At 37.3% G+C, this 72,089-nt stretch overlaps 3 protein-coding genes, 1 long non-coding RNA gene and 2 other non-coding genes across 6 annotated transcripts; all 6 read left to right on the top strand.

Annotated features, from left to right (window-relative positions):
• Positions 1-13,720: 13,720 nt before the first annotated feature.
• LOC130959111 (small nucleolar RNA R71) lies at positions 13,721-13,828 on the top strand. The gene has a single exon (XR_009078206.1). It is a non-coding gene; the product is annotated as a small nucleolar RNA R71 (small nucleolar RNA).
• A 5,840-nt stretch (positions 13,829-19,668) lies between these two features.
• On the top strand, positions 19,669-22,170 carry LOC130957493 (uncharacterized). Its single transcript, XM_057884348.1, has 3 exons — positions 19,669-19,935; positions 20,081-21,043; positions 21,394-22,170. The coding sequence occupies exons 1-3, from the start codon at positions 19,669-19,671 to the stop codon at positions 22,168-22,170; spliced, it is 2,007 nt and encodes a 668-aa protein (XP_057740331.1).
• Positions 22,171-22,748: 578 nt separating this feature from the next.
• LOC130957492 (uncharacterized mitochondrial protein AtMg00860-like) lies at positions 22,749-23,532 on the top strand. Its single transcript, XM_057884347.1, has 2 exons — positions 22,749-22,869; positions 23,336-23,532. The coding sequence occupies exons 1-2, from the start codon at positions 22,749-22,751 to the stop codon at positions 23,530-23,532; spliced, it is 318 nt and encodes a 105-aa protein (XP_057740330.1).
• Positions 23,533-38,300: 14,768 nt separating this feature from the next.
• LOC130958798 (small nucleolar RNA R71) lies at positions 38,301-38,408 on the top strand. The gene has a single exon (XR_009077903.1). It is a non-coding gene; the product is annotated as a small nucleolar RNA R71 (small nucleolar RNA).
• Positions 38,409-44,227: 5,819 nt separating this feature from the next.
• Positions 44,228-44,920, top strand: LOC130957491 (uncharacterized). Its single transcript, XM_057884346.1, has 2 exons — positions 44,228-44,435; positions 44,526-44,920. Exons 1-2 carry the CDS (start codon positions 44,228-44,230, stop codon positions 44,918-44,920), a joined length of 603 nt encoding a protein of 200 aa, XP_057740329.1.
• Positions 44,921-58,807: 13,887 nt separating this feature from the next.
• LOC130954601 (uncharacterized) lies at positions 58,808-66,809 on the top strand. The gene is made up of 2 exons (XR_009076361.1): positions 58,808-65,946; positions 66,538-66,809. It is a non-coding gene; the product is annotated as an uncharacterized LOC130954601 (long non-coding RNA).
• Positions 66,810-72,089: the final 5,280 nt, after the last annotated feature.

Genomic DNA, 72,089 nt, shown 5'->3' with positions numbered 1-72,089 from the left:
GAAGTTTTAGAGCAAAAAACCAAGTTAATCAAATTTTAAAACAAAATTGGTTTTGCTTCAGAACTCAACTCGTAGGAGTCGCAGCAAGACAAACATGTTGTTGCCCTGTTCGAACTTTTCTACAGCAGGACAGATTCAATGACCTGACTTTAAAAATTTGCCAGAAATTGTATATTTAACGAAAAAGCCTCAAAATTTCCAGTCCAGCTCCATCTATTCCCAAGTTTAACCCAAACTTAGTCCCACGTAATTTTGATCATCATAGAATTAATTATAACTTTTCAAAGTTTCTAACTTCGTTTAAAAGTAATCCAGAAAATCAGGTTTTCAACAAAAAGTTTAATATTTCATGATTCAACCTTCAATACCTCTCAAAATTAATTTCAAAACAATCACCCACCAAGTTCACCACCATTACAATATATCCAATAACTAGCTCAACAGCAATCAACCAATATAATCCATCAAGATTCAACATCATCAGCAATCACTCATCAACAATTCATAATTCAGACATGACCAACCAATTGCACAAAATCAACAAGCTAAATCGAATTCGCAGCCACAACTCAACATCCATATAATCAATCAATTACTCACAATAATTAAACCTATTTGCAGCTATTCAATAAACTTTGTAAGCATTCTTAAATTAAAATCGTTTAAATTAAATCCTGTACCTCGATGTCGTATTAATAACACTACGAGGACAGTGCCAGCAACATTAACCAGAATAACAGCGACATCAGTAGTTTCGGGCAAGGATGGCGATACTGAACAGATATAATAATGATTTGCAGCTAGGAAAAATCAATAAAATTATGCAGATTATCATCAAGGCAGCAGCAAACAAAATAGCAACACAGAATATAATTCAATTCTACGAGGGGAAGACAGAATAGAACAACAATAGCAACCTAGACAGTAAGGGTTTTCAGCGATTCCAATGGCAATACCCATAGTGGCAGAGGCTTTGGCATCTCCGACAGCAAGAGAACAATTAGGTTCATCTCCAATGGCAGCGGCAGTAACTAACCCCGGTGGCAGCGATGCTGGACAAAAATGGCAGAGGAGCGACGCTCACTCTCTTCGAGCCTCGTTCATGTCTCCCTCTGGACTTTTTTCACTACGACGTCAGCACCTTCAATCGATGACGGCGGCTCCGACCACTCTAGCGGCGAGGGCGACGGTCCCTCTCATCTCTATCACGAGCTTTCCTCAGTCACGCTTGTCTCTCTCTCACTCTACTGCGAACCTCTCTCTTTCCCTCGTGCTCGATGGCGACGGCGACGGCGGCGAGGTCCCCAGTCGGCGCCATTCCTTCCTCCTCCCTCGCTTCTCCTTCTTCTTCTCCTCCATTTTCCCCTCCTCCGTTTTCCCCTGCTCCATTCCGTTTCCTTTCTTTTTCCTCTGAGCGTGCGTGTGTGTATTTTAAAAAGGAACGAAATTAGGAATTAGGGTAAACTGGTTTATTGAGGTAAAAGGATAAAATATATATGATTAATATAATAATTTTATAAAATATTTATGATCAAATAACAATTTAAAATTTAAATATAATACTGTAAAAATTAATTTTAAAATACATATAATTTTATTTATCAATTTATCAATAAGTTTAAATAATTATTTTTAATTTAAATTATAAAATAAACATATTAATCACATCCTATAAAATACAATTTAAATCTAAAATATTAATTATCTAATTAAATCATGACCTTTCATTATTTTTTTATCATCGAGACTTTAATTTTAATTTATATAAAATAATTTATTATAAAAAAATTGTACATAAATATTAATTGTTTTAAACTTAAAGTATTTATAAAAATCAATTTAATCATTTCTAACAAATTAATCTTTAAGAGCTCAATTTATCAATCATAATATAAATTTTTTAAATTAAATTATATAATACTTCTAATATTGAATTTTAATTTCAAATAACCAATTATAAAAGTTTACACAAGAATATTAATTAACTTAACTACTAATATTCATAAAACTAATTTAATTACTCTTAATAGATTAATTTATAAAATAGAGAGTTTAAATTAATAATAAATTATAACTTATTCATAATAAAAGTCACTTAAATTAAAATATACAACTCTTTTCTTATTTTTTAATTACTAAAGGAGGGAAAATACCATAGCTCTGTGTTTTGTTCTATAGGAAATTTCTCAAACATTTGTTCAAGGATAAAAAATATGTTAAATTTTAAAGTGAGAAGAAAATAAAAATTAATATTTATTATAAATTTATTTTAAATTTATTTTCTTTATAAATAATATTTGTTATTTATTTGTAATAATAATTTTTGAGTCTTTATAGAGAACTATTTTTATATGTATCTTTTAATTTGTATAATTATTTAAATTTAAATATTAACAAATTATTGCTTAATAAAAAATTATTGTAATGGTTATAAAACTGTTCTTTAAAATAGTCAAAGAGAACGGTTTTCTTTTATTGTTATAACTTAATAAAAAATTAAACTTCAACAGCAACACTATAAAAATAGTTGTCTAAAATCATCTAAGAGAACAATTTTAAAGTGTACAAACTTTGGCAACGGTTTCTAAGCGTATCTTTTATATAATTATTTAAACAACACTAAAAAACCGTTGCTTAAAAATAAATTCTAGTAACGGTTATAAAATCATTCTTTAAAATAGTAAAAAAGAACGGTTTTTTTGTTGCTATAAAATAATAAAAACTGAACTTCAATAGTAACACTATAAAAAATCATTGTCTAAAATCATCTAAGAGAATGGCTTTAAAGAGTTGCAGATTTTGGCGTTGCTACAACCTATATTTGTTGTAGTGTATTTCTAATTATTTTTGAAATTACCAATGCATAAGACACAAAGGGTAAAATTGATATCTAATTTATACATGTGTGTCTTGTACATTATTACCAAACATATTATAAAATTTATGTATTTATATGTCTATGTATCTTTGTGTATTCATGTATATGTCTATGTGTCTCAAAGACATTAACCAAACGTAGCCTTAAGTTTTTAGAAAACTAATGAATGGTAGTTGTATAATCACCTCAGTTGCTATTGGCATGTCTTGTGACTTTGGGCCTCCTGAGGTGCAGTTGACGCTGGATTCGGACATGCAGTTGAGCTAAGGAATTTCATCTTCGACAATACCTTTGTGGAGCAGTAGAGATCGGAGACCCATACTTTCCAATTTTCACCCTTCGTGGGGAAAGGTGACCATCACACTATAGGATGTGGCATACCATCTTGGGTTGTGCATAGATGGTGACCCGATAGGTGGGTTACGAATTTGCTTGGTGATAGGCCTCCACCCAGCTCAAGGACAGGAAGCAAAATTTTGGACCGAAGATGACCTGGCTCAGGAACAGGATGACCAATATTCCACCAGGGGATGATGCAGCTACTCTCCGTTAGTATGCCAGATATTATATACTGATGTTGATAGGGGGATACTTGTTTACAAACAAGTCAGCCAACCTTATCCCCCTTAGATGGCTATCGCTTCTGGTGGACTTTGATACTTGTAGACGGTTATCCTGAAACTTTGCGATGCTGGTGTATACGTATCATTTGTTGTGTAGTGCTGCCCAGCTTGATACGACAGACATTGCCGGGTGCTTGCCATTAGTCATGTCTTGGATCTACCACAGACTTCTGACTTTCTATCTTGTCGGATTCGATGTTCTCAGATTTTCTCTTGCGTCGAGGTAATTATTTAATATTACTATTTCTTATTATAATAATATGAATGAGCAATATTAGAAAGTTACCGTAATTTTTTTATTATTAGATTGGCCGGACTTGGACAGCAGACTTGGGATACCCATCATGACAGAGGCCTTAGATTGAGGCTAGGCTGGATGCGCCCACTTTTGATGAGGTACGAGTTTTAGTATTTCTTCCTATGTTATACATAAATTACTCTTCTAGTGCTAAATATAGTATTATGCGTGTTTCCAGTTTCAGTGGACACCATACAATGATCCCCAGCTACATTAGATGACACCTGATTGGATTAAGATCACCGGAGAGATTCGGACATAGAGATCAGTCCTCCCATTGGTGTGCTTTCATTTTGTGGAGTTCAATCATGTAGACAGGGTAAAGAGATAGCTCGGTGGTCAACAACATTGGCTAGAAGACCCAGTTAATGTGGATGAGTTCTTGTTCAGGATCACCCAGGTGAGGATGTGTGGTGGCCTGAGAGACACAGTGCTTGGTATGATATGTGGAGGGAGCATGGCCACCAGCACATGATTATCACTATTGAGGGTATCCCAGATCCTCAGCCCACACAGGACTACTGGTTGTGGTAGCAGGGAGCCTGTACTGTTCGTTTCCTCTCCCGAGATGAGGTATTAGATGATTCGAGGGTTACAACCCTTCCACTAGATATTACCCGGTAGCCCCGGGTCAACGGAATGTGTTAGACCTTCCACCGGATGCTCTAAATCGCAAGCAACTAGCTAGGAGACATGTGATAAAGGATATATGTAGGCCATCCTAAAAAGCCCGGGCTCATAGAGGGTTGCTAACACAGTAGGATATGGATTTGTCTGATTAGAAGGCAAAGTATGCACGGCAAGAGAATATCCCGAAGGGCCCTCTGGTTACTATCCTTTAGGATCCCCCATCACCCAGGTTCTTTGCTGGGCATGAGGCAGATATTGCTAGGAATTTCATGCCAGGTTCATCCTCAGGTGCACAGAAGCATGATACATCATTCACAGTAGGACAGCAGGATGACAATGCTGATGTGACATATCAGATTGACTTTGAGGAGTTGTATGGCCTCATGCGTGCGCTGACAGATAATATGGACGACCTCGCAGAGGGATATCGTGGTAGAAGAGATTCGGTGGTCTATTAGGGAGGACATCATTCGACATCTGGGACACCCACGCATGGATCTGTGCACATGGTGAGTACTCTCATTCAGCAACAGCAGCAGACTCCAGCACAATGAGACTATACACAGAGATTCTCAACATATGATGTTACACAGGTAGGACCAGTATATCTACCTGTTTCATCTATAGTCGTGTACCAGCTAATTCTGTCACCTCTTCCACCTCCAGGTTATCAGTATTTTCCACAATTGGGATATTAGTCATTCTCCCATCCCTCACATTCCTCTCAGCCTCACAGCCCCAGCCTGTCATTCGTCCTCGGCCCAACCAACCTCTGTGAGTGACACGCCCACCTGCATGTGGGATGAAACACTGGCTTGATCACTATCTTGGACTCGATAGTGCTATGTATAGTTCTCTATATCATGTACTTGTTTAGGATTTATTTTTGTCGAACTTATAGACTTTATAACTCTTGTTACTTTATGAATTATGTTGTACTTGTTTATGTTTGCTATGTATGTATGTATATATGTATGTATGTATGTATGTTATGTTATGTTATTTATCCGAATTTTATATTTGAAAAAGTTTAACTTAACAAGAACATGAGAACAACACAATTTATTCAATTAAGTAAATATTTAGATCCATATGTTAAAATTATATAAACTTTGTGAAATTGACATGAAGCAACACAATCACAACCTTTAAAAGTACTATATCACTGATCCAATATTGGAGTTCTAGGACATCCTTGCCTCGTATGACCTTCTTAACAACAAAGACCGCACATCTTCTCAGATCTCTCAACATCCATCTCAACCTGACCTTTCTTATTGGATGATAATGATGAACCTTCCTTTTCCCTATATTGGCAAGAAAATTTTGTAGTGACCAAATATATCATAGATACTCTAGATGAGGTTGAGAAAGCTTTCGTGAACATGTTGCAAGAGTGCTGGGGCCGAGCTACTCATTTGGACACAAAAAGGTCCTTAGGAGAGCCCAGTCAACTCCGGTCTAAGTTAGGTAGTTTTTTCCGATCTCTAGCTTTTATAACTTCACAAGTTACATTTGGCTGTTCTAATGTGTTTTCTTTTGCAGACACTATGGCTTTTAAGACTTCGTCTATGAAGTATCTTCATCAAACTAAGAAGATGGTTGTAGGTTGGAGCCTTTAGTGTCAAGAGGCCGGGGGTGCCTCCTCCCGACCTTCTCCAAGGAAGACGGGTTCTGACGCTGCTACTCAAAGAAAGCTTATTCCTACTCCTTCTGTTCGCCTGATTCCCTCCGACCCACCTATGGAGAGTTCGGGTACCCTGTCGTCCCCGTCGCCTTCAGGTCCTCCTCCCAAGAAATAAAAGACTACGAGGGAGTTGCGTATTAATGACAAGGATTTTGACAGATTTTCTTGGAGCGAGAAGAATACCTTGCCCTATAGCCAGATAGTCATGGATGATGTGGCTATTCAAAATCACCTCTACCATATGGCTATTCAAAATCACCTCTACCGTATGGCAGGGGTAAGTACTACCCTGGCTAAAAAGATGAAAAAGACCCTAATTGGTGCCACCTAGGCCTTTTTGAATTCTGCCTGAGCGAAGGTGGAGAGATTGAAGGGTTTAGAGTAGGGGTTAGAGGAGGAGAACACCGGGTTGAAGTCCGACTTGGAGAAGGCTCGTGCCCGAGCAGTAAAGGTAGAAAAAATGAAGAAGAAAGCTAAGAAAAGTTACTCTCGGACTTATAGAGAGTTGATCGATGTTAAGATCTGCCCGGGAGGAGCATGCCGACCTCTAGGAGCACGTGCTCGGAGGGAATGGGCAAGTTGTTTGAGAATTTGAAAGCTCAAGTTCAAGTTTTTACCGCCGACTTAGATCTTTCCCTATTTAGCATGGATAACATAGTCGTTGATTAGAAGATCGTACCGACTCCTGATGAGGATGAGGGGCCTCCTCTCAACCTGAAGACTTCATCTCCTCAGCCTGGCCAAACTTCAGAGGTCCAGCCCGAGGTTCAGCCCAAGGTCGTCGTCGTGGAGGCCTCTCCTTCACCTTCCACTGCTATCCCGGTAGTGCCAGTTTCCGTGCTTCCTCCGACTTCCCCTGTTAGAGGAAAGGATGCCGCCACGGGCGAGGATCTCAACCCGCTTATTGGTGAGAAACCATAAGTTCTCTTTTGTTTTTGTTTTGGATATGTGGAAGTGCTTGGCTTGTGGGTCTTATGAAACTTAACTTTTTTTTGTAATAGTTAGTCGTTTCTTGAACACTTTATGTTTTGTTTTAGTTGCTTCTAACAACTTTTAATAAAGTAGTGTTTCAAGTTATCCTTTTATATCTCAAAGAACCTTTCTACTTTTAAAATGAAGCTAGGTTTTTTAGAAGTTGAATGTAGCTTGCTTGATTTTTAAATCTTAGCAACTTTAAGTTATGAGTTTCCTTTCATAGTCCTGACTTCAAGTAGTCGGTCTTTATTAAGTTACTTTTATAGCTTGTTTTTGTCCGACCTTCTTTGAAGTCCCTTATCACGAGTTGTTTGTATAACTTCTTACATTAACTTGTACCTCGTTGCTTCATATTGCCGACCATTTTTACGTTGGGCAATGATTTTTGCACTTTGTCAAACTTAAATTAATACGTTTTAGATAGGAAACTTTTGAGAAACGAGATAGGAATTTGTATTGATAGTCAAGAAGTTCCTTTACAAACCTATGCACTAGGGGCTTCGGTACCCCTAGCCCTTGTGCTAGTGCCTCGTTAAAAAACCCTTGAAATCAGAAAAAAGAGTACACCCAAGCACGAGGTTTGCTATCTAACTATAGTTTTTTTTAGGTTACACGTGTGTTAAGATTTCGGGAGCTTCCACCCTTAGAGGTTAGACATTTTGTAGTAACCTTTGCCTAATACCTCGATTATTTTGTAAGGTCTCTTCCAATTAGCAGCCAGCTTTCTTTTTCCTGATTTCTGTATAGTCCTATTGTGTTGAATTATAATTTTGTAAGACTCAATAATTCATAATATTAAAATTATAATTTTTTTAGGATAGGATTAACATTATAATATTATTCACTTGTTATACCAATTTTTGGAACATTCCAATAATTAGGTTTGGGTCTTTTGATTTTTTTGTTTTGAAAAAATTGATTATTTTACTTTTTACAATATGACAAACAACGGAAGAAGGCCCGTGCTCAGAAAGGTCCATTTACAGCTTATCCATGCCATCCTGTTACGGAACTCCTTGCCAACCACATCAACATGGTCTGAGTGGCTCAATTAAAGCCAACCATTTACAAGCTCCTTCTGTAGCACATAAAACCTGCAAGGCTGTAATATCCCTGTATAGATTTATCTCTTTACCTTATAATTGACTAATCAAATATTAAATTATAATTCATATTGCATCTCACCTAATCCCCCGTATCTTATCCCCCTAATTTATAATTTTTTATCTGCGTAGTAAGTTAGATTTGAGGTATGACTCGTCCAGTTCAGAGATTAATTTCTCTTTCACTTGAAGTAGAAGAGGTATATGTCGGCTTCAAGAGAAACAGCAGTGGTGGACACTTGCAAAGACACTCCGACACTCAAGTTAGTAGGAGTAGAAGATGAGTATAATGTTACTCAGGGTGAGTAGCATTCCTTTTACATAGTTAAAATTTGATATTTACAGAGTGTAATCCTCAGCAGAGAGGTTGAGATATTTGCCTATGATTTTTTGGTAACCACCTTAATTTGTTTCTGAGTGGGTTGTTATTAGCGAGATTCTCTCTAACGGAAGATAAGCCACACCCAGCATTATCATGAGAATCAAGATTATGAAAATTGGACCAGACCAGCCGGTCCAACCAGATTAACCGAGAACTGACCACCCAGCCGGTCTAGTCCATCTCCAAAACCGCCCTACAAAAAATCGGTAAAAAATCGATCGAACCGGTGGTTAACCGCTGAATCGGCTGGGTTTTTGCAAGGACCGATTTTCCTAAAATCCACCAAACGGCGTTGTTTTGATGGTGAGAAAAAAAGAAAAGAAAAGCTAAAGCTGATAACACCCCACCCCACCTCTCTCTCTCTCTCTCTCTCTCTCTCTCTCTCTCTCTCTCTCTCTCTCTCTCTCTCTCTCTCTCTTTCTCTTTAACATTGGTGCGCGAAATTGTGAACAATACTTTTTTCACAACTCAAATAATCCCCGGTAATGGCTCCAAGAACTTGGTGGCTCAATACCATGGCATTACACAACTTCGCACAACTAACCAGCAAGTGCACTGGGTCGTCCAAGTAATAAACCTTACGTGAGTAAGGGTCGATCCCTCGGAGATTGTTAGTATTGAAGCAAGCTATGGTCATCTTGTAAATCTTAGTCAGGCAAACTCAAATATATATGATGATGAACGAAAATAACATAGAAAATAAGGATAGAGATACTTATGTATATCATTGGTGTAAGAGCTTCAGACAAGTGTATGAAGATGCCTTCCCTTCCGTCTCTCTGCTTTCCTAATGTCTTCATCCAATCCTTCTTACTCCTTTCCATGGCAAGCTCGTGTAAGGTTTCACTGTTGTCAGCAGCTACCTCCCATCTTGAACATAGCTATTTATTGAGTCTTGGCTGTGGCCCAAAGCACTCTGTCTTCCAGTATTACCACCGGATACATACATGCCACAGACACATAATTGGGTGAACCTTTTCAGATTGTGACTCAGCTTTGCTAAAGTCCCCAATTAGAGGTGTCCAGGGTTCTTAAGCACACTCTTATTTGCCTTGGATCACAACTTTATTTCTTTCTTTTTTTTTTTCGAAATTTTTTTTTTTTTTGCTTTTTCTTGCTTCAAGAATCATTTTTATGATTTTTCAGATCCTCAGTAACATGTCTCCTTTTTCATCATTCTTTCAAGAGCCAACATTCATGAACCACAAATTCAAAAGACATATGCACTGTTCAAGCATACATTCAGAGAACAAAAGTGTTGCCACCACATCAAAATAATTAAACTATTATAAAATTCAGAATTCATGCAATTCTTTCCTTTTCAATTAAGCACGTTTTTATTCAAGAAAGGTGATGGATTCATAGGACATTCATAACTTTAAGGCATAGACACTAAGACACTAATGATCACAAGACACAAACATGGACAGACATAAAGCATAAAAATCAAAAAACATAAGAATAAAGAACAAGGAAATCAAGGAATGGGTCCACCTCAGTGATGGCGGCTCTTCCTTGCTTTTGAAGGTCCTATGGAGTGCTTGAGCTCCTCAATGTCTCTTCCTTGCCTTTGTTGCTCCTCTCTTATGATTCTTTGTTCTTCTCTAATTTCATGGAGGAGAATGGAGTGTTCTTGGTGCTCCACCCTTAGTTGTCCCATATTGGAACTCAACTCTCCTAGGGAGGTGTTTAGTTGCCCCCAATAGTCTTGTGGAGGAAAATTCATCCCTTGAGGAATCTCAGGGATCTCATGATGAGTGGGATCTCTTGTGTACTCCATCCTTTTCTTAGTGATGGGCTTGTCCTCATCAATGGTGATGTCTCCCTCTATGTCAACTCCCACTGAATAACAGAGGTGACAAATGAGGTGAGGAAAGGCTAACCTTGCCAAGGTAGAGGTCTTGTCCGCCACCCTATAGAGTTCTTGGGCTATAACCTCATGAACCTCTATTTCTTCTCCAATCATGATGCTATGGATCATGATAGCCCGGTCTATGGTAACTTCGGACCGGTTGCTAGTGGGAATGATTGAGCGTTGTATGAACTCTAACCATCCTCTAGCCACGGGTTTGAGGTCATGCCTTCTCAATTGGACCGGCTTTCCTCTTGAATCTTGCTTCCATTGTGCGCCCTCTTCACATATGACTGTGAGGACTTGGTCCAACCTTTGATCAAAGTTGACCCTTCTAGTGTAAGGATGCTCATCTCCTTGCATCATAGGCAAGTTGAACGCCACCCTCACACTTTCCGGACTAAAATCTAAGTATTTCCCCCGAACCATAGTAAGATAATTCTTTGGATCCAGGTTCACACTTTGGTCATGGTTCTTGGTGATCCATGCATTGGCATAGAACTCTTGAACCATCAAGATTCTGACTTGTTGAATGGGGTTGGTAAGTACTTCCCAACCTCTTCTTCGGATCTCATGGCGGATCTCCGGATATTCACCCTTTTTGAGTGAAAAGGGGACTTCGGGGATCACCTTCTTCAAGGCCACAACTTCATAGAAGTGGACTTGATGCACCCTTGAGAGGAATCTATCCATCTCCCATGACTCGGAGGTGGAAGCCTTTGCCTTCCCTTTCCTCTTTCTAGAGGTTTCTCCGGCCTTGGATGCCATAAATGGTTATGGAAAAACGAAAAAGCAACGCTTTCACCACACCAAACTTAAAATGTTTGCTCGTCCTCGAGCAAAAGAAGAAAGAAGAGAGTAGAAGAAGAAGAAATGAGGAAGAGGGAGATGGTGGTGTATTCGGCCAAGGAGGGGGAGAAGTGGTGTTTAGGTAGTGGGAAATGAAGGGGTAAAGAGGGGTTTATATAGGAAAGAGGGGGATGAGGGTTCGGCCATTTGAGGGTGGGTTTGGGAGGTAAAGTGGTTTGAATTTGAAGGGTGAGGTTGGTGGGGTTTTATGAAGGATGGATGTGAGTGGTGAAGAGAAAGATGGGATTTGATAGGTGAGGGGTTTTTGGGGAAGAGGTGTTGAGGTGATTGGTGAATGGGGGAAGAAGAGAGAGAGTGATGGTAGGGTCCTGTGGGGTCCACAGATCCTGTAGTGTCAAGGAAAAGGCATCCTTGCACCAAATGGCATCAAAATCCACGTTTTGAGCCTTTTCTGGCGTTAAACGCCGGGCTGGTGCCCATTCCTGGCGTTTAACGCCAGGTTTTTGCCCTTTACTGGCGTTTAACGCCAGTCTGGTGCCCCTTTCTGGCGTTAAACGCCCAGAAGGGTGCCAGACTGGGCGTTAAACGCCCAACTGCTAGGCTGACTGGCGTTTGAACGCCAGCAGCATCTTCCTCCAGGGTGTGCTGTTTTTCTTCCTGTTTTTCATTTTGTTTTTGCTTTTTTCATTGTTTTTGTGACTTCTTATGATCATCAACCTACAAAAAAGATAAAATAACAAAAGAAAATAGTTAACCATAAAACATTGGGTTGCCTCCCAACAAGCGCTTCTTTACTGTCATTAGCTTGACAGAGGACTCTCATGGAGCCTCAGAGATGCTCAGAACCGTGTTGGAACTTCCCAACACCAAACTTAGAGTTTGATTGTGGCCTCCCAACACCAAACTTAGAGTCTGACTGTGGGGGCTCTGTTTGGCTCTGTTTTGAGAGAAGCTCTTCATGCTTCTTCTCCATGATGACAGAGGGATATCCTTGGGCCTTAAACACCAAGGATTCTTCATTCACTTGAATGATCAACTCTCCTCTATCAACATCAATCACAGCCTTTGCTGTGGCTAGGAAGGGTCTGCCAAGGATGATGGATTCATCCATGCACTTCCCAGTCTCTAGGACTATGAAATCAGTAGGAATGTAATGGTCTTCAACCTTAACCAGAACATCCTCTACAAGTCCATAGGCTTGTTTTCTTGAGTTGTCTGCCATCTCTAGTGAGATTTTTGCAGCTTGCACCTCAAAGATCCCTAATTTCTCCATTACAGAGAGGGGCATGAGGTTTACACTTGACCCCAAGTCACACAAGGCCTTCTTGAAGGTCATGGTGCCTATGGTACAAGGTATAGAAAACTTCCCAGGATCTTGCCTCTTTTGAGGCAATTGCTGCCTAGACAAGTTATCCAGTTCTTTGGTGAGCAAAGGGGGTTCATCCTCCCAAGTCTCATTTCCAAATAACCTGTCATTTAGCTTCATGATTGCTCCAAGGTATTTAGAAACTTGCTCTTCAGTGACATACTCATCCTCTTCAGAGGAAGAATACTCATCAGAGCTCATGAAAGGCAGTAGTAAGTCCAAGGGAATCTCTATGGTCTCAGTTTGAGCCTCAGATTCCCAAGGTTCCTCATTGGGGAACTCATTGGAGGCCAGTGGACGTCCAGTAAGGCCTTCCTCAGTGGCGTTCACTGCCTCTTCTTCTTCCCAGAATTCGGCCATATTTATGGCTTTGCACTCTCCTTTTGGATTCTCTTCAGTGTTACTTGGGAGAGTGCTTGGGGGAAGTTCAGTAATTTTCTTGCTCAGCTGACCCACTTGTCCTTCCAAATTCCTAATGGAGGATCTAGTTTCAGTCATGAAACTTTGAGTGGTTTTGATTAGATCAGAGACCATGGTTGCTAAGTCAGAGGTATTTTGCTTAGAGCTCTCTGTCTGTTGCTGAGAAGATGATGGAAAAGGTTTACCATTGTTAAACCTGTTTCTTCCACCATTATTATTGAAACCTTGTTGAGGTCTCTCTTGATTCTTCCATGAGAGATTTGGGTGATTTCTCCATGAAGAATTATAGGTGTTACCATAGGGTTCTCCCAGGTAATTTACCTCTTCCACTGAAGGGTTCTCAGGATCATAAGCTTCTTCCTCAGATGAAGCATCCTTAGTACTGTTTGGTGCATTTTGCATTCCAGACAGACTTTGAGAAATCAGATTGACTTGTTGAGTCAATATTTTATTCTGAGCCAAAATGGCATTTAGAGTGTCAATCTCAAGAACTCCTTTCTTCTGACTAGTCCCATTGTTCACAGGATTCCTTTCAGAAGTGTACATGAATTGGTTATTTGCAACCATTTCAATCAATTCTTGAGCTTCTACAGGCGTCTTCTTCAGATGAAGAGATCCTCCAGCAGAGCTATCCAAAGACATCATGGATAGTTCAGAGAGACCATCATAGAAAATACCTATGATGCTCCATTCAGAAAGCATGTCTGAGGGACATCTTCTGATTAATTGTTTGTATCTTTCCCAAGCTTCATAGAGGGATTCTCCATCCTTCTGTCTGAAGGTTTGGACTTCCACTCTAAGCTTACTCCATCTTTGTGGTGGAAAGAACTTTGCCAAGAAGGCATTGACTAGCTTTTCCCAAGAGTCCAGGCTTTCTTTAGGTTGAGAGTCCAACCATATTCTAGCTCTGTCTCTCACAGCAAAAGGGAATAGCATCAGTCTATAGACCTCAGGTTTAACCCCATTAGTCTTGACTGTGTCACAGATTTGCAAGAACTCAGCTAAAAACTGATGAGGATCTTCCATTGGAAGTCCATGAAACTTGCAATTCTGTTGCATTAGAGAAACTAATTGAGGCTTAAGCTCAAAGTTGTTTGCTCCAATGGCAGGGATAGAGATGCTTCTCCCATAGAAATCAGGAGTAGGTGCAGTAAAGTCACCCAGCACCTTCTTTGCATTGTTTGCATTATTGTTGTTTTCGGCTGCCATGTCTTCTTCTTCTTTGAAGAATTCGGTCAGGTCCTCCAAAGAGAGTTGTGCTTTGGCTTCTCTTAGTTTTCTCTTCAAGGTCCTTTCGGATTCAGGGTCAGCTTCAACAAGAATGCCTTTGTCTCTGCTCCTGCTCATATGAAAGAGAAGAGAACAAGAAAATGTGGAATCCTCTATGTCAAAGTATAGAGATTCCTTGAGGTGTCAGAGGAAAAGAGAAATAGAAAGAAGAAGGAGAAGGAGAATTCGAACTTTACTTAGATAAGGTTCGAATTGTGCATTAAGAAGGAGTGGTACTCCATAAATAGAAGGATGTGGGAAGGAGGGAAGAGAATTTTCGAAAATTAATTAAAATATTTTGAAAACATTTTTGAAAATTTGATGGATAATTTTCAAAAATTAAAAGTGAAAAAGAAATCAAGTGATTTTTGAAAAAGATTTTGAAATTAGAAATTAAAAAGATTTGATTGAAAACTATTTTGAAAAAGATGTGGTTAAAAAGATTTAATTGAAAAGTTATGGTTTTAAAAAAGATGTGATTGAGAAGATATGATTTGAAAACAATTTTAAAAGATATGATTTGAAAACAATTTGAAAAGATATGACTTTAAAAATTAATGACTTGCCTAACAAGAAAAGATATGATTCAAACATAAAACCTTTCTCAACAGAAAAGGCAACAATTTTTGAGATGTTCAATCAAATCATTAATTGTTAGTAAGTATCTTTTAAAAAGGAAAGAAATTGATTTTGAAAACATTTGATTGAAAAGATTTGATTTGAAAAAGATTTGATTTTGAAAAACTAAAAAAAATTGATTTGAAAACAAAATCTTCCCCCTAGCACCATCCTGGCGTTAAACGCCCAGAATGGTATACATTCTGGCGTTTAACGCCCAAAATGCTACCTTTTTGGGCGTTAAACGCCCAACCAGGTACCCTGGCTGGCGTTTAAACGCCAGTCTGCCTTCTTCACTGGGCATTTTTGAATGCTCAGCTTTTTCTGTATAATTCCTCTGCAGTATGTTCTGAATCTTCAATTCTTTGTATCATTGACTTGAAAAGACACAAATTAAAAATATTTTTGGATTTTTAATAATCAAAATGCAAAATGAATCAATTAACCATGCATGCAAGACACCAAACTTAGCAGTTTGTATACTACTGACACTAACAATATGAAAATGCATATGAGACACACAAAATACTTCAAGTCAATAGAATTCAAAGATCAAAACAAAGAAATATATGCATGGATTCGAAAATTATAACAAAAACATGCATTTGACACCAAACTTAGGATGAGACACTGAACTTAAGCAAGAAACATCAAATATTTTTGGTCTTTTTGATTTTGTAATTTTTTTTGTGTTTTTCGAAAATTAAGTAGGAAAAGGTATCAAAATTCTTAATGAGAATTCCAGGAATCAGTGCAATGCTAGTCTAAGACTCCGGTCCAGGAATTAGACATGGCTTCACAGCCAGCCAAGCTTTCAAAGAAAGCTTCGGTCCAAAACACTAGACATGGCCAGAGGCCAGCCAAGCCTTAGCAAATCACTGCTCCAAAAGCAAGATTGATAAGAAATCAACAAGTTCTTGTGGTGATAAGTTGAAACCTCGGTCCAATGAGATTAGACATGGCTTCTCAGCCAGCCAGATTTCAACAAATCATCATGAAACTCTAGAATTCATCTTCAAGAATTTCGAAAAAAATAATACCTAATCTAAGCAACAAGATGAACCGTCAGTTGTCCAGCCTAAACAATCCTGGGCAATAACACCAAAAACTTGATGTTGTTGCCGGATCTTGGCACTGATGTTACCAAAAGCTTGCTCAAAACTTGAACAATCCCCGGCAACGGCGCCAAAAACTTGGTGCGCGAAATTGTGAACAATACTTTTTTCACAACTCAAATAATCCCCGGTAATGGCTCCAAGAACTTGGTGGCTCAATACCATGGCATTACACAACTTCGCACAACTAACCAGCAAGTGCACTGGGTCGTCCAAGTAATAAACCTTACGTGAGTAAGGGTCGATCCCACGGAGATTGTTAGTATTGAAGCAAGCTATGGTCATCTTGTAAATCTTAGTCAGGCAAACTCAAATATATATGATGATGAACGAAAATAACATAGAAAATAAGGATAGAGATACTTATGTATATCATTGGTGTAAGAGCTTCAGACAAGTGTATGAAGATGCCTTCCCTTCCGTCTCTCTGCTTTCCTAATGTCTTCATCCAATCCTTCTTACTCCTTTCCATGGCAAGCTCGTGTAAGGTTTCACTGTTGTCAGCAGCTACCTCCCATCCGCGCAGTGAAAGCTAATGCACACACTCTGTCACAGTGCTGCCAATCACCGGTTTGGTTCCCTCCCCTACCGGAATAGAATAACTCTTTTGCGTCTGTCACTAACGCCCAATAGGTTACAGGTTTGAAGCACGTCACAGTCATTCAATCATTGAATCCTACTCAGAATACCACAGACAAGGTTTAGACCTTCCGGATTCTCTTGAATGCCGCCATCAGGAGGTCCTGCCTATACCACGAAGATTCCGAAGAATCCAAGAGATATTCACTAAGCCTCAGATGCTTGTAGAACAAGAATGGTTGTCAGTCACCTTGTTCATGGGTGAGAATGGTGATGGGCGTCAATCATCACCTTCATCATGTTGAAGAACAAGTGATATCTTGGATAAAGAACAAGCGGAATTGAATGGAAGAACAATAGTAATTGCATTAATACTCGAGGTACAGCAGAGCTCCACACCTTAATCTATGGTGTGTAGAAACTCCACCGTTGAAAATACATAAGCATAAGGTCTAGGCATGGCCGAATGGCCAGCCTCCCAATGATCTAAGATAGCATAAAACTCAAAGATAGCTACCAAGATGTCTCTAATACAATAGTAAAAGGTCCTACTTATAGAAAACTAGTACATAGATGAGTAAATGACATAAAAATCCACTTCCGGGCCCACTTGGTGTGTGCTTGGGCTGAGCAATGAAGAAATTTCGTGTAGAGACTCTCCTTGGAGTTAAACGCCAGCTTTAGTGCCAGTTTGGGCGTTTAACTCCCAATTAGGTGCCAGTTCCAGCGTTTAACGCTGGGATTTCTTGAGGTGACTTTGAACGCCGGTTTGGGCCATCAAATCTTGGGAAAAGTATGGACTATCATATATTGCTGGAAAGCCCAGGATGTCTACTTTCCAACGCCGTTGAGAGCGCGCCAATTGGGCTTCTTTAGCTCCAGAAAATCCGCTTCGAGTGCAGGGAGGTCAGAATCCAACAGCATCTGCAGTCCTTTTTGGTCTCTGGATCAGATTTTTGCTCAGGTCCCTCAATTTCAGCCAGAAAATACCTGAAATCACAGAAAAACACACAAACTCATAGTAAAGTCCAGAAAAGTGAATTTTAACTAAAAACTAATAAAAATATACTAAAAACTAACTAGATCATATCAAAAACATACTAAAAACAATGCCAAAAAGTATACAAATCATCCGCTCATCAAACATCCAGCAGAAAACCCTAATCCCACACAAACCTTTCTTCTCTTCGAACTTGAAGAACAGTAACCACCCACCATCCCACTTCAGAGCTCAAACTCATCACTAGACCCTTTTCTCCCTTATTTCTCTGTCGCCCTCTCTGTCCGAGATCTCTTTATTGCCATGGGTCGTCGTCGTTTCACTGCTCTTCGTTGTGGATCGTTGATAAACCACTATTTTATGATATATTTTGGACTGAATTGAGTAGGTTTTGTCAACTATTCTCACACTTATTCATTGAAATTGCATGTTTTTCATTTCCTTCCTAATTTTATGTTATGATTGAAAACTTGCTTCCTAGGCCTTAAAATTGTTAATTTTTAATTCTCCTTTATTTCCGTTCGATGTCATGATGTGTTTGTTAAGTGTTTTCAGATTTACAGGGCATGAATGGCTGAAAGGGTGAAGATGAAGTAGTCAAAGTGGAAGGAACACAAGAAACTAAGGAGCTAAAAAGTGAGGAGCGATGCGCACGCATGGCTGACGCGTGCGCATGAATTAGCGCATCTTCCAGCGATGCGTACGCATGAGCGACCCGTACACATGACCGACGTGTACGCGTGACAAGCGCAAAAGTCTAGTGACGCGTACGTGTGGCCAACGTGTATGAGTGACAGAGCGTCACGTGCTGCACTTATCACAACTCGCTGGGGGCGATTTCTAGGCTGATTTGGACCCAATTTCAAGTCAAAAAATGCAGACTAGAGGCAAGGGTGTAGCTGAGACTGAAGATACTTTCATTTTTCACTTTAAATTTTAGTTTTAGTTTCAAAATTCTAGAGAGAGAACACATACGTTACTCTAAGGTTTTTGATTTTCTGAATTTTGGCTTTGGATTGGATATTGAGAGAGCTACTACTACCTTCTACTGAAGTTATCATCTCTATAGTTTGTTTTTCCAATAACTCAATTACTCTTTTCCATTTAGTTGTCTTGTGTTCATATTTGGATATTGTTATTTTTGAATTCTATTAATGCAATGAGTTATTTTTACATTTAATTATATTGCTTGTTTAATCCCTTTTAATTAATTGTCAGTGCCAATTTTAATCTTATTAATTTATTATAACTACCATGTCTTTTATTTACTCCTTTTACATGTTTGTGAAAATGGCATCCATGTTAATGGAGTAGAGCTCCCAACTTGGCTTAGGAGTTGATTAATTGGAAACCCTTGAGTTGTGATACTCAAGTGTAATTTGTAATTGGAAATTACTGGCTAACTCAATTTTCACCAACTCGACTCCTCCCCCCTGAAGTGACTAGGACTTGTGAGTTAGAGTTAGTGACACCCACTTAACTTTCCTGCAACTGCAAGAAGACAACTGAGTGGAAGCAATAAACCTTTACTATTACGCTTGGGAAAGACAACAAGGATAGAAATTCCAATTATCTCTCCTAACCAAGATCTTTTATTTCAAATACATAACGTCTCTTGCTATTGTTCATTGCTTTAATTTCTCGCCATTTATTTTTCCGTTCTCCACTTCAAAAATTACTCAGAAAAATCCTAACCAATAAATTGCACCTTGTGTCAACTCTTTGGGAAATGACCTGGGAATTCTACTCCCGGTTATTTAATTTTAATTGTAACACAAATTAAATTGATAGTGGAAATTTCGTTGGTTAAGAATGAGCTTGCAACGTCATTTTAGAAAAAAAATTTTAGAAATTCTTAACCGGCATTTTTCACCCATCAATTTTTGGCGCCGTTGCGGGGGAGTTGCATATGTGTGCTAAATTATTGGTTGGTGTAAATATTTTCTTATTTATATAATTGCATTTTTTATTTTTGTTTGTGTGCTTTCTATTTATTAGTAGTAATTATTATTTATATTTCTTAGTATATTTTATTACCATGAGCTATATGTTTCTTTCATTGAATGACGCGTTCATTACTGGATCCGAGATTAGCCGCATTTGATCCTGAGATTGAAAAGACTATTTCACGTATTAGGCGAGCTCGGCGTCGGTTAGCCTCTGAGGGTGGTGAAAGGGTTTCTACCAATTCTCCAATCTTATCTGAGGTTGAGTCTGAAGCGTCATTTGAGGAAGAAACTAGTTCCTTTTCTACTAATTCTATTAATGCCTCTTCTATTAATTTAAGTGCAGATACTATGGCAGCTCCTAAAAGAATTACTCTCAAGGAAGTAGGAGCTCCGGATTTTACACTACAACCATATCAAGCGCGTCATCCAAATTTGACTGCGGATTAAGACCGCATTGACCAATTTGCTGCCTAAGTTCCATGGCTTACCTGCTCAAGAGCCTATCAAGCACCTTAGGGATTTTTAGAAAGCTTGCTCAACTACTTGGCGGCATAGTGCTGATAAGACTGCCGTCTGGCTATATGCCTTCCCATTTTCTCTAGAGGGAAAGGCTAAGGAGTGGTTCTACACTCAACCAAAAGTTGTTATTACTAATTGGAATTTGCTCAGAAGGGAATTTCTGGACAAGTTCTTTCCATCAAAGGTTACAGATAGATTGGGGAAGGAAATTTCTTGTATCATCCAAGGCGAATCAGTGGCTCTCTATGAGTATTGGGAACGCTTCAGGAATCTCCTAAACTCATGCCACCACCACATGATTAACCAGTTGGTATTGATTAGCTATTTCTGCCAAGGCATGAAGCCTCAAGACAAGACCCTCTTAGATGCTGCGAGTAATGGCTCTCTGACGAAGTACAAGACGACGACAGAAGCGTGGCAACTGATCACTGATCTAGCTGAGTCTACCCAAAATGCAAGGCAAGGGAACAATCATCCCAAGGCGATTGCAGAAGTTTCCTCTAGTGGTGAGACCGCTGTTCTAACCAAGACTTTGGGAGAGATGACCAATATACTCAAGCAGCTCCAGCTCAATCAACAACAACCTCCGCCTCCTCCACAGCAACAATGTCAACAGTTGGTCCCTCAAAGAGTGTGTAGAATATGTGCTTGCTACTCTCACTACACTGATGAGTGTCCACAACTCCAAAAAGACAACACCTTGGCGGCTACCAATGCTTATTACAACCGTCCGAATCAAGGGTACTATCAACAAGGTGGTAATTATAACCAAGGTGGTAATTACAATCAAGGTTGGCAAGACAATTCCAATCAAGAAAGGAGAGACAACTATAACCAAGGAGGCAGAGACAACGGTAGAAATCAAAGGTGGAATAACAACTATCAACAGAATCGGTATCAACAAAACCCTCCATACCAACAACAAAACCAAGGCCAAAGATACCAACCACCTCATCAAAGGCAAGCCCAAGCACCTCAATTCAACCTACCACAAGCCCCTCAAATTTTCTACCCTCCTTCTTCCTCCAACTAAGATGAAACACTCCGTTCTATCCTTCAAGGATAAAAAGAGCTTCAAAATTCACTTACCTTTAGCCTCACTGGTCTTACCCCCACTCTACAAGCCCTCATATCCCGTATGGACCCACCATCTACCTCCAACAATCAACCTTCAAGCTTCAGTGCACTTTGCTTTCAATCTTTACCCAACCCCAAGGGTGAAATCAATGCCATCACCTTGAGGTCTAGCACTACATTGCAAGAGAGAAGTCCCGAGGAGCCAAGCTCAAGAGAAGACATTCAAGTTGAAGACGTTGTTAGGTAGAAGATGTTGAAGAAAATGATGAGGTACAATATGCGGTTGAAGAAGAAGTTGCTCAACCAAGGGATGGAGTATCTAAGGAAGATGATGCTGTGAGAGAAGCCATTCCTATTCCTTTTTCACACCTTGCTAGGAGGACTAAGAAGCAAGTGGAGCTAGATCCCAAGATGGTGGAGATCTTCAAAAGGATTGAGGTAACTATCCCCCTTTTTTATGCTATTCGCCAAGTGCCTAAGTATGCTAAGTTTCTAAAGGATTTGTGCATGAATAAGGAAAATATACATGATTTAGAAACTATTCCTTTGGGTAGCTCAATTTCTGCTCTTATGGGTGCTATACCGGAGAAATGTGGTGATCCCGGTCCTTGTATAGTTACTTGTACTATAGGGGGTGTTCAATTTGTTGACTACATGTGTGATTTAGGTGCATGTGTTAGTATTATGACATTGTTTATATATGATGCTTTGAGGCTTCCACCCTTGAAAAGGTTGGCAACACGTTTTGTTTTGGCAGATAAGAGCATAATTTCAATGGTTGGCATTGCGAAAGACAACTTGGTGAGCATTAAGGGGTTGACGTTTCCTATTGACTTCTATATTCTAGAGATGTCCCCTAGTGACTCAGGAAGACCTTCATCAATCTTGCTTGGAAGACCATTTTTAAAGACTTCACAGTTTAAATTGGATGCCTTCTCGGGTACCTATTCTTTTGAGATAGATGGAAGAGTAGTGAGCTTCAACCTTGATGAAGCTATGAAGCACCCACCGGAAGACTAATCTATCTTCCGGTGTGACATCATTGATGAGATTGTGGCTGAAGTTCACCGAGAGGCAGTAGAAGAGAAGAACATAGAGTAAAGTGCAAGTGTGGGAAAGCCCTCTGAGTATACTAAAGATACCTTGCTACCTCCAATGGTTCCAGATGATCAAGTGCCAAGCCATGAACTGAAAATGGAGTTGAAGCCTCTTCCACCTCACCTCAAGTATGCTTATCTTGAGAACAATCAAAAGCTCCCAGTGATTATTGCAAAGGAGCTTACTTCCCAACAAGAGGAGCGTTTGCTTAGTGTGCTGAGAAGACACAAGAAAGCTATTGTGTGGAGTTTGGCGGACATAGTAGGTATAAGCCCTCAAGTCTGTGAGCACCGCATATTTCTAGAGGAAGGAGCAAGGTCTATCCGTCAACCTCAAAGGCGGTTGAACCCACCATTTTAGAAGTTGTGAAGAAGGAAGTGATCCGACTGCTTGAAGCCGACATCATCTATCCAATCTCGGATAGTGAATGGGTTAGTTCAGTATAGGTGGTTTCGAAGAAGTCTGGCGTCACAACAGTGAAGAATGAGAATGGGAAACTCATGGCTACAAGAGTGCAGAATTCCTGGAGAGTGTGCATTGACTACAGGCGTTTGAACCAGGCCACTCGCAAGGATCTCTACCCATTACCTTTCATTGATCAAATGCTTGATCGCCTGTCAGGTAAATCACACTACTATTTTCTAGATGGTTATACTGGTTATTTTTAAATCCATATTGCTCCAGAAGATCAGAAGAAAACAACTTTTACATGCCCCTTTAGAACGTATGCATATAAGAGAATGCCTTTTGGCTTATGTAATGCACCAGCTACATTTCAAAGGTGCATGATGAGCATCTTCTCAGATCTTCTTGAGCATTGTATAGAAGTTTTTATGGATGACTTTAGTGTTTATGGTGATTCTTTTGACCTTTGTTTGGATAGTCTAGCTAGAGTATTAGAAAGATGTGTTAGTTCAAACCTTGTGCTTAATTTTGAAAACTGTCATTTTATGGTAAAGCAGGGTATTGTTCTAGGCGATGTTGTTTCTAATACTGGTATATCTGTTGATCCTACAAAGGTAGATGTTATTTCTAGATTACCTTACCCCTCCTCTATGGGAAGTCCGTTCTTTTCTTGGTCATGCAGGTTTCTACCGGCGATTTATCAAGGACTTCAGTAAGGTTGCACTGCCTTTGTTCCGTCTGCTGCAGAAGGATGTAGAGTTTGAGTTGAGTGAAGACTACAAGGAGGTATTTGACAAGCTAAAGATTGCCTTAACCCAAGCTCCTATTGTGAGAGGGCCTGACTGGAATCGGCCGTTCGAGATCATGTGCGACGCATGATGAGCGGATAATTTGTACCCTTTTTGGCATTATTTTTAGTATGTTTTTAGTATCTTTTAGTCAGTTTTTATTATATTTTTATTAGTTTTTAGTTAAAATTCACTTTTCTGGACTTTACTATGAGTTTGTGTGTTTTTCTGTGATTTCAGGTATTTTCTGACTGAAATTGAAGGTTCTGAGCAAAAATCTGATTCAGAGACTGAAAAGGACTGCAGATGCTGTTGGATTCTGACATCCCTGCACTCGAAGTGGATTTTCTGGAGCTACAGAAGCCCAATTGGCGCGCTCTCAACGGCGTTGGAAATTAGACATCCTGGGCTTTCCAGCAATATATGATAGTCCATACTTTGCTCAAGATTTGATGGCCCAAACCGGCGTGGCAAATCAGCCTCAGAAATTCCAGTGTTTAACGCTGGAACTGGCATAAAACTTGGAGTTAAACGCCCAAACTGGCATGAAAGCTGGCGTTTAACTCCAGAAAAGGTCTCTACACGAAAATGCTTCACTGCTCAGTCCAAGCACACACTAAGTGGACCCAGAAGTGAATTTTTACGTCATTTACTCATTTCTGTACACCCTAGGTTACTAGTTTACTATTAATAGGATCTTTTGACATTGTATCTGTACCTCATGACACTTTTACACGTTTCTTTGTGTATTTCCTACAGCATGAGCCTCTAAACCCCATGGTTGGGGGTGAGGAGCTCTGCTGTGTCTTGATGGATTAATGCAATTACTACTGTTTCTTATTCAATCATGCTTGCTTCCATTCTAAGATATCACTTGCTCTTAACCCGGATGAATGTGATGATCTGTGACACTCATCATATTCTCAACTATGAACGTGTGCCTGACAACCACCTCCGTTCTACCTTAGATTGAGTAGATATCTCTTGGATTCCTTAACCAGAATCTTCGTGGTATAAGCTAGAACTGATGGCGGCATTCAAGAGAATCCGGAAGGTCTAAACCTTGTCTATGGTATTCTGAGTAGGATTCAATGACTGAATGACTGTGACGTGCTTCAAACTCCTAGTAGGCGGGGCGTTAGTGACAGACGCAAAAGAATCAATGGATTCTATTCCGGCCTGACCGAGAACCGACAGATGATTAGCCATGCTGTGACAGAGCATAGGAACGTTTTCACTGAGAGGATGGGAGGTAGCCACTGACAACGGTGAAACCCTACATACAGCTTGCCATGGAAGGAGCCTTGCGTGTTTGATGAAGAAGACAGTAGGAAAGCAGAGATTCAGAAGATGGAGCATCTCCAAAACCTCAACCTATTCTCCATTACTGCAAAACAAGTACCTATTTCATGTTCTTTTGCTTTTCACAATCAATCCTGATAATTTCTGATATCCTGACTAAGATTTACAAGATAACCATAGCTTGCTTCAAGCCGACAATCTCCATGGGATCGACCCTTGCTCACGCAAGGTATTACTTGGACGACCCAGTGCACTTGCTGGTTAGTTGTGCGGGATTGCAAAAGTGTGATTGCAATTTCGTGCACCAACGCATCAAACTATGCAGTAGGAGTGGTGCTGGCTCAGCGTGAAGGTAAGGATCGATACATTATTGCTTATGTTTCTAAGACTTTAGATGGTGCCCAGTCTAACTATACTACCATTGAAAAAGAATTGTTAGCTATTATTTTTGCTTTGGATAAATTCCGAGCTTATTTACTTGGAACTAAGGTAGTAGTATATTCAGACGATGCGGCCTTGAAGTATTTGTTAGCTAAGAAAGAGTCAAAATCAAGGTTAATCTGTTGGATATTATTATTGCAAGAATTTGATTTAGAGATCAAAGATAGGAGTGGTTCTCAAAATTTAGTGGCAGACCATTTGAGTAGTCCTGAACATATTAAAAGTGACTCCACTCCTATCAATGATGCATTTCCACTTGATAGCTTGCAAGCAATATCTGAGATGGTTCCTTGGTAGCTAATTATTTGGTTAGTCGTTGACGTTAAGATTTTTGCTAGTAAAGAATTTTATAAAATCGCGTTGTAAGTATAGATTCTAAACTAACAGAAATCCCTTCGTACAAACGTTTTGGTTGTCACAAGTAACAAACCCCTAAATAAATTGATAACCGAAGTATTTAAACCTTGGGTCGTCTTCTCAAGGAATTGGAGGGAAGTATATTCTTATTATTGGTTATGGAGGTTGTAAATTGGGATTTTGAGAACAAGGAATGAATATGGCAATTAATTTAAATGACAATTAAAATGAATAAATACTGTAAAACAAACCTTTTGGCAAGGTATGAGAAATTGGAAGTCCAGACTTAGTTATTCTTGTCAATAATAATGAAAGTTGAATATTAATTCCACTTAGTTGACCTTTGCTAAAGTAAAGGAAAGTCAATGGACTAATTAGTTTGACCTTCGAATCCTATTTATTTCCTAAGAAAAGGTTGGGATTATTGAAGTTCAGTTCAATTAGCAAAGATAACAGTTATCAATTATGTTGAGTTAAGATAACTCCTGAGTTACTGATTTCTTAACCAAGACCAATCTAGTAAACAACAGATCTGTAACTTTATTATTTTTTTTAAATTTTAAACTAAAAAATTTTTTTCTAGTTGTAAAAAAATAAAAAATTCCAAAAATATCCAATAAAATTAAAAAATTAAATTTTTTAAATTAATTTATTCTTAATTTGTGAACAAGTGCAGTAAAAAAAAGTCAAGTGTCTAAGTGTAGCATTATCCGGTGAATAAAAAACTAAAAAATAATTTTTAAAAAAATTAAAAATTTTATAAAACTAAATTTTTTAGTTTTTGAATTTTTAAATTATATTATTTAATGTTTTTTATTTAAATAATAAAATTAAAATAAAGTCTAGCAATATCTAATAAACAACAGATTTGTAAATTTTTTTTAAAATTTTTAAACTAAAAAAATATCTTTTTCTAATTTGAAAAAAATAAAAAATTCCAAAAAAATCCAATAAATAAAAAAATTAAAAAGTTAAATTTTTTAAATTAATTTATTCTTAATTTGTGAAGAAGTGCAGCAAAAAACATCAAGTGTCTAAGTGTAGCATTATCCGGTGAATAAAAAACTAAAAAATATTTTTAAAAAAATTAAAAATTTTATAAAACTAAATTTTTTATTTTTTAATTTTTAAATTATATTATTTAATGTTTTTTATTTAAATAATAAAATTAAAATAAAGTCTAGCAATATCTAATAAACAACAGATTTGTAAATTTTTTTTTAAATTTTTAAACTAAAAAATATCTTTTTCTAATTTGAAAAAAAATAAAAAATTCCAAAAATATCCAATAAATAAAATAATTAAAATATTAAATTTTTAAATTAATTTATTCTTAATTTGTGAACAAGTGCAGCAAAAAAAGTCAATTGTGTGGGTGTAGCATTATCCGTTGAATAAAAAAATAAAAAATATTTTTAAAAAATTAAGAATTTTAAAAAAGTAAATTTTTTATTTTTGAATTTTTAAATTATATTATTTAATGTTTTTCTTTAAATAAAAAATAAAATAAAGTCTAGCAATATCTAATAAACAACAGATCTGTAAATTTATTATATTTTTTTAATTTTTAAACTAAAAAAATATTTTTTTCTAATTGTAAAAAAATAAAAAATTCCAAAATTATACAAAAAAATAAAAATATTAAAATTTTAATTTTTTTTAAATCAATTTATTCTTAATTTGAGAACAAGTGCAGCAAAAAAAAGTCAACTATTTGGGTGTAGCATTATCCGGTGAATAAAAAAATAAAAAATATTTTTAAAAAAATTAAAAAATTTCAAAAACTAAATTTTTTATTTTTAAATTTTTAAATTATATTATCAAATGTTTTTTATTTAAATAATAAAAAAAATAAAGTCCAGCAATATCTAGTAAACAACAGATCTGTAACTTTATTATTTTTTAAATTCTAAACTAAAAAATTTCTTTCTAGTTGTAAAAAAATAAAAAATTCCAAAATTATCCAAAAAGATTAAAAAATCAAATTTTTTTAATTAATTTATTCTTAATTTGTGAACAAGTGCAGCAAAATATGTCAAGTGTCTGAGTGTAGCATTATCTGGTGAATAAAAAAATAAAAAATATTTTTAAAAAAATTAAAAATTTTATAAAACTAAATTTTTTATTTTTAAATTTTTAAATTATATTATTTAAAGTTTTTTATTTAAATAATAAAATTAAAATAAAGTCTAGCAATATCTAATAAACAATAGATTTGTAAAATTTTTTAAAAATTTTTAAATTAAATAATATCTTTTTTAATTTGGAAAAAATAAAAAATTCCAAAAATATCCAATAAATAAAAAAATTAAAATATTAATTTTTTTAAATTAATTTATTCTTAATTTGTGAACAAGTGCAACAAAAAAAAGTCAACTGTGTGGGTGTAGCATTATCCGTTGAATAAAAAAATGAAAAATATTTTTAAAAAAATTAAGAATTTTAAAAAACTAAATTTTTCATTTTTGAATTTTTAAATTATATTATTTAATATTTTTTATTTAAATAAAAAATAAAGTAAAGTCTAGCAATATCTAATAAACAACAGCTATGTAAATTTATTATATTTTTTAATTTTTAAACTAAAAAAATATTTTTTTCGAATTGTAAAAAAATAAAAAATTCCAAAATTATACAAAAAAATAAAAATTTTAAAATTTTAATTTTTTTAAATCAATTTATTCTTAATTTGAGAACAAGTGCAGCAAAAAAAAGTCAACTATTTGGGTGTAGCATGGGATCACTAGCAGGGTCAGCCTTCTCATGCGCGGTAAAGTGTTTCTCCCACCAGGAGGTATCATGCATAAGATCTATGATAGACATAGATGAATGTCCTCTCTTACGTTTGCCAGTGGTAGCCTTTCCTTTTCCCTTTCTCTGGGAATCTAACATCCTGAAAAACAGAAAACCAGGATATAATAAAAGTAGGAAAAACAAATAGGCAAATAGGTTGATGATGATTCAGATAGAGATAGAAATAGCAAAAATTGGAATCAAACATCAACAATGCAATTTATGAACCAGGAGATCAAAGAGAATAAGAATGCGTGCCCTGGCATTCATTGATTGGTTTGGTGAAAGCTAAGGAAAGTACAGTTGAAAATGCCAAAACCAAGACATGAATGGAAATATTTTACAGAAAATTGGGCAGCATTTCAGCTAAAATTGGACTGTCCCGGAAAATAAACAGCAACAGAATAGTTCATATGAATCAAAAAATAAAGTTGCAATTACATATAAGGAATAGGAACATGAAAAAGGCAATGTAAAAAGCAGCATGAAACAAGGGAGTACAACATATGAACAATAGCGACATCACAGAAACATCAGAATTATGAAAATCATAAAGCAAGAAACACGAATAGCGCAATTATCAGGCCTAAATCCACTAACCACATCCTAGACTACCTAACAACCTAGAATCCACTATAACATGCATATCTAACTAGCCTAAATATGAACATAAACAGAAAAAAAGATGGAATTGACTAAGAATAATAGAAGGGTGGCATTCTGCGGAACCTGGTGGGCGAATTAAGGCGAGTGGGGCAGGGAGGTGACCGGGGGAGAGTGGAGGTGGCGTCCGGTGCGGCGGCGGGGGTTGGTACGGTGGCGCTGGCTGCGAGTTAGGGGGCAGGGGCTTCGGGAAAGGTAGGGGTAATAGGGGTAGGGGAAAGGGTTGGGGCGAGGGTTGAGGGTGGTGGTGGTTGGAGGTGGCGCGGCTGTTGTGGGCGGCGAGGAGGGTGGCGTTCGTGGAGGGGGCAGCGGCGGTGGAGGGAGAAGGGGGAAAGGAGAAAAGAGAGAGGGGGAGGGAGGAAGGTGGTGGCGTGGCGGTGGGTTTTGGGTGGTCGGTGGGTGTCGTGGTGGCCGGTGGTGGTGGCTGGGTGGTGGTTGGGTGGTTGTTAGGTCTTGGAGAAGAAGAGAGGGAGGAGAGGGTTTCTGGGGGAGGCACGACGGATAGGGTTCGTGTGACAGGGGGTTATAAATTTGAATCTACGCGATCGCGTGGTGCACGCGGTCGCGTGGTTGGGGTGTAGTAGGGATTGACGCGATCGCGTGGGTTGCGCGATCGCATGGAATGGGTAAAAGATGAATGGCGCGATCGCGTAATCGACGCGATCGCGTTGCTGGAAATCGTGCAAAACGCACAATTCCAGCGTCGCTTCAGCGCAACTCTCTGTCTCCTTTAGGGTGGTGTGCAATCCATGCGACGCGATCCCATCGCTCACGCTGTCGCGTAGGATTGGTTGTTGGTGCATGTGACGCGATCGCGTTAGGGACGCGATCGCGTGGGTCGTTTGTGCGAAACACACAATGGCAACACGATTCCAGCCCAACTTTCTGGGCGTTGGATCTTTACGCCGATTTCTAGGTCACGCGACCGTGTGATTGACGCGGACGCGTGGGAGGTGTTTTTTCGCAACTGACGCGATCGCATGAGTAATGCGATCGCGTCCCACGCCCCTTTTTTTTTAATGCAAAATACAATGACAATATGAATGTTATGCAAAACTCCAGGTTCAATACAATAGAATAAAATAAAACTTGAAAACAAATAAAAATGAGGAAGGAACGATCATACCATGGTGGGTTGTCTCCCACCTAGCACTTTTAGTTAAAGTCCTTAAGTTGGACATTTGATGAGCTTCCTGTTATGGTGGCTTGTGCTTGAATTCGTCCAAAAATCTCCACCAGTGTTTGGAATGCCAGCATCCTCCGGGGTCCCAAACAAAGTACGCAAAGCCCTTGTGTGAGTTCAAACAGGCTTGCAAGCTCCCGGAGTGTTGAATGTCAGAATAGACTCCAGGATCCCAAATTTTTCTTCTACACTCGTCTTTGTCTTGATCTGCATTGTTCCAGTCGGGTGGTGAGTAATCCGAATTCTCACTGCAGTGACCAAACAGCTTCCGAGATCCTTTAAACTGAGCTTGACACCAATTCCTGTACCTCAAGTTGAAGCGTGGAACCTTATTGAACCTTGTACACCAGCTCTGAGTGCGAGCCATTTCCCTTTTTCTCTTAAAGCCGCAAAGAGCTCTAAGCTGGCCACCTGTTTCAAGCAAACCATATTCAAGTGGAAAAGTAAAGATAAAAGCTAAGGATTTTACCTACTTGAAGTCTGTAATTGGTGGTAATGGCCTTGGGATAGGTGTTTCCAGTGGTTCTGCAAGCTCTACTCCCTTGTGGTCTTCAGTGAATTCCTCCACTTCCTTGCAAACCTTTTCCATCCCAACCATGTTCTGGTCAAAGTCCTCCATCTTCCGCATCACTTGAGTCATAAATAGGAGGTTGAGAAAAGTCGACCTCTACATCATCTTCGTATTCACTTGGGGAAGATTCTTCTGTCTCAAAGAATTCACTTGCGGGTGCAAGTTCATCACTGGGAGGACTTGACTGGTGACTATCATCATCAAAGAAACATGCGTTCTGAGTTACTCCGTCCAGTTCTTCATAAGATATCCGCATTGGAGGTTGTGCAACACCCTCTCTAGCGTCAATTGTAACATCCTTGACGGGGTCTTCCATGACTCTGTATTCCCGTAGAGGTTCAGCATCTCCTAAATCTTCAACCAACACTTCTTCTTCTACAATGACAGCGTCCTCTACTTGTTCCAGTACGAAGTTATGCTCTATGCTGTCCACTGGAGTCTCTAGTGTCTTCTTCGTGCTGCGTTCTTCATTGGATTCTCCACATAAAGCCATGGGAGTCTGTTGAGGGGCTGAATGTCTGGAAGATAATTGATTTATTGCTTGCTCCAGTTGATGAAGGGTTACCGTGAACTGGTTTACTGATTCTTCGAAGCGAACCTGTGATTCTTGGCTCGATGAATGTGAACATGGTGTATAAGGGAGTGGTGGTTCTTGGGAGTAATTAGATTGGTGTTGAGGTGGATAAGGATCATATGGCGGTGAATGGTGAAAAGAAGCTTGTGAGTATGGTGGATTGGGACTGTGTTGAAGGGATGGTCTCTGAGCATAGGGTGTGGCTTGTCGGTAGCTACAAGACGGTCCACTAAATCTATCAGTTGGGCATGCATTGTAAAATGGTCTTTGTCCATGATATCTAGGATGATGTTGTTGCCTGAAGGGTTGATCAGATCCTTGTGGCTCCATCCATCTTTGATTGTTTAGACCTTGATGCATAGTCCTGTTATAGCTTCCATTCCTTGCAACAAAATTAGAACCAAACTCAAAGCGAAAGGGGTGAGAATTCATAATAGCTATCAGAAATAAAGAGAAAAAAGAAGAAGCTAATAAACAAGTAAAAGAAAAAAAATTTTTGAAAAATATTTATAATAACTAATAATAAGGCACACGTTTGCAATTCTCCGGCAACGGCGCCATTTTGACGTTAAGATTTTTGCTAGTAAAGAATTTTATAAAATCGCGTTGTAAGTATAGATTCTAAACCAACAGAAATCCCTTCGTACAAATGTTTTGGTTGTCACAAGCAACAAATCCCTAAATAAATTGATAACCGAAGTATTTAAACCTCGGGTCGTCTTCTCAAGGAATTGCAGGGAAGTATGTTATTATCATTGGTTATGGAGGTTGTTGGTGCGCGAAATTGTGAACAATACTTTTTCACAACTCAAATAATCCCCGGTAATGGCTCCAAGAACTTGGTGGCTCAATACCATGGCATTACACAACTTCGCACAACTAACCAGCAAGTGCACTGGGTCGTCCAAGTAATAAACCTTACGTGAGTAAGGGTCGATCCCACGGAGATTGTTAGTATTGAAGCAAGCTATGGTCATCTTGTAAATCTTAGTCAGGCAAACTCAGATGTATATGGTGATGAACGAAAATAACATAAAAGATAAGGATAGAGATACTTATGTATATCATTGGTGTAACAGCTTCAGACAAGTGTATGAAGATGCCTTCCCTTCCGTCTCTCTGCTTTCCCACTGTCTTCATCCAATCCTTTCTTACTCCTTTCCATGGCAAGCTCGTGTAAGGTTTCACTGTTGTCAGCAGCTACCTCCCATCCGCGCAGTGAAAGCTAATGCACACACTCTGTCACAGTGCTGCCAATCACCGGTTTGGTTCCCTCCCCTACCGGAATAGAATAACTCTTTTGCGTCTGTCACTAACGCCCAGTAGGTTACAGGTTTGAAGCACGTCACAGTCATTCAATCATTGAATCCTACTCAGAATACCACAGACAAGGTTTAGACCTTCCGGATTCTCTTAAATGCCGCCATCAGGTCCTGCCTATACCACGAAGATTCCGAAGAATCCAAGAGATATTCACTAAGCCTCAGATGCTTGTAGAACAAGAATGGTTGTCAGTCACCTTGTTCATGGGTGAGAATGGTGATGGGCGTCAATCATCACCTTCATCATGTTGAAGAACAAGTGATATCTTGGATAAAGAACAAGCGGAATTGAATGGAAGAACAATAGTAATTGCATTAACACTCGAGGTACAGCAGAGCTCCACACCTTAATCTATGGTGTGTAGAAACTCCACCGTTGAAAATACATAAGCATAAGGTCTAGGCATGGCCGAATGGCCAGCCTCCCAATGATCTAAGATAGCATAAAACTCAAAGATAGCTACCAAGATGTCTACCAAGATGTGTAATACAATAGTAAAAGGTCCTACTTATAGAAAACTAGTACATAGATGAGTAAATGACATAAAAATCCACTTCCGGGCCCACTTGGTGTGTGCTTGGGCTGAGCAATGAAGAAATTTCGTGTAGAGACTCTCCTTGGAGTTAAACGCCAGCTTTAGTGCCAGTTTGGGCGTTTAACTCCCAATTAGGTGCCAGTTCCAGCGTTTAACGCTGGGATTTCTTGAGGTGACTTTGAACGCCAGTTTGGGCCATCAAATCTTGGGCAAAGTATGGACTATCATATATTTCTGGAAAGCCCAGGATGTCTACTTTCCAACGCCGTTGAGAGCGCGCCAATTGGGATTCTGTAGCTCCAGAAAATCCGCTTCGAGTGCAGGGAGGTCAGAATCCAACAGCATCTGCAGTCCTTTTTGGTCTCTGGATCAGATTTTTGCTCAGGTCCCTCAATTTCAGCCAGAAAATACCTGAAATCACAGAAAAACACACAAACTCATAGTAAAGTCCAGAAAAGTGAATTTTAACTAAAAACTAATAAAAATATACTAAAAACTAACTAGATCATATCAAAAACATACTAAAAACAATGCCAAAAAGTATACAAATCATCCGCTCATCACAACACCAAACTTAAATTGTTGCTTGTCCCCAAGCAACTGAAAATCAAATAAGATAAAAGGAAAAGAATATGCAATGAATTCCAAAAACATCTGTGAAGATCAGTATTAATTAGATGAGCGGGGCTTTTAACTTTTTGCCTCTGAACAGTTTTGGCATCTCAATCTATCCTTTGAAATTCAGAATGGTTGGCTTCTTTAGGAACTTAGAATCCAGATAGTGTTAATGATTCTCCTAGTAAAGTATGATGATTCTTGAACATAGCTATTTATTGAGTCTTGGCTGTGGCCCAAAGCACTTTGTCTTTCCAGTATTACCACCGGATACATACATGCCACAGACACATAATTAGGTGAACCTTTTCAGATTGTGACTTAGCTTTGCTAAAGTCCCCAATTAGAGGTGTCCAGGGTTCTTAAGCACACTCTTATTTGCCTTGGATCACAACTCTTATTATTATTATTATTATTATTATTTTTTTTTTTCGTTTTCTCTTTTTTTTTTTTTGAATAGCAATGCTTTTTCTTGCTTCAAGAATCATTTTATTGATTTTTCAGATCCTCAATAACATGTCTCCTTTTTCATCATTCTTTCAAGAGCCAACATTCATGAACCACAAATTCAAGATACATATGCACTGTTTAAGCATGCATTCAGAGAACAAAAATATTGCCACCACATCAAAATAATTAAACTATTATAAAATTCAAAATTCATGCAATTCTTCCTTTTTCAATTAAGCACATTTTTATTTAAGAAAGGTGATGGATTCATAGGACATTCATAACTTTAAGGCATAGACACTAAGACACTAATGATCATAAGACACAAGCATGGATAACATAAAGCATAAAAATCGAAAAACATAAGAATAAAGAACAAGGAAATCAAGGAATGGGTCCACCTCAGTGATGGCAGCTCTTCCTTGCCTTTGAAGGTCCTATGGAGTGCTTGAGCTCCTCAATGTCTCTTCCTTGCCTTTGTTGCTCCTCTCTCATGATTCTTTGTTCTTCTCTAATTTCATGGAGGAGAATGGAGTGTTCTTGGTGCTCCACCCTTAGTTGTCCCATATTGGAACTCAACTCTCCTAGGGAGGTGTTTAGTTGCCCCCAATAGTCTTGTGGAGGAAAATTCATCCCTTGAGGAATCTCAGGGATCTCATGATGAGTGGGATCTCTTGTGTACTCCATCCTTTTCTTAGTGATGGGCTTGTCCTCATCAATGGTGATGTCTCCCTCTATGTCAACTCCCACTGAATAACAGAGGTGACAAATGAGGTGAGGAAAGGCTAACCTTGCCAAGGTAGAGGTCTTGTCCGCCACCCTATAGAGTTCTTGGGCTATAACCTCATGAACCTCTATTTCTTCTCCAATCATGATGCTATGGATCATGATAGCCCGGTCTATGGTAACTTCGGACCGGTTGCTAGTGGGAATGATTGAGCGTTGTATGAACTCTAACCATCCTCTAGCCACGGGTTTGAGGTCATGCCTTCTCAATTGGACCGGCTTTCCTCTTGAATCTTGCTTCCATTGTGCGCCCTCTTCACATATGACTGTGAGGACTTGGTCCAACCTTTGATCAAAGTTGACCCTTCTAGTGTAAGGATGCTCATCTCCTTGCATCATAGGCAAGTTGAACGCCACCCTCACACTTTCCGGACTAAAATCCAAGTATTTCCCCCGAACCATAGTAAGATAATTCTTTGGATCCGGGTTCACACTTTGGTCATGGTTCTTGGTGATCCATGCATTGGCATAGAACTCTTGAACCATCAAGATTCCGACTTGTTGAATGGGGTTGGTAAGTACTTCCCAACCTCTTCTTCGGATCTCATGGCGGATCTCCGGATATTCACCCTTTTTGAGTGAAAAGGGGACTTCGGGGATCACCTTCTTCAAGGCCACAACTTCATAGAAGTGGTCTTGATGCACCCTTGAGAGGAATCTATCCATCTCCCATGACTCGGAGGTGGAAGCCTTTGCCTTCCCTTTCCTCTTTCTAGAGGTTTCTCCGGCCTTGGATGCCATAAATGGTTATGGAAAAACGAAAAAGCAACGCTTTCACCACACCAAACTTAAAATATTTGCTCGTCCTCGAGCAAAAGAAGAAAGAAGAGAGTAGAAGAAGAAGAAATGAGGAAGAGGGAGATGGTGGTGTATTCGGCCAAGGAGGGGAAAAGTGGTGTTTAGGTAGTGGGAAAATGAAGGGGTAAAGAGGGGTTTATATAGGAAAGAGGGGGATGAGGGTTCGGCCATTTGAGGGTGGGTTTGGGAGGGAAAGTGGTTTGAATTTGAAGGGTGAGGTTGGTGGGGTTTTATGAAAGATGGATGTGAGTGGTGAAGAGAAAGATGGGATTTGATAGGTGAGGGGTTTTTGGGGAAGAGGTGTTGAGGTGATTGGTGAATGGGGGAAGAAGAGAGAGAGTGATGGTAGGGTCCTGTGGGGTCCACAGATCCTGTAGTGTCAAGGAAAAGGCATCCTTGCACCAAATGGCATCAAAATCCACGTTTTGAGCCTTTTCTGGCGTTAAACGCCGGGCTGGTGCCCATTCCTGGCGTTTAACGCCAGGTTTTTGCCCTTTACTGGCGTTTAACGCCAGTCTAGTGCCCCTTTCTGGCGTTAAACGCCCAGAAGGGTGCCAGACTGCGCGTTAAACGCCCAACTGCTAGGCTGACTGGCGTTTGAACGCCAGCAGCATCTTCCTCCAGGGTGTGCTGTTTTTCTTCCTGTTTTTCATTTTGTTTTTGCTTTTTTTCATTGTTTTTGTGACTTCTTATGATCATCAACCTACAAAAAAGATAAAATAACAAAAGAAAATAATTAATTATAAAACATTGGGTTGCCTCCCAACAAGCGCTTCTTTACTGTCATTAGCTTGACAGAGGACTCTCATGGAGCCTCAGAGATGCTCAGAACCGTGTTGGAACTTCCCAACACCAAACTTAGAGTTTGATTGTGGCCTCCCAACACCAAACTTAGAGTTTGACTGTGGGGGCTCTGCTTGGCTCTGTTTTGAGAGAGGCTCTTCATGCTTCTTCTCCATGATGACAGAGGGATATCCTTGGGCCTTAAACACCAAGGATTCTTCATTCACTTGAATGATCAACTCTCCTCTATCAACATCAATCACAGCCTTTGCTGTGGCTAGGAAGGGTCTGCCAAGGATGATGGATTCATCCATGCACTTCCCAATCTCTAGGACTATGAAATCAGTAGGAATGTAATGGTCTTCAACTTTAACCAGAACATCCTCTACAAGTCCATAGGCTTGTTTTCTTGAGTTGTCTGCCATCTCTAGTGAGATTTTTGCAGCTTGCACCTCAAAGATCCCTAATTTCTCCATTACAGAGAGGGGCATGAGGTTTACACTTGACCCCAAGTCACACAAGGCCTTCTTGAAGGTCATGGTGCCTATGGTACAAGGTATAGAAAACTTCCCAGGATCTTGCCTCTTTTGAGGCAATTGCTGCCTAGACAAGTTATCCAGTTCTTTGGTGAGCAAAGGGGGTTCATCCTCCCAAGTCTCATTTCCAAATAACTTGTCATTCAGCTTCATGATTGCTCCAAGGTATTTAGCAACTTGCTCTTCAGTGACATACTCATCCTCTTCAGAGGAAGAATAATCATCAGAGCTCATGAAAGGCAGTAGTAAGTCCAAGGGAATCTCTATGGTCTCAGTTTGAGCCTCAGATTCCCAAGGTTCCTCATTGGGGAACTCATTGGGGGCCAGTGGACGTCCAGTGAGGCCTTCCTCAGTGGCGTTCACTGCCTCTTCTTCCTCCCAGAATTCGGCCATATTTATGGCTTTGCACTCTCCTTTTGGATTTTCTTCAGTGTTACTTGGGAGGGTGCTTGGGGAAAGTTCAGTAATTTTCTTGCTCAGCTGACCCACTTGTCCTTCCAAATTCCTAATGGAGGATCTAGTTTCAGTCATGAAACTTTGAGTGGTTTTGATTAGATCAGAGACCATGGTTGCTAAGTCAGAGGTACTCTGCTTAGAGCTCTCTGTCTGTTGCTGAGAAGATGATGGAAAAGGTTTACCATTGTTAAACCTGTTTCTTCCACCATTATTATTGAAACCTTGTTGAGGTCTCTCTTGATTCTTCCATGAGAGATTTGGGTGATTTCTCCATGAAGAATTATAGGTGTTTCCATAGGGTTCTCCTAGGTAATTCACCTCTTCCATGGAAGGGTTCTCAGGATCATAAGCTTCTTCCTCAGATGAAGCATCCTTAGTACTGTTTGGTGCATTTTGCATTCCAGACAGACTTTGAGAAATCAGATTGACTTGTTGAGTCAATATCTTGTTCTGAGCCAATATGGCATTCAGAGTGTCAATCTCAAGAACTCCTTTCTTCTGACTAGTCCCATTGTTCACAGGATTCCTTTCAGAAGTGTACATGAATTGGTTATTTGCAACCATTTCAATCAATTCTTGAGCTTCTGCAGGCGTCTTCTTCAGATGAAGAGATCCTCCAGCAGAGCTATCCAAAGACATCTTGGATAGTTCAGAGAGACCATCATAGAAAATACCTATGATGCTCCATTCAGAAAGCATGTCTGAAGGACATCTTCTGATTAATTGTTTGTATCTTTCCCAAGCTTCATAGAGGGATTCTCCATCCTTCTGTCTGAAGGTTTGAACTTCCACTCTAAGCTTACTCCATCTTTGTGGTGGAAAGAACTTTGCCAAGAAGGCATTGACTAGCTTTTCCCAAGAGTCCAGGCTTTCTTTAGGTTGAGAATCCAGCCATATTCTAGCTCTGTCTCTTACAGCAAAAGGAAATAGCATCAGTCTGTAGACCTCAGGGTTAACCCCATTAGTCTTGACTGTGTCACAGATTTGCAAGAATTCAGCTAAGAACTGATGAGGATCTTCCATTGGAAGTCCATGAAACTTGCAATTCTGTTGCATTAGAGAAACTAATTGAGGCTTAAGCTCAAAGTTGTTTGCTCCAATGGCAGGGATAGAGATGCTTCTCCCATAAAAATCAGGAGTAGGTGCAGTGAAGTCACCCAGCACCTTCCTTGCATTGTTTGCATTGTTGTTGTTTTCGGCTGCCATGTCTTCTTCTTCTTTGAAGAATTCGGTCAGGTCCTCCAAAGAGAGTTGTGCTTTGGCTTCTCTTAGTTTTCTCTTCAAGGTCCTTTCGGGTTCAGGGTCAGCTTCAACAAGAATGCCTTTGTCTCTGCTCCTGCTCATATGAAAGAGAAGAGAAAAAGAAAATGTGGAATCCTCTATGTCACAGTATAGAGATTCCTTGAAATGTCAGAGGAAAAGAGAAATAGAAAGAAGAAGGAGAAGAAGAATTCGAACTTTAGTTAGATAAGGTTCGAATTGTGCATTCAGAAGGAGTGGTACTCCATAAATAGAAGGATGTGGGAAGGAGGGAAGAGAATTTTCGAAAATTCAATTAAGAGATTTTGAAAACATTTTGAAAATTTGATTGATAACTTTCGAAAATTAAAAGTGAAAAAGAAATCAAGTGATTTTTGAAAAAGATTTTGAAATTAGAAATTTAAAAAGATTTGATTGAAAACTATTTTGAAAAAGATGTGGTTAAAAAGATTTAATTGAAAAGTTATGGTTTTAAAAAAAAATGTGATTGAGAAGATATGATTTGAAAACAATTTTAAAAGATATGATTTGAAAACATTTTGAAAAGATATGATTTTAAAAATTAATGACTTGCCTAACAAGAAAAGATATGATTCAAACATAAAACCTTTCTCAACAGAAAAGGCAACAATTTTGAGATGTTCAATCAAATCATTAATTGTTAGTAAGTATCTTTTAAAAAGGGAGGAAATTGATTTTGAAAACATTTGATTGAAAAGATATGATTTGAAAAAGATTTGATTTTGAAAAACTAAAAAAAAATTGATTTGAAAACAAAATCTTCCCCCTAGCACCATCCTGGCGTTAAACGCCCAGAATGGTATACATTCTGGCGTTTAACGCCCAAAATGCTACCTTTTTGGGCGTTAAACGCCCAACCAGGTACCCTGGCTGGCGTTTAAACGCCAGTCTGCCTTCTTCACTGGGCATTTTTGAATGCTCAGCTTTTTCTGTGTAATTCCTCTGCAGTATGTTCTGAATCTTCAATTCTTTGTATCATTGACTTGAAAAGACACAAATTAAAAATATTTTTGGATTTTTAATAATCAAAATGCAAAATGAATCAATTAACAATGCATGCAAGACACCAAACTTAGCAGTTTGTATACTACTGACACTAACAATATGAGAATGCATATGAGACACACAAAATACTTCAAGTCAATAGAATTCAAAGATCAAAACAAAGAAATATATGCATGGATTCGAAAATTATAACAAAAACATGCATTTGACACCAAACTTAGGATGAGACACTGAACTTAAGCAAGAAACATCAAATATTTTTGGTCTTTTTAATTTTGTAAATTTTTTTTTTGTGTTTTTCGAAAATTAAGTAGGAAAAGGTATCAAAATTCTTAATGAGAATTCCAGGAATCAGTGCAATACTAGTCTAAGACTCCGGTCCAGGAATTAGACATGGCTTCACAGCCAGCCAAGCTTTCAAAGAAAGCTTCGGTCCAAAACACTAGACATGGCCAGAGGCCAGCCAAGCCTTAGCAAATCACTGCTCCAAAAGCAAGATTGATAAGAAATCAACAAGTTCTTGTGGTGATAAGTTGAAACCTCGGTCCAATGAGATTAGACATGGCTTCTCAGCCAGCCAGATTTCAACAAATCATCATGAAACTCTAGAATTCATCTTCAAGAATTTCGAAAAAAAAATAATACCTAATCTAAGCAACAAGATGAACCGTCAGTTGTCCAGCCTAAACAATCCGGGCAATAACACCAAAAACTTGATGTTGTTGCCGGATCTTGGCACTGATGTTACCAAAAGCTTGCTCAAAACTTGAACAATCCCCGGCAACGGCGCCAAAAACTTGGTGCGCGAAATTGTGAACAATACTTTTTCACAACTCAAATAATCCCCGGTAATGGCTCCAAGAACTTGGTGGCTCAATACCATGGCATTACACAACTTCGCACAACTAACCAGCAAGTGCACTGGGTCGTCCAAGTAATAAACCTTACGTGAGTAAGGGTCGATCCCACGGAGATTGTTAGTATTGAAGCAAGCTATGGTCATCTTGTAAATCTTAGTCAGGCAAACTCAGATGTATATGGTGATGAACGAAAATAACATAAAAGATAAGGATAGAGATACTTATGTATATCATTGGTGTAAGAGCTTCAGACAAGTGTATGAAGATGCCTTCCCTTCCGTCTCTCTGCTTTCCCACTGTCTTCATCCAATCCTTTCTTACTCCTTTCCATGGCAAGCTCGTGTAAGGTTTCACTGTTGTCAGCAGCTACCTCCCATCCGCGCAGTGAAAGCTAATGCACACACTCTGTCACAGTGCTGCCAATCACCGGTTTGGTTCCCTCCCCTACCGGAATAGAATAACTCTTTTGCGTCTGTCACTAACGCCCAGTAGGTTACAGGTTTGAAGCACGTCACAGTCATTCAATCATTGAATCCTACTCAGAATACCACAGACAAGGTTTAGACCTTCCGGATTCTCTTAAATGCCGCCATCAGGTCCTGCCTATACCACGAAGATTCCGAAGAATCCAAGAGATATTCACTAAGCCTCAGATGCTTGTAGAACAAGAATGGTTGTCAGTCACCTTGTTCATGGGTGAGAATGGTGATGGGCGTCAATCATCACCTTCATCATGTTGAAGAACAAGTGATATCTTGGATAAAGAACAAGCGGAATTGAATGGAAGAACAATAGTAATTGCATTAACACTCGAGGTACAGCAGAGCTCCACACTTTAATCTATGGTGTGTAGAAACTCCACCGTTGAAAATACATAAGCATAAGGTCTAGGCATGGCCGAATGGCCAGCCTTCCAATGATCTAAGATAGCATAAAACTCAAAGATAGCTACCAAGATGTCTACCAAGATGTGTAATACAATAGTAAAAGGTCCTACTTATAGAAAACTAGTACATAGATGAGTAAATGACATAAAAATCCACTTCCGGGCCCACTTGGTGTGTGCTTGGGCTGAGCAATGAAGAAATTTCATGTAGAGACTCTCCTTGGAGTTAAACGCCAGCTTTAGTGCCAGTTTGGGCGTTTAACTCCCAATTAGGTGCCAGTTCCAGCGTTTAACGCTGGGATTTCTTGAGGTGACTTTGAACGCCGGTTTGGGCCATCAAATCTTGGGCAAAGTATGGACTATCATATATTGCTGGAAAGCCCAGGATGTCTACTTTCCAACGCCGTTGAGAGCGCGCCAATTGGGCTTCTGTAGCTCCAGAAAATCCGCTTCGAGTGCAGGGAGGTCAGAATCCAACAGCATCTGCAGTCCTTTTTGGTCTCTGGATCAGATTTTTGCTCAGGTCCCTCAATTTCAGCCAGAAAATACCTGAAATCACAGAAAAACACACAAACTCATAGTAAAGTCCAGAAAAGTGAATTTTAACTAAAAACTAATAAAAATATACTAAAAACTAACTAGATCATATCAAAAACATACTAAAAACAATGCCAAAAAGTATACAAATCATCCGCTCATCAGTTGTAAATTTGGGTTTTGAGAATGAGGAATGAATATGGCAATTAATTTAAATGACAATTAAAATGAATAAATACTGTAAAACAAACCTTTTGGCAAGGTATGAGAAATTGGAAGTCCAGACTTAGTTATTCTTGTCAATAATAATGAAAGTTGAATCTTAATTCCACTTAGTTGACCTTTGCTAAAGCAAAGGAAAGTCAATGGACTAATTAGTTTGACCTTCAAATCCTATTTATTTCCTAAGAAAAGGTTGGGATTATTGAAGTTCAGTTCAATTAGCAAAGATAACAGTTATCAATTATGTTGAGCTAAGATAACTCCTGAGTTACTGATTTCTTAACCAAGACCAAAAAGGGAAAAGTAAATTAATTCTACTGGAATGAAAATGTCTTCAGATTGGGAATAATCAATGGCATAAATAAAAGAAGGCAATATTAAACTGAAATACCTCAAATAACATTAAATAAGAAAATCATCATGAATGTGGCATAAGCCAAATAGGCAACATAACTAATATAAGCATTAAAGTATCTGAAAATAAGAAATAAATATAAAGTAAAAGAACATTGAACCTGGGATCGAGAGTCACTCCTAAAACTAAGAGAAGTCCTAAATCCTAATCCTAAAGAGAGAGGAGAGAACCTCTCTCCAACTAAACCTAAATCATGGAAAGTAACTAAAAATTCGATTCTCTTTGAATGGATGCATTCCCCCACTTCATAACCTCTGGTCTATGCCTTCTGGACTTGGATTTGGGCCAAAAAGGGCTTCAGAATCTGCCTTGAGCGTTTTCTGCAATTTCTGGTGCGTGGCCTCTGTCACGCGTCCGCGTGGGTCACGCGGTCGCGTCACTTGGAGTTTTTCCTTGTCGTGCGATCGCGTCAGTCATGCGGCCGCGTCATAGGTGTCCTTCTTTAGGTGCGCGGTCGCGTCAGTCATGCGGCCGCGTCGCTGCTTCTTTGCTCTTGGCACGCGGTCGCGTCGTCCATGCGATCGCGTGGATGCCAGTTTCTCCAAAACTCCGTTTTACGCTTTCCTCCCATTTTTGTATATTTCCTTTTCCGTCCTTTAAGTCATTCTTGCCTTAGAAGATCTGAAACTACTCAACACACTAATCATGGCATCGAATGGAAATAAAGGTAATTAAAATAATTAATTTTAAAGCATAGAAAACATGTTTTTCACATACATCACATAATAAGGAAGGAAAAGTAAAACCATGCAATTAATATGAATAAGTGGGTGAAGGATTGAATAAATCACTCAAACTAAGCACAAAATATTTCACAAAATATGGGTTTATCAGTCGTACCTTTCCTACTAATTTTTCTAAGCATAAAAAAGACAAGCTTAAAAGCGAGTCCAAGTATTACATATGGGATGACCTATATTTGTAGAGATGTGGTGTTGACCAAATAATTAGAAGGTGTGTTCCACAATCCGAAATCCAGTCAATTTTAGAGGCCTGCCACTTTTCTGAGAGTGGTGGACACTTTGGTCCTCAAAGAACTACTAGAAAAATTTTAGACTGCTGATTTTGGTGGCCCACACTATTTAAGGATGCTAATATTTTCTGTGACTCTTGCCACCAATGTCAAAGGTTTGAAAATATATCCAAGAGGGATGAGATACCCCAACAACTTATGTTGTTTTGTGAAATTTTTTATGTTAGTGGTATTGACTTCATGGGTCCATTTCCAAACTCTAATGGTTTCTTATACATTTTATTAACTATTGACTATGTTTCTAAATGGGTGGAAGCAATTCCTACCTGTACTGATGATGCTAATGTTGTTGTTTCTTTTGTTCGAAATAATATTATTTGTTGCTTTGGATCACCACGTGCAATCATAAGTGATCAAGGCTCTCATTTTTGTAACAGAAGAATGACAGGTTTACTGAAGAAACATGGAATCATTCACAAGGTGGCGACGGCTTACCATCCCCAAACCAATGGACAAGCCGAGGTGTCTAATAGAGAGATTAAGTGCATACTGGAGAAGATTGTGAAGCCTCATAGAAGGGACAGGAGTACTAGACTTGGAGATGCGCTTTGGGCTTATCGGACAGCTTACAAGACACCCATCAGAATGAGTCTGTTCTGCCTAGTCTACGGAAAGGCTTGACACCTTTCGGTAGAGGTGGAACACAAGGCTTACTAGGCTGTAAAGGAATGCAACTCAGGATTGGGAGGAGCCAGAATTGAAAGGAGGTTGCAACTAGAGGAATTGGAGTGCCTTCAACTAGAAGCGTATGAGAACTCAAGGCTTTACAAGGAAAAGGTGAAGGCGGTGCATGACAATAACATCAAGAGAAGAGAGTTTAGAGCTAGGGATCAAGTCCTTCTCTACAACTCAAGGTTAAGGCTAATGTCAGGCAAGCTGAGGTCAAGGTGGGATGGCCCTTACGTGGTGGAAAAGGTGGAACCGTACGGAGTTGTCTACCTGAGTCACCCCTCAAGCCCCACCTTCTTCAAAGCCAATAGACAACATCTGAAATTGTATCATGGTGTAAAGATGAAGAACAACAAGGAGCTGGAGATCTTCCTCTTGAAGGATCCAGCAAAGGAAGAGGACTGAGCTTATGGACCGTCCAACTTAAGGACGTTAAAGAAAAGTGATAGGTGGGAGGCAACCCACTATGGTATGGTATTCTTTTTTATTAGTTTTATTATATTTATATTTATATCAGTGTTAATTTCTAGTTCTGCATGTTTACCCTTACTTTGCTTTATTTAAAAAAAATGCCTCCCACGCGTAAGTGTCAATGACGCACACACGTCATATGGAGGTTCGATCTTTATTAAAAATGAACAGAGTTATGCTGGAAACGTGCGGGAGGGGTGCCTGGCGCACAAGCAACCCCACGCGTATGCGTCACCTACAATTTTGTCAATCCACACGTAAGCGTCAGCGACGCGTACGCTGATATGAAAATCAGCGTAAAATGGTGATTCGAACAGAGAGTTGGGCGAGTATCATGCTGGAATCGTGCGTCTGGCACGACCAGTGGTCACACATAACACATACATGTGACCGACGCTTACGCGTCACCTGAATTTTTGTCCACCCACGCGTACGCATGAGCGACGCGTGCGCGTCATAAGTGACGCATCACTTAACTCAGCGCGCCACCCAGTTCCCTTTTCTCACACCCCTCTCTTCTTTCTCTAATCCTAATTCTTCATTCTTTCTACTTCTTCCTTCTTTCCTCTTCCGTTCTCTCACCATCATCAGCGGACTACCACCGGAGACCACCTACTCCGGTAGCTACAATTTTCTTTCCTTTTCTTCTTCCCTTCTTACTCCTCTTCTCTTATTCTTACTTCCATTTATCTCCTTATTTTCATCTTCTTTTTAAGGTTTCTTTTCTTCCTCTCTTCTACTTTTTCATTCTTCTTTTCTTTATTGCATTTGACTATTTTATTTATTTTTAATTTTATATTAGCTTTGTTATTTATAATTTCTTTTTTATTCTTTTATCTTGCATTTTTATGTTGGTGTTGAAATTTTATTTAGGTGATTATTTTACTATTTCTTAGCTAGTGGATATTATGAGGTGTGTTTTGACAATTGACATTTTGTTATGGGTCTTATATACACTTGGATTGATTACTTTACTTCCTATTTTTAATATGCCCACCAAGTGTTTGTGAAAAAAAAGCTCTCATGGTATTTTAATTTTTTTTATTTTATTCTTACACCTTAATGCATCTTTTTTACAACCCTTGTAATCCATGTGTATTGAGTATATTATTCATTAATTGTCCTCATAAAAGTGCTCATTATTTTGTTGCATGTGATAATTATTGTGGCTATTGACGATACCCTAGACTCCACTTCACATGACAGCATGGAAAGTCATGATGAGCCGGACAGTGGAAGCGATGATCCCAACCCCACTTTGCTCATCACTGATGGCACGGAGGACCGTGCCAAGCTTTAAGTGTGGGGAGGTCGGTGACTTCCAAAGGTAAGATCTCTCTCTCTCTCTCAACACCAATATTTTATTTTTCTTTTGATAGATAGGATAACTTGCATGATTAGTAGTTGCTTGCATTTAGGTACTACTTGGTTGAGTGATAAATTCTTTTTCAAGACCCTATTTTAGAGCATTTTACTAATTTGAATCAAAATTTTTGTTAAACTTATTTGAAGATTTTAAATTTGGAACATGGTTTTAGAGCTCGAACACACAAAACCAGTGAGATTTTGAGCCTACTTGATTGGTTGAATTTTATCAACCAATGTTTTATTTTGGTGTGTGTTGTTTTCTCTAAAATTGTGATCTATATCTTGCTTTATTCTATATTTCCATGGTTTGATGTATGCATACACTTACGTGATTGAGGCCTTGTTTCACTATAGCTCACATATCCATATGGCCTTACCCTATCATTATCCTTTGCAACCCCCATGATTGAGACTATTTTACCCCATTTATTCTTTATATTAGTACATCATTAACTCTAAATATAAAACAATAAATGTCCCTAATTTGAATCCTTGATTAGTTTAGACTAGTGAGGTGCACATGAATTAAGTGTGAGAAAATTGAATTGGGAAATACATGTTTAGGAAATTGGGTATTTTATATTCTTATATGAAAATGTGAAAACTGATTGAGCACTTGTTCATGCATCTAGCACATCAATCATATGCATTAACTCACTGAAAAAAATAATAATAATATATATAATAATATAGAAAAAAAATATATGTGAGAAAAAGAAAAGAAAAAGAGCAAATAAATAAAAATGGGACAAAATGACCCAAGGTTAATAAGTGAACTAATGCATATGACTTGTACTTCAAAGATATCAAGGTGCATGAATTTGTGGGAAAATAGTTAATGGATGGCTAGGTTTTGCATTGTAATGACTTGGAATGTCTTAGGTTAGGTGAGAAGATTAGGTTAATCAAGGATTTGAATTTTAGTCCACTTAACCAAATACATTCCTACCTTGATCCTAACCCCATTACAACCTTTGAAAAAACCTCTTGATATGTATATTTGTGCATTAGATTGTGTTGATTGGTAGAAGAAAAGCAAGTCTTAGAAAGCATGATTAGTAGAGAACCGAGAGACTCGACCCTCAAACACTAGAGTGATTAGATTGTATGCACTTCCAGTGAGGGTTCGATGCTCGATTCTGTGTTCCCAGCTTTCATGAGCTCTCTTCTTGCAAGTTTACATGTACTTTATTTTGTGATTTAAATTAGTGAAATCTAGTTTATGCTTGTCTTGAAGAATTTGTTTACTTTTAACCAAGTAGGTAGAAGCATTTTAGCATGTAGTTACATTCACATAGATAGGTTGCATTGCATGAGTCTCACCTTTTTCCCCTTCATTTTTTTGGTTCTCCTTGAGCTTAGCATGAGAACATGCTAATGTTTAAGTGTGTGGAGATTTGATAAACCACCATTTTATGATATATTTTGGCTGAATTGAGTGCATTTTGTCAACTATTCTCACACTTATTTATTGAAATTGCATGTTTTTCATTTCCTTCCTAATTTTGTGTTATGATTAAAAACTTGCTTTCTATGCCTTAAAATTGTTAATTTTTAATTCTCCTTTATTTTCATTCGATGTCGTGATGTATTTGTTAAGTGTTTTCAGGTTTACAGGGCATGAATGGCTCCAAGGGTGAAGATGAAGCATGTTAAAGTGGAAGGAACACAAGAAACTAACGAGCTGAGAAGCGAGGAGCCATACGTGCGCGTGAATTGGCGCATCTTCCAGCGACGCGTACGCGTGACAAGCGCAAAAGTCCAGCGACGCGTACGTGTGGCCAACGTGTACGCGTGACAGAGCGTCACGTACTGCACTTATCAGAACTCGCTGGAGGTGATTTCTGGGCTGATTTGGACCCAATTTCAAGCCCAAAAACGCAGACTAGAGGCAGGGGTGTAGCTGAGACTGAAGATACTTTCATTTTTCACTTTAGTTTTTAGTTTTAATTTCAAAATTCTAGAGAGAGAACACATAGGTTACTCTAGGGTTTTTGATTTTCAGAGTTTTGGCTTTGGATTGGATATTGAGAGAGCTGCTACTACCTTCTATTGAAGTCATAATCTCTATAGTTTGCTTTTCTAATAACTCAATTACTCTTTTCTATTTAGTTGCCTTGTGTTCATATTTGGATATTGTTATTTTTGAATTCTATTAATGAAATGAGTTATTTTTACATTTGATTATATTGCTTGTTTAATCCCTTGTAATTAATTGTCACTGCCAATTTTAATCTTATTAATTTATTATAATTACCGTGTCTTTTATTTACTCCTTTTACATGTTTGTGAAAATGGTATCCATGTTAATGGAGTAGAGCTCCCAACTTGGCTTAGGAGTTGATTAATTAAAAACCCTTGAGTTGTGATACTCAAGTGTAATCTGTAATTAGGAATTGCTGGCTAACTCGATTTTCACCAACTCTAGTCCTCCCCCCTAAGGTGACTAGGACTTGTGAGTTAGAGTTAGTGACATTCACTTAACTTTTCTACAACTGCAAGAGGATAACTGAGTGGAAGCAAAAAACCTTTACTATTACACTTGGGAAAGATAACAAGGATAAAAATTCTAATTATCTCTCCTAACCAAGATCTTTTATTTCAAATACATAACGTCTCTTGCTATTGTTCATTGCTTTAATTTCTCGCCATTTATTTTTCCGTTCTCCACTTCAAAAATTACTTAGAAAAATCCTAACCAATAAATTGCACCTTGTGTCAACTCTTTGGGAAACGACCTGGGAATTCTACTCCTGGTTATTTAATTTTAATTGTGACACAAATTAAATTGATAGTGAGAATTTCGTCGATTAAGATTGTGCTTGCAACGTCATTTTAGAAAATATTTTTTAGAAATTCTTAACCTTCATTTTTCCACCCATCAGTCGTCGCCACTTCTCTACTCCTCGCCCTGGGTTGTCGCCGCTTCTCCCCTCCTTGCTGGCGTCGTTTCTGCTTCTCCCCTCCTTGCTGGCGTCGTTTCTGCTTCTATGCTCCGAACCATGTCTCACCGTTGTTGCTTCTCCGTCGTTGCTTCTCTTCTTCGTGTGGAGTCTTGTAATTAAAGCGACCACCTTTCGTTGTGTCTCAAGTCTCTAGTCTCTGCTTCAACCCTCTCAGGTCTCAGGTCTCAAGTATCTTTTTCTCTGCTTCAAGCCTTCAACCCTCTCAGGTCTCAAGTCTCAGTCTCTAACTCTCCCTGATTATATCTCCCGGACTCTATCCCTCTGAAATTTGAAATTTATTATGAACATGCATATGATGTATTATTGATGATTCTGCTAAATTTTGGGATATTAATGTTTTTAATTTTTATTTGAATTCTGTCCGTTCATTTTGAATTAATTCTACTGAGATTGAGTTATAAGTTCAATTGTTTAATTTATTAATTCGATTGAGATTAATTTTTAAATCCAATATGTTGGATTTGTTTTGGTGAATTATTGTTTTGCTGTTATTGATTCAAAATAAAAATATTGTCACAACTCTACATTAAATTTACTATATGGCTTCATATGATTTGGTTGAATTATGCTTGTGATTCTTAAGTTGGATACATGTTTTTGATGTTTTGGAAAGTGACTTGATTGACTTACAAAAATTCACATATGGGAGAGTTAATTTATTAATAAATTTTATTATATATTTAACTAAATTGGTTTAACCATGGTTCAACTCCGGTTGCACTATTGAACTATTGAACCAGTTACTTAACCGGTTCAATGGTCGGTCTGATTTTCGCAACCTTATTGAGAATTATTGACAAGAATGAAAGCCTCCAGACAATCCGTTTTGCAAATCACATCTCTTTGCCCAATGTCCCAAGCTAAAAAAAATCCTCTTCTAATAGCAAACAAGTCTCCTTGAAGAATATTGCAACTCTCTATTGTTCCAAACAACCTCGTTCCCAATTTTCGTTCTAGTCTCTGTTAACACAAGCAAAACCAATCCGATCCCCAGAACCAGAGTAACTAGCATCACAATTGATCTTTAAAGTACCCATCGAAGGAGGAATCCAAGAGCAACTAATCATAAAAGGAATAGAAACTCTGTAAGACCCAGAAATTTTGAAAAATCTTATTATGAGCAAATTTCAATTTATTTATTCATTAAAGATTTTATCTTTAGAAATTATTTTATTAAAAATAATTAAATCAATTTTTGATAATTAAATTAGAAATTTTACTTAATTGTATAATTATTGAATAGTTTTCTATATTTAAATTATAAATCTTAATAGTTTTAAAAGAATAAGAATTTTATATAATTTAGTTTAAATAATTGAGATTTTAGAATTTAATACTTTAATTTTATAAACAAAGAAAATAAATTATATTATCTCTAATTTTAAATTAGAATACTTGAATTAAAAGCCAATTAGCAAATTGATAATTGAGTAATATTTTTAAATAATTTTAAGGGATTAAATTATATTTTAAATTTATACATTATACTCTAATTTTATTAAAACTACCCTAATCTATTAACCCTAAATCCCCAAATTGGAACCACTAAACCTAACCCCTCACCGTCACTCACACTTACCGCCACTCCACACAAACACATGCACACCACCTCACCTTCGCTCACTCACTCACACGGCAGAATGAAAGAAAGAAAAAAAGGGAGAAAGAAGAGGGAAAAAGAGAAACAAGGATGAAAGAAATAGAGAAGAGAGGGAGAGGAATAGAGAAGAGAGAGCGCGCAGATGGGTGAGGGAGACTGCGCAGCTCGCCGCCACTGTGCTACTCAGGGCCGCCGCCTCACCACAGCTGCCGCTCCTGCGCCGTCGCCATTCGTTCCGTCACCGAGGAGACCGCGTGAGAGAGAGTGAGACGTGAAGTAGAGGAGACCGCGGGTCACAGTCGTCGAAGTCTCTGTCGACACTTTATAGAGCCGTAGCCGTCGTCATCATCGTGGGCTGCTGTTGTGCATGTCATCGTCGCCACCTTTAGGTCCGTTACTGTCGTGCAGAGCAGTGGAGAGAGAGGATTCGCGAGTGAGAGAGAGAACTTGGAAGGGAAGCCGCTACCGGAGGAGAAACCAACTGTGCTGTCGTGCTTAGCCATCGAAAAATGTCGTTGTCATCGCCAACGACCACTGCCGGTAAGGGTTTTGTGTTTGGTTTTTGTTCTTTTGAATTCTTGGGTTATTATTGTCACTACGTGGTTGTTACAGTCGCAGTCACCGAAGTTTTTGGTCGTCGCTCGAGATAGTTGTTGGATCTGCTGCCGGATCGATTCAGATTTGCGATTGCTTCATTCTGTCTTTACAATAAGTATCTCTTTCTCGAAACCCTCACTGTTAGTATTCTGTTATAAGCTTTAAGTTTTTCGCGACGTTAATGTTTTAGGATTAAGTTCTTGGGGCCGCATGTTGTGATTTAAAGCTATTTATGATGTTGCAAAAGTAAATGGAGCTATGGATTGAAGCTGCCATCGATTTCAGGCTGAGAGAAAAGGTTCATGTGATGCGTTTGGTTTATGGGTTTCGATTATTTGAGGTAGAGGCGCTTTTCTTAAACTTATTTTACTTTCAAGAGTTGTTACAATTTGTTAAAGGTGACTCCGACTTATATTTTGCCGGTTTGTTGGAGGTGACTCTAACTTATAGTTTTCGGCTTGTTTGGATTGATTCTGACTTATAGGTGTTGGCTTGTTTAGATTGATTCCGACTTATAACTGTCAGTTTGTAGGAAGTGACTCCGACTTATAGTTACCGATTTGTTGGAGGTGACTCCAACTTATAGTTGCCGGTTTGTTGGAAATAATTCCGACTTATTGGTGTCGGCTTGTTTGTTTTGGTATGTTTGAGTGTTTTTTTCCGTATTGAATAATCAGTTGATTCTTTCCAAAATAAATTATGAAAAAAGAATTTGAAGTTTTAACTTTTGATGTGTTAGAATAAAATAGGAATGTTGCAGATATCTCAGAATCACAATTGTTTATATTAGAGGTATAGATTGGTTAAATAGGCATTCGATTTAGTGCTTTGTTTGATGTGTGATAGTAGATAGACTGACTTAAAGTCGGTATGAATTTTGCTTTGTTGTGAAGGAGAGCGAAATAATAATAATAATAATAATAATAATAATAATAATAATAATAATAATAATAATAATAATTAGATGAAAAAAATAAAGTGATGTGCTATGAATGTGAAACCTTCATAGTTAAAGGTGCCGGGGTATGCCTCATCAATGACCTTGACTATTCTGAATGGTCCTCCCTATTGTTATGATGTTTGTTTCATAGGTCATTTTCTCGTTTAAGAGTTAGTTTTTCCACTCTTTGAACTTGTCGGAGTTCTTCTATCTCTATTTGACCTTTGCCTTCTCTCGAAACTTGGCTATTGTCACTGTTATTGTCTCCTGAAATTTTCTAGGATGAAGTCCACTCTTCAGCGCATGTAAGTGGACATATGGGTTGAGATTTAGTATCTTTATGGCCACTTTAGTGAATCTCGTCATATAGTTTTTGAGACTCTTATGTTGTCCTTGCCATATAGAGCTGAGATAGTCTGAGTCGTGCACATAAATCTTAGAAGCTACTAAGTTATTGACAAATAGGTTGACCAGCTCATCGAAACTTTGATATAGAACCTACAGGTAAACCTGAAAACCAGATCAAGGTAGCACTGTCTAAAAAAATGGAAAATGTACAATAAAGTATTGGATTGGATGCATCATTCATGAACATCATCGAATAGAATTTTGTGACATGGATATTGGGATTGCCGATTCCCTCATGACCTTTTAGTGTTGTTGGCTGAGTGAAATTTTTCAGCATATGAAAACTCATAATCTCTTCCCAAAAGGATTTGTTTTCTTTATTGATGACTTTAGAGTGACTACTACCGCGGTCTTTACTTTCGAGGTGTGATCATCACCGTTGTCACCATTTTCAACAATTTTTTTGGTTCTCCTCCTCACTTCGGCCATTCTACTTTTGATTCAATAGTTCAGTCATTCTCTAGACCTCGGCCCGCAATGATTCTTTTATAGCCAGTAGCTCAGTCTGAGTAGGAGGAGGAGAAATGTTATGCTCTTTCGCCATTTGTTAAAGACCTGCAAAAAAGAGGTAAAGACAAGTAGAAGAGGTAGTGGTGGGGTTAGATAAAAGTCGGCCCCACGTTGGGTGCCAAATGTTTCTGCATGGTAAGTCTTGGGAGAGGTATAGCTCGTCTGGTCCAAGGTTGAGCTTGCTCCTACCTGGGCTGGATGAGGTATACATCGACTTCCAAAGAACGGTGATAGTGGACACCTGCAAAGCACTCCAACGCTCAAGTCAGAAAGAGTGTGAGTTGAGTATAATGCAATTCAGAGTGAATAGCATACATTTTCTCTCTATGGTTTCTTCTTTATATAAAGTTGTTACACGGTTACTTCATGGACCTAGTATTTCGGTAACTATTTTTAAATCTTTTCAAATAATTTCATTATAGCTAAGATTTTTTACAACTAAATAGGCACGTTTTATTTGTTTACTCCGAAGTTCCGATTTGTTAGTGTATTTAAGTCAAGTTATAGCTAACGGATCAATAGTTAATATTCATTAATAAATACTATAAATACACATGTTATATATTTGTATGTACATAGTAGTTAGAATATATGTATAGCATGATGAGTATGTAGTGTTTATTGATGAATATTTACTATAAAATAAATCTTAATTTGCTTAATGTGTTATAAGAAAGGTTATAATTTTTTCCATCAACATCAATCAATTGAATAAAGTGGGATAAAAAATTACATATTATTTATACGTTAGTTTAAAATTTCATATTTTTAAATTTAAATATATTTTCTAATATTTAGATTTTAACATTTAAAATTATTTTCTTAATTTATATATGCATTTAGATTTGCATATAAAATGTAAATATTTTATGTTTGAAAGTTATTTTTTCATAATCTGCTACAACCTATCAAGGATATTTGCTTCTGCTACATACACAAGTGGTTACCAAAGATCTTCTTTCGTATTATTTTTAAATACTATTTAAAAAAAAATTTTTATCCTCACTTCAAATAGCCACACTTCATGAACCTTTAAAATTAACACTAATAAAATATATAATACTCTCCCTCATGCTCTAACTCATTTTTATAAAAAAAAAATTCTATATTTTCACTAACTCGCTCTAATAAATCACCAAAATTAAAAAAAAAATTGCAACACTCACACTCTACCAAATAGAAAAATATTATGAAAAAAAAGAAACGATGTCTTTCTTATACGAAAAGAGAAGGAAATGACGTGCCTGTTACATGTAAAATGTCGTGTCCATCCAGCATCTCGCTATATAAGAAAAGAAGGAAATGGCATGCCTGCTACATGTACAATGTCGTGTTCGCCCAACATTTTGCCATCTATGACAAGCAATGTAGCATATTTGACCACATGATGGTTCATGAACATCTGGTAGTGGACGAGATTATAGTGTCAATTTTACATTGATGGCGAGAAGCATAGCTCACCATACACGAAATAATTTCACCTTTATCCTATTCATATTGTCACATGTACAAAACTAACAATAAACTAATATGATAAATAATTTTTGAAAAAGAACGCTAATTAAAATCTTATTAATTGATATAGTCTAATAATTTAAATAAGTTTAAATTTTAAAAGAATTAGATTATAAAGTTCCAACAATGATACCTGATCTGGTGGTTATAATCCAGTCTAATTATATTTATAAATCGGAATTCAAATTTAATAACAAACGTGACTTATTTTTAGTTAGAGAGAATCTTGCTGATAACAATTCACTTAGAAATAAATTAAGGTGGTTACCAAAAGATCAGACAAATATCTTAACCTATATACAGAGATTTACACTCTATAAATACCAAATTCTAATTATGTAAAAGGGACGCTACTCACTCTGAGTAACATTGTACTCATCTTCTATTCTTACCAACTTGAGCATCAAAGTACCTTTGCAGGTGTCCGCTGCTGCCGTTTCTCTTGAAGCGACGTATACCTCTTCCACTTCAGGCGAAGGAGAACTCAATCCCTGAACAGGATGAGCTACACCTCAAGTCCATCTTACCACAACAAGAATATTTGGCGCCCATAGTAGGACTGACTTTACTTAACCTCACTATCATCTTTTCTGTCCAATTATCTACCCTCTTTTGTAGGTTTTAATCAATGACAGAAAAGCAAAATAATCCACCTCCTCAACTCCCTACTATAGCTGAACTATTAGTGATCAAGGAATCATTGAAAGTAGAAATTCGAAGGTTAACCGAACTTGTGAACCAAAACAAACAAGGTGATGAGGAGGATTATAAAAGTTCTGGTACCGGTGACAGCGGTGATGACCACACCTCAGAAATAACGACCGTGGTAATAGTCACTCTAAACCCATCAACAAAGAAAACAAATTCTGCCAAATTCTATGAAAAAAGTGAAATTACCTCGGAAAACAATTGAAAGATGAGTAACTGCAACAGATCAAATCGATAAGGTATTATACCACGGTAGCACAATGCGTACGCATAACCTAACTGCGTATATAATTCTTTTACTTTAATTTTCAATACGACATGACCTCTTAAAAGGTATACACTACTCTATATACTTGAACCGCTTCACTTTTATGTATATTACCATTTCATATACTAACCTTGGACACGCTATATTTTGTCATAAATTGTCAGTCTATGTTTCATTTTTGATAGACCTTCTTTAAGAATCTGGTAATACTGTTTCTACTATACATTTCTACGCCGATTTTTGTATACGGATAATATAGTCATGTTGACCAGAAGAAAGTCAGAAAATGCTATAAACAAACTCACAAAAGATAACTCCAGCAATAGTACTGCCATGCAGACGATAACTTGAACAACCTGAACCTTCTAACAGAGCTCAATTCTAAAATCAATGTATAAGATTGGCCTAAAGGTGCATTTTAGCTAAGCCCATAAGTCAAAACACGGTGATGTTTTCTTTTTTTATTAATAAAATATCTTTACTCTTCAATTTTTATTTTCTTTTATTGATCTCACTTGTTACTATCCCTAATTGATCTATAAGTCATCCAATACGATCAAATCAAAACCGAACTATATTCCAATTTTCAAATGCGCAAGATACCAAATCATGTTCTATTATCCCTAATAACCGACCATAGAGATCGGATACTCAATATCAAGTACAACTCACACAACTGATACTTTGATACAATCATTTAACTTCAAAATCAATCAATCAATTCGAGAATAAATTTTGCTATCAATCAATATGAGAATAAACTCAGCTATCAATCAATCCGAAAATAAAAATCGGCTTTATGAATCCGAGAACAAACTTAGTTATCAATTAGTTTGCGAACAATTATATATGCTCTACTAATCTTTCTACATTTTATTATCTCTATGAGACCATCACTAATAATCTTTTATTCTGTTATTGCTATATCAATTCTTGAAAGCTAATTGAACTCTTATCTAAGAGGAACTACGATAAACCAATATTAACGTTGGCATACAAAAATAAATTGACAGTTATAAGTCGGTATCAATCCAACAAACCGGCAACTATAAGTCAGAAGCAATCCAAACAATTAACAATTATAAGTTTGAATCACTCTAAACAAACCGACACCTATAAGTCAGAATCATTTCAAACAAATCGGCAGTTATAAGCCAGAATCAATCCAAACAAACCGACACCTATAAGTGAAAATCAGTCCATACAAAACAACATTTATAAGTCGGAACCGGTCAAAGTAAATCGGCACATCTAATTCGGAGTCAATCCAACAAACAATCAACTATGAGTTCATCTGAAAGTATACTAGTGCAAGAAACACCAAATCTCATTTTCAAGATTATCAGGTTAATATAGGAGCTAATCCTTATCTCATTATTTAACCATTATTCCTAACCATTCTCAAATTTCTTTTACTTTACTATTCACCTCAAGCTATTTTCAAACATGATTATCTATCATTTTTCAACTTACAACAAATTGAGTTTGGGGGTTACTACTATTACTATCACCATTTCGATTTTTACTAGTATTTTTTTATTATTAATTATATTTTTTTCATATTTTTTATTATTGAATAAAATTTTAATATAAATAATGTTTAAATTTTATTTAATACAAGATCAAAGTTATAATCTATAAATGTACAATAAACAATGTTACAGATATAAATTAAAGTTTTAGATGTTTTAAAAAAATTTATAGGTACATTTTTTAATAAAAATTGAGACATTAATTTATGTATATTACATTTTTTAATTAATCTAATTATTTTATGAATTTTTTTATTTTATATTTTTATTTAGTATTTACATAAATGAAAAAAATATGAGTTTAAATATATCCAAAAATATTTTTTATTAAATAAATTTTAGATATAAATAAAAATAATATTTTTTATGAATCGCACAGATATATATATTTATTTGACTTTAAAATATATATTTTTATTATCAAATACAACTTTAGAATAAGTAGGGATGACAAAACTCCTCAAGACACGGAGATCCCTGCGGGGACTACCTCGAATGAGGATTCGACTATGGGAAATTTTTTTTGTGGGAATGGGGACGGGGGACAAAATTCACCCGAGGCAGGCGTGGCGACCCGAGCGGGATCCCCACCCCATCCCCGTTAATCCCCAAACACACACAGAGAAACCCAAAATTCCTAATTCTCATTTGCATAACTCTTCTTCAATTCAGAAATTCCTAATGCTGTCCATATTCCATCTAACCTCTCTGCAGCCACCTTCTCGCCGCTCTCCCTTCTCATCGCATTGTCACACCTCACCGTGCCATGATCCTCACTGCGTCGTGTTCTCTATTTGTGGCGTTCCTTTCCGTAACTTTGTCGTCGTGTCCATTCTCCTCTCTGTTGCCGCGTCTCCCACCTTGTTCACTTCTCTATCCTCTGGCTCGCCGTTGCATTCCCCCACTGCGTCATTTCGAAAGAAGTCATCATCTTGTCGTTTAGATTTTTTGTATAAAATTTTGTTATTTTTGTATAAAATGGATACTTACATCTTTATTCATATGGAAATTAATAATTAGTTAGAACTATCAGATAGATGGGGAATGAGATCCCCGCAGAAAATGAAGTCTATAAGAAATAAAGATGAAGAGCAATATTCTCCCACAACGAAAAATGGAATGGGGACAGAGAATAAATCTGGAGGCGAAAATGGAGAGCAGGAAGATATCTTCTGCCCGGCCCTATTAACATCCCCAAGAGCAGTGACCTAAAACGTAATCCAAAATCAATCTAAAAATAATATTGAATAAAAATTACAAACTTAAACAGGATAAAGAAAAAAAAAGATAACAAAAAAACAGGATAAAATATCTTGAGTCCAGACCGAGTTTCGGATTGGGTCGAATCTTCAACACTCTTACCTGACAGGCTAACACCAAACTCTTCAACGTCTTTCCACCGCCTCAATAGGAAAACCGCGTGAAATCAACGCGACTACGTTTTTAATCGCATCAGAACCGTCCATTCTCTCACCCACCGACTTAATCATAGGCGCCCATCCTCACCCATCCCTTCGTATATAAACACCTGCGTTTTCTTAATTCTCTTAATACTGCATTGTAGGTATTTTGAACGCGCTGGTGCAATGGTTTCGGTCGAGTCTATCTTTTAGCTAATCCTACTCTTCCTCTTCCTCACATTTGTGAATATTTGCTTTAATAGTCTTGTGTTGTTCTCTATGGTTCCCGATTTCAAGATTTAATCCATGATCTAGAACATTCAATATGTTTTTGCTGTGAATTACTATCTGATTCCTTTTATAGGACTGTATTCGAATTTGTGGATTGTGGATTTGCCTCGGGGAGAAGAACTACGTGATGAACGTATGAACGGGTGTTATTGGGTGTTATTCTAGTTTGCTAGGTTGGAATTATGATTTTCTCTACTTAGGTGTGTCAAATTCTTCTGGATGATCTGTTAGCTGAATTGAAGATCTTTTTCGATCTGGAAGTTTGGTTGAGCTCATGATCTGTTCTGTTATCGTACTGTGGTGTTGAACATGACCTCTTTTTTTCACGGAACTGTTTTCCTGATTGTTCAGGCGAGATCTCGATTGTGAATGCTTGCTTTTTGTCGGTGATTGAAGGATGAATTCTGCTTCTTCCTAGATCCAAAGAAACTGAGAACTCTCTTTATCCTAGCTTGTTCTGAAACTTCTCCTATTCTTCAACTATTGTTCTTATGTGTAGAGATTTAGCTACGGTTTTGCTTGTCGAACATGGCTTTTCTTTTACGGGACTGTTTTCCTGATTATTCAGGCGATCTAGATTGTGAACGGTTGCTTTCTGTTGGTGATTGGAGGATGAATTCTGCTTTTGCCTAGATCCGAAGAAACCGAGAACATATCCTTGCTTTTTTTCCCCCTAAAACTTCTATTCTTCGACTGTTCTTATCATTATTATTGTAGGGGGATTTAGCTTCGGTTTTGCTTGGTTTGCAGTGTATTTGGGAGGTTGGAGATTTGTAGATTGGAGATATTGGAAAGAATTTTCGGCAATTTTCGATGACTAGATATCTAATTTCGTAAAACAGAACAAATCCTCTACTTTTACCCTTTTTTAGATTCAATTATAAATAAATTATAAATCATGCATTTGAATTAAAATGTGAATCTATATTCTATGCAGCGTTGTCCATCTTGAAGCGTGGTTGTTTTGAGTGCGACACATACAGAGGATAGAGATCAAGAACAGTTTTTCTAAACTTTCTTTCCCTGCATTTTTTTCCCAACATACTGAGCTAGCATTATGAATTAAATGTGGATGTGTTTCCTATGCAGTTTTGTCTGATCCTGGTCGATATGTTTCTTGCACTTGCCTGGTTCATTTGTTTTAAGTTTTGCTCTTTTTTTTTTAAATTTAAATAATTAGCTTTGGTTCTCTTTGTTGTTTCCTTTATAATTCTGTCTTTCTTGGAAATCGGTTTATGTTTCTCTTTTTTGCCTTAGGAGCCAATTGAAGGATATGGGATTGCACTTAGGCGATGTGTCCAAGATTCTGAAATTGATAATTCCCTTCTAACATATGCATCAATTTTTTTTAGGATTAAATAATAGTTTGATTACGGAGTTATCTTGTTTATGGCCTGCAATGCTTTAAATTGATTGCAGAAATCTGGAATAATGGATAGAAGATATATGGCAGGAAGGCTCAAAATAATACAGGCTCATAATCTGATTAACTTTCCTTTTTTAACTATCTTGCGTTAATGGTCATGCAAAATTAAATTTGAACTTGTTCTCTTGCAGTGTATCGTTTTGGTCAAGTAACATTGTACCTGGAGTTTGGACGCACTGGATCTCTTGTCTCTTGGTTTTTTATTTTTTTGCTAGTTCATATGCATAAGTATGCAGATATCAATTGAATTTCGTTTGTTCATTTGCAGTGTTGTCTTCCAATCATACTTTTGGCAACAGGCTTTCATGTATAATGGTGACTTCTAACTGGCCTTAGTGTTCTCTGTGTCTAGCGTCTTGTTCCTGTGCATTTCATTTCTTTGATGTTCTTCATATTGCTTGGGGGAGGATTGTTCTTTGATTTGTTTTTCCTGTGAATTTTTATAGAACTATTATTGGATTTGTGGATTTTGGATTTACTTAGCTGCTGATCAAGATGCTTCTTTCTGGATTCGATAATCTTGGGAATGGTTACAGTTTCACACAGTTTCACAGGGAAAAGAACCAGGCGATGAACATATGGACAGGGTGCTATTCTTGTTTGCTGGATTGGAATTGTGATTTTCTCTCTTCAGGTGTAGCGAATTATGTGGATGATGTGTGTGTTGGCTTCATTTAAGATCTTTCTTGACCTGGAAGTTTGGTTGAGCTTTTCTAATTTGATGATCTGGTTCAGGGATAGTTGTGTTGTTTGAACATGGCTTTTCTTTCATGCAGCTGTTCTGTTGATTGTTAAGGTGACATTATCTGGATTATGAATGCTCGCTTTTTTGTGTTGGGGTTTGGAGGATGAATTCTACTTTTGCCCAGATCTGAAGAAACTGAGAACTCTCTGAATCCTTGTTTTTTCTGAAAATTCTCCTATTCTGTACTGTTCTTATTCCCGGAGAGATTTAGATTTGCTTGTTTTTGCTTGGTTTGCAGTGTATTTGGGAGATTGGGAAATGGGAATTGTAGATTGGAGATACTGGAAAGAATATTTTGCAAGACCCGAGGACCATATATCTAATTCCATAAAAGCAATCTGATTCTCTATACATTTTATTTCCTTGATCATTTAACTAAATATTAAAGCATGCATTGTGAATTAAAATGTAGTTATATTCTATGCAGCATTGTAGCCTGGTTGTTGAGCACGAAGCATACCGTGAATGGAATCTAGTTTCCTAAAAACAGATTTTCGAACTCTTCTTTCCTTTTTGTTCATTCCAACCTACTGTGCTTGCAGCATTTGAATTAAATGTCGTTGGTTTCCCGTGCAGTGTTGTCCAATCATGGGTGTTGAGTGCATCCTGGTGAAATGCTTTTGCACTTGCCTGGTTCATTTGTTTAATTTCGTTTTTTTTAATTTTAAATTCGCTACTGTGTTGTTTCCTTTGTTATTCTCTCGTGCTTGGAAATCAGTTTTTGTTTCTCTTTTCCTTAGGAACCAATTGAAGGGTATGGGATTGCACCGAGATCGTTCAAGATTCCGAGATTGATATGTCCTTGTTATTCTTTTTTCTTTCTATCCCCTAAATATTATAAAAATAACTTGATTATATAGTTGTTTCACGTTGTTTATGACCTCCAATGCTTTTCATTGGTTGCAGTGATTTAGAATTTTGGAAAAGGAAGATATGATTTGGAAAAAAAGCTCTGGAAAAATAATACAGGCCCATGATCTAGATTAAACATGTCTTCTCTACTGAATTTTTCTGCCATATTTTTTTTTAGCATTAATGGTTTGTGCAAAGTTCAATTTGAACCTGTTTCCTTGCAGTGTTACGATCGTTAACATTGTCCGTGTAACCGAGTTATATGTGGAGTTGGTGACTTGTACCTGGAGTTTGAATGCCCTGGATCTTTTCTATTGTCTCTTCTATTTTCTTTCCATATATTTAGTATGAACATGTCAATTCCTGTTCCTTTGCAGCGTTGTCTACAATTGGTACTTTTGACTACCATACTCATTTATATGGTGACTTCTACCTCGGTATATTGTTAGTTTTGAGAATGATGATAGGCCCAACCAGTTGTTCCCTCATCCTATTTGTTGACACACTTTCAAGATAGGAGAGTAAGCGTTCAATGAGCACTTATTGGTCGTTGTTGACCATATATGCTGACAGTATCATATATACTCAATTTTGCGTTTTATTTCTTTTTATTTTTGGCCGAGCACATAAAAGTTAATGGATTTGATCACGCGAATTGTATAGTTGTTTATGCTTCCAGCTATCTCTCAGCAGAATCACGCAGTGCATTGGTTGTTGGGGGTGATCAGTTGTCAGTCTCACTAATAAGGATAAGAGGATTTGATTTTAGTTCAACTTTTTTTGGTGGTGTTTTCTCTTTGGATGAAGTATTGGAATTTGAATCGTGAACATGCTTTTGTGCAGTTAAACGACCAGAGTGTATTGGAGATTTACTTTGGGGGTTCAGGAGCAAGATTTTGTCTACACACAGTTTTCCCAACCAAACTTTGCCATTTGTTCTCACCTTGTGTTTTTGTTTGATCTGGTCTTCCATCAGTTTGACAAGCTGTTTCTTTCATTTATTTTTGTTTCTTTCATTTATTTTCAGCTCTCTGCATACGCGTTTGCCATAATTGGTCACACTACCCTTAATTGGAGAATTTTGCTCAACGCCGTGAGGGGTCTGAATAATGTTAAACTGTTATGGATTGTTGTGATGGCCTTAAACTGTTCTTGCATGTGAAGTATTGAAGGATTTTCTGTTATTAGGTTTTGTCTTGATTTTACTTCAGTACTAAGGGGAACTGTAACCATGATGTCTTTGATTTCACTTTCTATTAGGGAAATTGCAATTATGATTTTGTTTTTTGTGCATAACTAGAAACTTCTTTTCTGTTCATCTCTTTCACTCTTCCATGTTGAGTACCATGTGTTTGGCAGCATCTGGAAATTGTAAGTCGACTTTGAAATATTGAAGGACCTCTTCTTGGATGGTTTAACTAGGATTTTGTACCTAAATGAGTGACTTCTGAATGGTGGTTTTCAAATTTTCGTCCTATAGTTTTTAAAGCTTCCCCTTGTCTGGATTTTCAACTTAATCTCGTCTTTTGTTCTATGTTTGGCTCTCTTATATATTCCGCAGGAACAGGGATTTGTATTTGGACTTGGGTATTGAAGGACCTAAGCATAACTGGTGACTGGTTTTTCTGGATCTTCACCTTAATCTCTTTTGTTTTTCTACGGTTCAGTGTCTTATGTTTGGCAGGAGCATGGATTTGCAATTGGACTTTCTATGGGTTTTAAATCTTCAACCTAAACATCACTTTGGAGTACTGAAGGATTTAAGTATAATTGGGACTGTTTTTAAAGCTGCTGCATTTTTGTTTGGATTTTCAAAAATTTTCTCTTTCGTTTGGCCGGATAAGGGATTTGTAATTGGACTCTGGGTGTTAAGGACGCAAGTATAACTGATGACTTTTAATTGGTTATTATTATTTTTTTTTTTTTGTGGATTTTCACCATGATTTTTTCCATTCTTCTACGGTTCAGTGTCTTATGTGTGGCAGGAGCTGGGGTTCAATTTGGAGTATCGAAGGATTTAAAGTATAACCGGGACTGGTTATTATTACGTTTGTCTTTCATGTTCAGCAGGTTTAGGGATTCATAATTGAATCGGAAGTATCCTCTTCCGATCTTCTACATTTGGCTAATATATTCATCAGGTTTAGGTGTTGAAGGATCTAAGTGTAACTGGTGACTTCTAACTGGTTATTAAAACTTTTTTTTGGGTTTTTATCTCTCTCTCTTTTGTTCTTCTATGGTACTGTTGTGTTTGGCAGGGATTTGCAATTGGAATTTAAATGTTCAACTCAATGTCACTTTGGAGTATTGAAGGATTTGAGTATAACTGGGTCGGGTTTTTAAAGCTTTTGTTTGGATCTAATATTAAAAGCTTTTTCTTTCTTTGGATTTTCAACTTGACTTTTTCTCTTTCTCTCTTCTAACATTTGGCACTCATATTCAGCAGTATCTGGGATCTGCAATTGGATTTTGGTCTTGAAGACCTAAGTATAACTGGTGATTTTTAACTGGTTATTATAATTTTTCTGTATTTTCACCTTAATCTTGTCCATTTTTCTAGTTATATTTGGCAGGAGCTGGGATTTGCATTTGGATTTTAAATGTTCAATTTAACATCTCTTTCGACTTCCTATGGGTTTTAAATAATTCAGCTTACCATCTCACTTCAACTTAACCTCTCTTTCGACTTTCTATGGGTTTTAAATATTCAGCGCACCACCTCAATTCCTTCTATGGTTTTAAATAATCAGCTTAGCATCACTTTGGAGTAGTGAAAGATTTACAGCACAACTGGTGACTTCTACCCCCAACACCATACAGAACAAAAAAAAGAATACACTAGAACCACTCACGTCTATTCTACTCTTCTACATCTGTGAACCGCCCTTTTCTGCTTATTGATTGCATGTCGGTTTTTGTCTGGATTACTTCTACATTTATTTTGAATGCAGGATCTTAAGGTGGTCAGATACACCCGGTTAGACATGGTCATTTGTTTTGTGTTATGATTATATGCTTCTTGGTTTTAAGATCTCTATTCAGTTCTTTGTGATTTGTCAAGTTAGTAGAATTCTTTGTGAAAATGCCTCTAAAATTTTATAATGTAGGTTAGCACGGTAAGTAACTGAAGTTTGAAATGGAAATGATGCTCTTATTCATCTATATTAATTTTCCTCCTCGGGGGACTTGATTGCCTCTTAACTTTGCATGGAATTTTGTTGTAGCCTCGGGTGAATTTTGGTGAGGGAATGTTCTTGTTGCTAGGGATTTGGATATTACCGTGGTAGCAAAGGGTTCAGGAGTTTTTTGTTATTTAATAATTCATTATGAATTACAAAGTTTTTTTTTTAATCGAGGTTTACTATCATTTTGCGAACTTGTTTCTGTGTGGTTCGCGAATCCCATTTTTGGCTGATTACTATCTTGGGGGAACGAAGATCACAATGGCATTCAGGAGTTGGTAGCTGTTTCTGAAATATGAACTTTTCTGATATGCCTTTTGTATTTTTCTCTTGTTTGGAGAATTGTGGACCAACTTCTGTGCAGTTCGAGTGAGCACTCTTGTATGCAGAGAAAAGGGTGTTCAGGGTATGGTTGGGGTGATTGGTGGTTCTACAGCAGTTATGGTGGTTTTTTTTTTCCTGGGCGCAGGATAATTGGTTTTAATTCTTTGATTCTTGTCTCTGTCTCGCATCTTTATTGTTATTTGATATCTGTAGTCTGGTGAAGATACTTTCCATGTGCAAATGTAGTGGTTGCTGTAGTATGCCATGGTTCAAGTGCACCCCTCATCTTCTCTAGCAGAAGAAGTAAAAGCAGAACGATGTTTTTAAGGTCTGCATTTTCTGCTCACCTGTGTTCCGCTTCCGTCTTCCGTATTTCTCGTGGATTTGTTTATGGCCCTTCTAAGTTAGCCCTTCTGTGTTTATTCTTAACTTCTGACACACTACAGAATGGTTGGTGCTATTTGGTGGTTGTTACAAGTCGATTTCTATGCTTTTTGAGTTTTGAAGGAGCATTCTTATGCAGTTATCTCTTGCAGTTTTGCAGTAAATTTTATGTATATCTTCTATTCCAGTGATTTTTTGGGATTTGGATTTCAATTTGGGTCTGGATGGGTGGTAGTGGCGCCATGCAGTTTGTTATGTGATCTTTAGGCCTTTTTTATATGTTCCTGATGGTTTCTTTTGCGGGGTGTGCAATCCTTGACATTGTTTGATTTTGAATGGGTATGATTTTGAATGGGTATTAGGAAGGTATTTCGGAGGTTCTGATCATCGCTAAAATAAATGTTGCAATGTACGAGTGTTGGTTCCAGCAGTATACGACTGGTAGAAGGGTGTGGTGTTTATGTTTATGCATTGTTGCTCAATTATTGTTATCCTTGTTTTGGGAGGATATCAATGGACTTTGGTTTTAATTCAGTGCTTTCTGGGATGCTTGAAGACCTTTTGAAGGTGGATTTTGCAATAACTGATGCGACATCATTGAAGATTATTGATGGTTCAGTTCTGTTGCTTAGCTGCTTTGGTGTATGTGTTCGCATAGCTCCAATATTTTGTCGTCCTCGTGTATATGCATGCTGATCTATTCAAATGGTATTTATTCTTGCACGCTGAACTTGAAATCTGCTGTTTTGACCCGAGTTGCTATTTGGATTATGTTCTTACCTAATAAAATTCGTCCGAGTTGCTCTACATTGCTTCTGATTCCAATGTTTTCAAGTAGAGTGGATATATGTTGTGTTCGTGTGTATAGGATATGTTTCAGGTATTTTATCGCATTATGGAGGAAGATTTGCTTACAGCCAAGAAAAATGGTTTAGCCGTTTTCTCTTTACCGTTTTCCCCTTTCTGTTTTCACTCTGTATTGCGAAGATTGTACTCTGGATTCTTATAGTGGAATGCTATTATTATTGTTCCCGTGGATGTAGGTCATTTGACCGAACCACGTAAACTCCCTGGCCTTCTTACCTTACTAGTGGACTAATTATTTTATGCGTTTCGGTGGCTGAGAGCATCAAGTCAAATAGGAATAAAATTGAACAGGCGATGATCGTAAATTCGTTATTGAGATTCCAGAAATGCAAAGTGCACTTGCAAACTAATACTGGTCTAAGTCAGTTTAGTAAGATAAAATTAAGCTCAAGATCCGCTGAACAATAATCCACTCAATTGAGCTCGCAAAATTCTAAGGAACTGGTAACTCAACGTAAGCATATTAAGTCGGGCATAATCTTACTGAAGTTCTAATAAGATAAAATTAAGTTGAACAACCGCTGAACAATAACCCAATGATAAAAGATATATTGAATTCACGAAACTCCAAAGAAACTGGTAACTTCATTAGCAATTCTAGCGGTAATGGTTTAACTAAGATAAACTCCTACTTTGAAGAAGGCTTAATCATTATTTCGGAGATGGAAATTTTAACGAATAATTTTTTTTTTCAAAATATTTTATTCCAAATTGATAATTCTAAGTTTATTCTAAGATTGATAATACGGTTTTGATTTTATTGTATGTTTGGGTAAGGTGTTTTTATAAAATTGATTTTGGATAGAAATGAATTTGAATCACCATGATTTAATTTTATACTGAAATCGATTTTAATTTTATACTGAAATTGATTTTGATAAAATAAATATTGTTTGGATAATATTAGTTAAAATGTAAAAATTAAATCGGTATTCAAAAGATTTCGACGCTAATAAAATGGTATATGATTTTTGTTATTCACAAAATAATTTGAGTTATTTTAAAATTTGACAAACGTACTTTCGAGTTTGTTAGAGCATAATTCTGACGAAAATATTGCTGAGCTGTCTATTGTATTTTACTGAGATGGAGCATTCTTAAACTAATTACTTAGGTGTAATTAATTATTAAATTAAAACAATAGGTGAAAATTTTCCAAATCAAACTAAGTTTACCCTAATTTTTTCAAATCCTCTTTCTTCAACGCACTCACTTTCTGAAATCATAAATAATTGTCCCAAATTTGGAAAAAAGAATTTCGAAAATTATCTCCAAAATCAATATCTCTTTTGGACTTCCAGTCGCAGTGACCAATCTTCTTTGGTTTCTTAAAAAATTTTCTGTGTCGATAGATGTGAATTTTCTGTTGTTGAAATAGAGATAGCAACAACAGTCTCTTTAATAGTCTTAATGGTTTTTGCACCACCATCATCAATGGATGGAACATCCATCACCGTTTCTTCAGCTTCAACTACTGCAATTTCGTTCACTTCTTCATTTTCTCGACCTCTTTGTTTGTTTTTGTAGCAGGTCCAGATTCAAAATTTTTTTCTTCTTTATTTTTTTTTCTTTCTCAGTAGTTACAGTTTTTTAGGCTTATATTATTTCTTGGATTGGTTAGAAACAGAGAAGTGGTAGTTATTAAGAACTTTTTAAATAAAGCTCTTGAGTTGTTGTGTATAAATATGCTTGTTTTTTCTTCTACATGAATTTTATTGTTATTAATTTTGTTAATTGTAAAATAATCTATAATTGGTAATTTTTAGTGAATTGAATTTTTGAATTGATGGATTCTTTTAATCTATAAATTTGGAACAATTAGAATTTAAAAAAATTTTAGTATGCAATTCACTTGATTAAGGTTCAAGAAAATTTTGAGGTTTGGGACAATTTTTAGGTTTTCAAAGAGAGAGTGCGTTGCAGAGGAGAGTGTGTGCTAGGGAGAGGGATTTAGGAAAACTAGGGTAAACTTAGTGTGATTTGAAAATTTTTTATCTATTGTTGTTTTAATTTTTAGATAATGACACCTAAGTAACTAATTTAGGGATGTTGTCATCTCAATAAAATACGATAGCCAACTCAGTAGTATTTTTGTCGGAGATGTGTTCTGACGAACATGATTGCACGTTTTTCAAATTTTAAAATTATTTAGGGACCATTTTCTTAATAACAAAAGTCAGGTACCATTTTAGCTGCACCAAAATCTTTTAGGTACCATTTTGTATTTACCTCTATTAGTTAAAATCACTTTTAGATAGCTTCTAAAAAAGACATGACATTAAATTATAATATTATTTTTTAACTATGTTTACTTTCTTGATTTTTTTCTGGTATATTTTTTATATAGTACTTTTTTTTTCTAGTACTCTTGGTACAATATGTTATAATTTTTTACTATTATTATTTATGGTTAATTTTTTGTTTAATTTATTTTACCTAATTAAAAAATAAAAAAGCAGAATTTGACCCCTATTGTGTAAAGTTAAATAAAAAAAATTAAATTTATTGTCGGATTTATCGGAAGTAAAATCCGACAGTAATTTGGCGAGAAAGAAAATACTGGAATGCTAAAATTTTACCGGTAGAACATTTTCAACAATTCGGCGGATTACGCAGAATTCGACAATACCTACTGGCGAATTGAAAAATCTGACAATAATTAGTTATCAACGAGGGTTATACCAACGGATTAATTCCGACAAAAAATCCGCCAGTAAATATATCACCGATGGATTATTTTTGTCAATCCCCCGGTAAATTCGACGACATTTAGTGTTTTTATTGTAGTATAATGGGATCAATAAATTATATTATAAAAAAATAATAATAAATATGATACACAAGAATTACAATTATAAAAGTGTATAATGTCAAACGAAACCAAAATTAACAAAAAATAAAAATAATAAATAATAAAAAAAGTGAATTCATATGAAGAGAAACAATAAAAATTTTATAAATAAAATAATAACATATATGATAGGTAGAGTTGGAAAGAAAAAATTAAAGGTTAAGAGTTAATAATTGAACGCTAGTTAATGAATGTAAAAGTTAAGATTTTTTGCTTCCTTTGAAAATGAGTTTGAGAACAAAAATCTTATTTACCTTTACAAGAAAAAAAAGTAACCAAACAAAAATTGAAGCATCTAAGCAATTTGAATGTACTTTTTATCTCTCCAACAACAAAACAAATACATCTTAAAGATGTTTCAGTAATTTCATTGATTTAAGTCTCTATTTTTTATCTTAAACAAACAAAATACTTAGTTATCTTATCTCTTCTTCTTTCAAACGTTACCTTAAACTTGGAGCTGTTTTATTTGTTCCACTACTTGGTAGAATGCTTTCTACTTAATTCTTATTCTTATTCTCTTCCATCCTTTATGAATATTAGTAATTTGTGTAATTATTTAATAGTTCAAATCAGATTTCCTGATGAATTTGTATATATACTACCAGTTTTGTTTATAACTGATATCCGTTGAAATGAAATAGGATTATGGATGTTAAATTCTAACTTCAATAATGTTTTAAAGAATTCCAATGATTGCATTTCATGTTCAATACAATACAGGAGGATAATGTGATATTTGAAATGATATGATACGATGTTATTAAGAGTAAATTATCATTTTTATCTATAAAAGTTGAAAATGCTGACAAATTTATCCATAGAAAAAAGAAATTATCAAATGTACCTGTTTTGAGGATTACCTAAAATGTTGATTTGGACCTGAACGTGAGGTTTAGATCCTTTTGTGTGGCAGCGTCTGACTTGTTGATGCCGAAGTGTCATCTGTCCGAGTTCCTTGTGAAGAGGTGGGGGTGGTACCTGCAAGAGACTCCGATGCTTAAGTTAGCAAGGACTTTAGGTAGGTTTTTTGTAGATTAGAACGTGAATCATACTTGAGGAGTATCAGTATATTCATAGTAGAGTTGATAACCACCTTTGTTGTAGTTATTCTATCTGTTTGAAAATCACATGAATCACAAGAAAACAATGGAATTGCTGAAACAACGAAGGAGAACGGTGATGCTCACTAAATGGCGACAATGCGATGCTCCTGCTGCCACGAAGACGGCGACGGCGCATCGCTTCTGCTGCGATGCGGTGACGGCGCGACATTCCTGACGCGTGAAGACAGCAACTGCGTTCCTTGTTTTGAGGGATGGAATCTGCAAGGGTGAGGGATTTTAGGGGGATTGGTGGAGTGCGACAGTAAAAGGGGGTTTAGGGGCAGAGGCCAGTGGTGAGAAATGGAAGAAGAGAGGTGGACAGTGGATTGGAGTAGTGGCTATAGATTGTGGTGGTTTAGTGAAAAGAGGTTAGGGTTCATGTCTGCAGAAATAAAATGGAGGTTAGGGTTAATGTGATTGGAGTAAAACTAATACACACACATATCATTTTGGTAATTGCTCACAAGGAGATTATATGGGTCTCCATGGGACGGAGACCTCTATCCCCACCCCCTCCCCCCACACACACATATCATTTTGGTAATTGGACGGAGATCTCTATCCCCACCCCCGCCCCGTATAATAAACGGGTCCCTATCCCCATCACCCGCGGGGGAATTTTTCCTCCCAAATTCGTCCCCCGACGGATAATTCCTCGTGGATACCAGCCTCGCTGGGGGAAGTTGCCATGCCTAGCCACAGCTAGGTATAGCACGAGTTCCTTCTCCTTTTACTGGTCAGGCGAGTATGGGCGGCTGGCCTAGGAAGGCTTGCTCACATTCGGAGGTCCATTCAAATTGTTTTCCTTTTCTTAGAATTGAGTATAAGGGAAGTGATTTCAAGGTTGATCCGGCTAGGAACCTGGACAAGGCTGCTAATTTTTCATTAAATTGCTAGACCTCTTTGACATAATTCGGGCTTTTCATATTTAGTATAGCCTGACATTTGTCTGGGTTTGCTTCTATGCCTCTTTGGGTTAACATAAATCTCAAGAACTTTTTGGCCTCTACTACAAAGGTGCATTTGGAGGGATTCAACCTCATTCTATGCTTTCTTATTGTAGAAAACATCTCACAGAGGTCGAACAATAACGCCGTGTCCTCTTTGGTTTTGACGAGCATATCGTCTATGTATACCTCCATGAGTTTTTTCAAGTGAGAGAAAAATACTTTGTTCACTAGTCGATGGTATGTAGCCCCTTTGTTTTTTGATCCAAAAGGCATTATTTCATAGCAATAGTTAGCCTTTGGAGTTATAAACGAG

The sequence above is a fragment of the Arachis stenosperma genome, chromosome 10, assembly GCF_014773155.1.
Source record: "Arachis stenosperma cultivar V10309 chromosome 10, arast.V10309.gnm1.PFL2, whole genome shotgun sequence".
NCBI lineage: Eukaryota > Viridiplantae > Streptophyta > Magnoliopsida > Fabales > Fabaceae > Arachis > Arachis stenosperma.
This window is presented reverse-complemented; position numbering and strand designations above follow the sequence as displayed.

Bases quoted from the DNA above. Each gene is read 5' to 3' on its own strand.
- LOC130957492 (XM_057884347.1), top strand. From the start codon at position 22,749: ATGGCTACAAGAGTGCAGAATTCCTGGAGAGTGTGCATTGACTACAGG. The intron at 22,870-23,335 runs GTAAATCACACT...TTGGTCATGCAG, and splicing joins AATGCTTGATCGCCTGTCAG to GTTTCTACCGGCGATTTATC.
- LOC130957493 (XM_057884348.1), top strand. From the start codon at position 19,669: ATGACGCGTTCATTACTGGATCCGAGATTAGCCGCATTTGATCCTGAG. The intron at 19,936-20,080 runs GTAGGAGCTCCG...AGGGATTTTTAG, and splicing joins AAAGAATTACTCTCAAGGAA to AAAGCTTGCTCAACTACTTG. The intron at 21,044-21,393 runs GCACCTCAATTC...AGACGTTGTTAG, and splicing joins CTCATCAAAGGCAAGCCCAA to GTAGAAGATGTTGAAGAAAA.
- LOC130957491 (XM_057884346.1), top strand. From the start codon at position 44,228: ATGACAGGTTTACTGAAGAAACATGGAATCATTCACAAGGTGGCGACG. The intron at 44,436-44,525 runs GTCTGTTCTGCC...AATGCAACTCAG, and splicing joins CAAGACACCCATCAGAATGA to GATTGGGAGGAGCCAGAATT.